General features: G+C 41.0%; 5 protein-coding genes and 3 long non-coding RNA genes across 10 annotated transcripts in view; 3 read left to right on the top strand and 5 right to left on the bottom strand.

Moving 5' to 3' along the window:
* The window catches only part of tmem120aa (transmembrane protein 120Aa), an 11,293-nt gene extending 10,005 nt beyond the window's left edge, over positions 1-1,288 (bottom strand). The window contains exons 1-2 of the mRNA XM_079648642.1: positions 1,129-1,288; positions 40-160 (exon numbers count right to left, since the gene is read on the bottom strand). Coding sequence (XP_079504768.1) covers positions 40-160; positions 1,129-1,206 — 199 coding nt within the window. The 5' untranslated portion in view covers positions 1,207-1,288. The remainder of the gene's footprint in view (positions 1-39; positions 161-1,128) is intronic.
* A 1,184-nt stretch (positions 1,289-2,472) lies between these two features.
* styxl1 (serine/threonine/tyrosine interacting-like 1) lies at positions 2,473-9,954 on the bottom strand. The gene is made up of 8 exons (XM_079649679.1): positions 9,182-9,954; positions 8,216-8,277; positions 7,138-7,237; positions 6,205-6,338; positions 5,585-5,718; positions 5,410-5,507; positions 5,061-5,173; positions 2,473-3,961 (listed from the first exon to the last, which is right to left on the bottom strand). Exons 1-8 carry the CDS (start codon positions 9,276-9,278, stop codon positions 3,836-3,838), a joined length of 864 nt encoding a protein of 287 aa, XP_079505805.1. The 5' UTR covers positions 9,279-9,954; the 3' UTR covers positions 2,473-3,835.
* Positions 9,955-10,751: 797 nt separating this feature from the next.
* Positions 10,752-21,295, top strand: LOC307019058 (hepatic and glial cell adhesion molecule-like). Its single transcript, XM_079649677.1, has 7 exons — positions 10,752-10,888; positions 13,339-13,680; positions 16,288-16,569; positions 17,502-17,595; positions 18,080-18,159; positions 18,274-18,347; positions 18,944-21,295. Exons 1-7 carry the CDS (start codon positions 10,810-10,812, stop codon positions 19,073-19,075), a joined length of 1,083 nt encoding a protein of 360 aa, XP_079505803.1. The 5' UTR covers positions 10,752-10,809; the 3' UTR covers positions 19,076-21,295.
* A 5,501-nt stretch (positions 21,296-26,796) lies between these two features.
* Positions 26,797-38,389, top strand: LOC307019076. Of its 3 annotated transcripts, none has more exons than XR_013802573.1 (4): positions 26,797-27,576; positions 27,711-31,592; positions 32,378-35,208; positions 35,662-38,389. It is a non-coding gene; the product is annotated as an uncharacterized lncRNA (long non-coding RNA). The 3 variants fall into 3 exon arrangements; XR_013802574.1 differs by having other exon boundaries at positions 27,667-31,592; XR_013802575.1 differs by having other exon boundaries at positions 26,803-31,592.
* LOC307019075 lies at positions 36,643-40,666 on the bottom strand. The gene is made up of 2 exons (XR_013802572.1): positions 40,572-40,666; positions 36,643-39,765 (listed from the first exon to the last, which is right to left on the bottom strand). It is a non-coding gene; the product is annotated as an uncharacterized lncRNA (long non-coding RNA).
* An 8,759-nt stretch (positions 40,667-49,425) lies between these two features.
* Positions 49,426-54,136, bottom strand: LOC307019064 (low choriolytic enzyme-like). Its single transcript, XM_079649684.1, has 9 exons — positions 53,866-54,136; positions 53,707-53,731; positions 53,557-53,607; positions 53,050-53,181; positions 52,824-52,941; positions 50,528-50,706; positions 50,333-50,414; positions 49,884-50,011; positions 49,426-49,724 (listed from the first exon to the last, which is right to left on the bottom strand). Coding segments are annotated over exons 1-9 (771 nt in total). The 5' UTR covers positions 53,920-54,136; the 3' UTR covers positions 49,426-49,722.
* Positions 50,576-52,106, top strand: LOC307019067 (uncharacterized protein). The gene is made up of 2 exons (XM_079649687.1): positions 50,576-50,693; positions 51,325-52,106. The coding sequence occupies exon 2, from the start codon at positions 51,654-51,656 to the stop codon at positions 52,089-52,091; it is 438 nt and encodes a 145-aa protein (XP_079505813.1). The 5' UTR covers positions 50,576-50,693; positions 51,325-51,653; the 3' UTR covers positions 52,092-52,106.
* Positions 54,137-59,350: 5,214 nt separating the features above from the next.
* Positions 59,351-63,048, bottom strand: part of LOC307019080 — a 12,942-nt gene continuing 9,244 nt past the window's right edge. Inside the window, exons 2-3 of the long non-coding RNA XR_013802578.1 lie at positions 60,221-60,309; positions 59,351-59,657 (exon numbers count right to left, since the gene is read on the bottom strand). This is a non-coding gene — a long non-coding RNA (uncharacterized lncRNA). The remainder of the gene's footprint in view (positions 59,658-60,220; positions 60,310-63,048) is intronic.

Raw genomic sequence — 63,048 nt, 5'->3', positions numbered from 1 at the left:
TTGAATCTTGAATCTCCAGAGTTCTTCCTCTAACCACTCACTCCTGCAGAGACACTCTCAGCTCTTTGAGTTTCTTCCTCTGGCGGCTGATGGCTCCGGAGCAGCTGCCCTGCAGCCGGGTCACTTCCTCCAGCTTCTGCTTGTACAGCCGGTGGGTGTCCTGGAGGGGAGGGAATACATACAGGTTTATTAAGTGTTATGCAGTGTAAAATATGATGATTTAGATACTTTCAGGGGCTTTTATTTTGAAAAGGATGCATTGTTCTGGGCCTTGCTAGAAGTGTTAAGCATGTCAAACGTTTTATTTTGTCAACAAATCTGCAAGGCAGGGAAGCAAGTGAATTATTCCCATGAAAAAGGGACAATCATCGAACGGGCAAAACACACCAGAATGGCACTTAACAACTTATTCCTCTCTTTTACTTTCTGTGTTTTATTATTTCATGTTTTTTCCTGGGTGTATTGTTTTTTTTTTTATTGGAAAGCATTTTTTAACTGTGGTTGTAATGATTATTTATGTAAAAAGTTTAGTGTTTTTATTATTGTTATAGGTGTGAAGTAACTAAGTAGATGTACTCAAGTACTGAGTACTTCTATTTTTACTAAAGTACAAGATCTGAGTACTTCTACTTTTACTCAAGTACAAGATCTGAGTACTTCTACCTTTACTCAAGTACAAGATCTGAGTACTTCTACTTTTACTCAAGTACAAGCTCTGAGTACTTCTATTTTTACTAAAGTACAAGATCTGAGTACTTCTACTTTTACTCAAGTACAAGATCTGAGTACTTCTACTTTTACTCAAGTACAAGCTCTGAGTACTTCTAATTTTACTCAAGTACAAGATCTGAGTATTTCTAATTTTACTCAAGTACAAGATCTGAGTACTTCTAATCCAGTGCCAGCGGTGCTCCCTCAAAACAATGCCGTGTTGTGACAACGTGACAAAGGTTCCGGTGGCAGTTGTCCATCACGGTGGTCCGAACTTTAATCTAACCTTAACTCTTTTTAAACTACCTTTAACTCCTAAAGGGCGGATCCCATTTACCCAAGTCTGACTCTTAGCATTAGCATTACCCGCACTAAGGGGTGTGTATCTGAGACCGGACATGCGTTGTTTTTATTTACCTGGATCTGTTGGTAGTTCTTCTCTAAATCGTCCCATTCTCGAAGACATTCAGTGAAACCGGACGGAGAAAACAACATGTTTTAATCCGACATTAAAGAACCTCCTGACACTGAGAGCAACTGTTGCTGCTGTCAGATTAAAAGCCAGCGAACAAGAACTACTTCCTGTTGCACAGCCTTCACAATAAAAGCATCGATGACTAATGTCGAGTAGTCAAGTCTTTTTATTCTAACTCAAGTAATGCAGATGCAGACTTTAAAGATCCCATGTCATGGCCATTTCTACTGATCATAATTCCATTTTCGAGGTATACTAGAATGGATTTACATTGTTCAATGTTCCAAACTCACACTGGTTTCTCATACAGCATCTCTGTATAGTATGTGTATTAACTCTCGGCTTGGAGCTCATGCCCCCCCCCCCCCTGTGAGCCCACTGTGCTCTGATTGGTCAGCTCGCCCACTCTGTTCTGATGAGTCCACCACCGTTACAGCGGAACATCAGTGATTATGTGTTACAATGGCGTTTGTTGGCCACCAGAAAATGACACCAGTGATGAAAAACAGATGAGAATGCTGCGTGGGGTCTGGGTGCCGTGTTGGCGGGACGTTGCGGGGCTGGCTGCTCCGCCCTTTGAGGCTCGGGGAGCAGACAGTGTGAGGTGGCTTACTGGGGTCGTTTCCTGGTTGCACCTTTAAATCCCTAATATGGAGCTATACACATTTATATATTATTTGTTTTGCTATTCAGACAGCTAAGAATATAAGGAAGCCCCATATTTAGCTGGAATGCTGAGTTTTCCGTAACAGCAGCATACAGTATAGTCTACGGTTAAAACAAAGGATAAAAATATATGTTGACAGTCAAAGATAATTTTAACTAAGGCCTCCTGAGCATATAACTTTACACAGAAACTAAATAAATCCATATTTATATGTATTTCATATCCTCTGTGTGTATTGTTGTAATTGAACTGGATGACGTTAAAGGGAATGAATTACATCAACAGTTTTACTTTATAGCCCATTCCCAAAACATTTGAAGGATTACAAAGTTTGTGCTTTATTTTCTTAAAAGTCACGTATAAACATCCGGTTTCCTCACAGCTAACGATGACGCACTTTACTCCACGTCTGCGTGCTTGACCGCAACTGGTTGGTCCAATCAGATGTCACCATTCAAACAATCAGCAGCCAGGACCTTTAAACTTCCTCTTTAAAATACACTACCCTGGCCCTTTCTCATTTCATCAATTCCCCCTCCTCTCTCCTCGGCTCCTCCACTCGCATCTCCTGTGGGCGGGACTAAGTCTCGAGGATAGGAGTCGAGGAGGGGAGTCGAGGAGGGGAATTAGAGAAATGAGAAAGGGCCCCTGCTGTTTTAAAAATAAATATGAGTCACTTTTATATGATAAAAACAGAATCAATAAATCAAACCTTTAAATACTTTTTCATTTCACTTATGTTTAAAGTGGACCTATCATGCTATATCTGAATAATATAGTGTAGGACCATACCTATATAAGGCATATTTATACTTTTTATTTTTCAAAATACCAAACAGATCATGCATTTTAGCCATTCCTCATTTCGCTCAATTTAACACTGTCTTTGCATGGGCTGATTCTGTGAGAACAGCACCATCTACAGGCCTGGCATATGTACTACAGCGTCTCCAGCGCTTTCAAACGGCAATGTCCGTGGCTGTCTCTTCCTGATCTCCTCATGTGCTGAAAATACTTAAAGGTCCCATGTCATGCTTTTCCGGTTATGACCCGTCCCCTTGCGTGTTATGAAGGTTTGTCTGCATGTAAACGGTCTGCAGAGTCACAAACCCTCAAAGTACACCCTGTAGAGAGTAACACTCTAACACAGAGAAGACCTGTCTGTGCTGCCCCAGAACGCCTCGTTGGACATTTATCTTTTTCCATTGTTTTCTTCCTGGGTTCTGTGACGTGTGAACACCCAGATCAACAACAAATGACCGGATTGGCCCAAATGGACCAATCCACGGAGCACCTCACACACCAGGACCCCTTGGTTAACTAACAGGGAGTCCCATTGACTTGCATAGAGCTCCCTGAACGCTGGTAATAGACAAGTTGGGATGGTGGAGAAATGCTCTCCGCAGACCCATTCTCTCAGCGTTAGAAACCTTTTTCTTACTCAATATCAAGCCACACTTATTGTTTTTACTTCGGCTGTGAGTGTGTGTGTGCTCAGGATGAGTTTCGCTTGTTCTCGCTGTATCGCCGACACGGAAACCTGTCCGCTCCTCGCAGCAACGAGCCTCTCAACGTCCCAACCAATCAGAGCACACTGGGCTCACAGGGAGGGGGGGGCAGGAGCTCCAACAAGCCGTGTAGGAAGGGGGTGAATACACATACTATACAGAGATGCTGTTTGAGAAACCAATGTGAGTTTGGAACATTGAAAAATATAAATCTATTCTCGTAGACCTCAACAATGGAACTATGATCAGTAGAAATGGCCATGAGACCTTTAAAGGTGAGATTCAGTTTCTGCAGTTTCTTCATTTCATTTTAAATCCTAACTTCCACTAAAAGGCTCTTTTAATTCTCTGATAATTTACTTTAATAAATATTGCGCATCACCCCCACACATCCTCTATAACTCTAATTCCTCGCTTTTAAAATGTTCAAAATACCATGAAATCATTGTAGTTGTTGTTGAATCCTTGGTTTATTTACAGGAGTGAGGTGTCGGTCTCTCTCCTCCCCGTGAGGTGCAGCTCCCAGGCCTCCAGCTGCTGCAGGAACCCAGCGTTCGGCCTCATGTCGGGTTTACATCCGAGCACCAAGCTCCAGGCCTCCTGAACACATCACAACCTCAGCATTATGGGATCCTTTTATATTTTTGACTTTTTATTTTAATTGTCAATAATATCTTATATTGTTTTGTTTATATTTGTTATTTTTGATTTAATATTTTTCATTTTATTTGTAATTGTTAATTAACTTTTCCACTTTTTAAAGTATTTAAAGTATTGTATTCTCGAGTACAAGATCTGAGTACTTCTACTTTTACTCAACTACAAGATCTGAGTACTTCTACTTTTACTCAAGTACAAGACCTGAGTACTTCTACTTTTACTCAAGTACAAGATCTGAGTACTTCTACTTTTGCTCAACTACAAGATCTGAGTACTTCTACTTTGACTCAAGTACAAGATCTGAGTACTTCTACTTTTACTCAAGTACAAGATCTGAGTACTTCTACTTTTACTCAACTACAAGATCTGAGTACTTCTACTTTTACTCAAGTACAAGATCTGAGTACTTCTACTTTTACTCAAGTACAAGACCTGAGTACTTCCACTTTGACTCAAGTACAAGATCTGAGTACTTCTACTTTGACTCAAGTACAAGATCTGAGTACTTCTACTTTGACTCAAGTACAAGATCTGAGTACTTCTACTTTTACTCAAGTACAAGACCTGAGTACTTCCACTTTGACTCAAGTACAAGATCTGAGTACTTCTACTTTGACTCAAGTACAAGATCTGAGTACTTCTACTTTTACTCAAGTACAAGACCTGAGTACTTCTACTTTTACTCAAGTACAAGACCTGAGTACTTCCACTTTGACTCAAGTACAAGATCTGAGTACTTCTACTTTGACTCAAGTACAAGATCTGAGTACTCCTATTTTGACTCAAGATCTACACACACACACACACACACACACACACACACACACACACACACACACACACACACACACACACACACACACACACACACACACACACACACACACACACACACACACACACACACACACACACACACACACACACACACACACACACACACACACACACACACACACACACACACACACACACACACACACACACACACACACACACACACACACACACACACACACACACACACACACACACTCACCTGCAGTGTGTGTTTTCGGTGCTTCATGAGGAAGGCGATGGTGACGGCGCTGCAGCGACTTCGACCTCGAGGAGAAGCGATCAGAACCCGAGAGCCCGAGTCGATGGTCGAGGCTGAAGACAGCAGAGAGAGATCAATATTTATGGATCATTGAACGAGAAAAAACTCCACATTATCAAACAGATCTATGTGACAAAGACTGTATTTATGGCTCATTCAGTAAAGAAATATATCAAAGCATGGTTTCAATGAAGTCAGAGATTCAAGGTCCCACAATGTAGTCCTGAAGTTAAATACATTGGGAGGGAGGTTTTGTTTTATTTCTGATTAATTCAAAGTAAAGACTTACCAATCAGATCACAGATTCTTTCAAAGCTGGAGTATAAGTCAGATTTCACTGAGTCGTCCACCGGGAAGTTAACGATGGCCTGATTCCCCTTCATGGATCTAGATATAGAAACAAAGTCATATTAATCCAGAGCAGATGAAACCCTCAGAGAGTGTTCTGTAACGACGTGTCTCACTGCTGAGAGAGGAGGATGATGAGGCTGATCTTCATCTCTCTGAGGATGCTGCAGTCGGCGCTCTGCTTCTCGTCTCCGAGGTACAGGAGTCCTGAGAGGATCTCCACCGGATACTGCTTCAGACTCTCCAGCTCCTGAGACCAGACAGAAACACACGGAAAGGCTTCATTATATAAACAGTTTGACTTGGACGAAAGCTACAGGTCCACAAGAGCGGATGCACTGTCCTGCTATAGGAAGAAGTACTTTCAGTCTCTTTTAAAGCCACATATTGTGCAAAAAGTAACGTTAAACTATATTTTGTAATTAAATGGGCTTGAAGATTAAAAATACCCAGAAACCAAAGCCCAGTCTGCTCTGATTGGTTAGCTGGCCGGCTCTGTTGTGATGTGTGTGTGTGTATGTATGTGTTTGTGAGAGTGTGTGTGTGTGTGTGTGTGTGTGTGTGTGTGTGTGTGTGTGTGTGTGTGTGTGTGTGTGTGTGTGTGTGTGTGTGTGTGTGTGTGTGTGTGTGTGTGTGTGTGTGTGTGTGTGTGTGTGTGTGTGTGTGTGTGTGTGTGTGTGTGTGTGTGTGTGTGTGTGTGTGTGTGTGTGTGTGTGTGTGTGCATGTGTGTCTCACTGTGATGGTGTACATGATTTTCTCCGTCCTCAGGTAGGTGTACAGAGCGGTGAACCTCTGAAAGCCTCCGATCACCACGAGCACCGGAGAGAGAGAGACTTCAGAGAGAACTCGAGCACAGAGCAGCGCTCGACCTGCAGATAAACAACAACATGAGATAAACATAAACATCATTAAAGCTGCTTCATGCAACAATATCAACAATCTAATAATGTCATATATATATAATACATATGACACACACGGAGGATATTTGTATGCATAATTACCACTTTTACTTTTGATTGTTTAAGTCCATTTATTTTTGACTTTTGGTTCACTATAACAGAACTTTTTGTGGAGAATATGAACATTTGTTGAGATGTATGTTACTATACAACATCTTTCATTTCTCTTCACACAATACGCCTCCTTGCAGTATCAACAGTAAATCGGCTGACTTTCATATTTGATCTAATCGGCAGATATGCTTTAAAACCCCTCATCACAACACCTCTTTGCCTTCCAAAAAGAAACTACAAATATGGTGTCGTTTTGCATCACTGCACAAAGCTGATATAATAGGAGTAGTAGTTTTTAAAGATATCATTGATTTTCTTTTGATTAAAGAATGTTTTCTGATTACTTACTTTTACTTACTCATTATAAGGTCAATTTAATAATTGAAAACCAGTATTATGTGACAAATCATCTGTCTAACAGGCGGGATAATGGACATCAAGACGGTGATTATTATGAAATGAAACACATGGTGATTCAACCCCAGGCTTCATTTTGCAATATTGACCGGCTCGATGCACATTGTATTGTCCTGAACTTATTTCTGGCTGAGGAGCATAACGGGAGCACTGCCTAATGCTACCACAGAAGTGAGGGGGGGGGGGGGTAGCTTCTGCGCTATTTAGCAGACACTAGTCCTGTTTAGTTCCTTACTGTCTTCCTGTATGGAGCTGGTGTTGCTGTCGTAGACGACCACGTGCTGCATGCTGTCCACCTCCAGAGCCTCGGGCAGCAGGAACACGCCTTCTGAATCCTGCACACACAAGAAGTCAGATATTTAACACGAAAGAAAACTGTTGTGGATCCGAAACCTTAGACACTCAAGACATAACAAGATATAACAAAATAGAAACAGACACACTGCTGATTGAAGACATTATTATATTTTTGTAAAACATTATAAGAGCCAGAATACTTGCGTCAAGTCCGCCAAGAGAATATGTGTCTGTCTAAAGAATAACAGAATCCATACACTTCTTTTTAGTTTACATAGCATTATACCTTTAGACCTTTTACAATGTTACACGATGCTATGCTCAATATTAGCTGCAAACAGACATGTGCACATTCATGGCACAAAGGTCTCCTTAAATAAACTAAAGGATGAAACTCACGAGCATGGCTTACAACTCAAGATCATATAATATAGATTATTTCAACCAAACAACCCTAGAAAGTAAAATAAGTAAGAGGCTGAGCTGAATTGCAGTTTGTTTGTTTTTGTATCTGGGGTTTCCAAGCTGCGGCCCGTGGTCCATTTTGTATTGGCCCGCAGCTACTTAACTTATTAATATAACCAGCCTGAAATATCCCCTTCATATTTCATATAAGCAATCTGAGGCTTCTTTCGGTAAAGAATGTCTGAAATTGGGATCAACAAAGTACTTCTTATCTTATTCTGTTTTAAGGAATGAGCTGCTACACGGTTTGTAACAAGATAAGGTAAACCCTATGGAGAGATGTGACGTCTTAAAGCATACTCAAGTATCAAGAATCATTTACCTAACAACATGAGATCAGAGATGGGCTGAAGGATAAGACAAAAGCATCAACATGTGCAATCAATAAACAACACTTTGTCCTCTAGTCACGAACACAAAACGTTTGTATATCTCTTAACATTAGAATCTCAATTAAAGTGCTGCACAATCTTAACGTGTCTTACTTCCTGCTGTCTAAAAAGCCTGGTCATTACTTCCATCATGCCAGCATAAGTTTACCACATCCGTACCGTTTTGACAGTCTTGGCTGTTATGATGTGGCTTGTTCTGTAATCTTGGGTTTCACGAGCATCTAGAAAGAGACATAAAGAAGTGAGCGACAGCCAAAGAACGAAACCCAACTCACATTGTGGTCACCAATACTTCCCTTAGGACACCAATAGGCACGTATACACACACGTATACACACACACGTATACACACACACGTGTATACACACACACACACACACACACACACACACACACACACACACACACACACACACACACACACAGGAGATGAACAGAGAAAATACACAGACAGACCGTGACATGCGTTAAGAGTTAGTCCACTAGTTACATTTTTAGAGATGCACTTAATTAATTTAGCTAAAACTGTTAAACAAATGTAGTGAAGTAAAAAGTACGTAGTTTACTTGAAATGTATAGAAAGTACGAAGTAGCATAAAATAGAAATACTCAAGTGAAGTACAAGTACCTTAAAATTAAAAGTACAGTACTTGGGTAAATGTACTTTCTACTTCTTACATGTTGAACACAAATACCTGTACTTTCTACTTCTTACATGTTGAACTCAAATACCTGTACTTTCTACTTCTCTCATTTTCCAAACAGGCTGGTTCCTTTAGTCTGAATGTGTGTTTGGTGGCGTGATCATTATTATTTAGAGTCATTGCGTGCCTATTGATTTGAACACGATCCGTGTATCCATCATTTCCTGGTCTTCTCTAAAGAAGAGGGACCAATGAAAACGTTGTCATGTTGCCGTTGTTCAGCATGGAAACATTCATTAGCTAACAATGACATTATTGTTCTATTAATATAAAGGGAGGTCAGGTACTCTTTAAAACACCTGCTAGTTATGGGTACTGACTTGAGGAAAGAAGTTTAGTCAGTACTTCTACTTCTACCAGAGTATTTCTTTAAACGAGTATCTGTAAGGATGTGTGTGTACTTCTCATCTCTGTCTCTTACCGATCAGACAGAGGTAGTTGATCTCCGCTAGCCTCGCGCCGCTCCTGTTCAGCAGGTTGTAGAGCACCGAGGGCTCACAGGGCTTTATCTCCGCCATGCCAGGAGCACAGAGTCAACCAGGAGCAGAGAACAACAAACAAACAAACAACAACAACAACAACAACAACAACAACAACTCACTGAAGCTGCGAGTCAAAAACAACATCTGCATCTGAGCTGCATAGCAACAAGGAAAGAACACTGTCTGTTTATGTCTGTTACTAAGCAACTTGGCTTCTTCCCTGATTGGCTGTTGGTGATGAAGTCTTCTTAAAGTCACAGGTACACATTTGATGACTTCATCACAGAGGCTTTAATGTGATATACTCAGAGGAGGGAAGTAAGTAAGTACATTTACTCAAGTACTGTACTTTCGAACAATTTTGAGGTACTTGTACTTTACTTGAGTATTTCCATGTTATGCTGCTGTGTACTTTTCCTCCACTACATGTATTTAATACCTTTAGTTACTTTACAGATGTGGATGAAGGATGTGAAATATAACCAAGTGTTAAATCAGACTTTAGTTCCACCTGGAGTAAATCCACCAGCTACCCTGCAGTATACAAAGTCATTCAAACTAGCTGCACCTTTACCAGCTTTGAGAACACTTTCATGATCAATCATTATAAAACATATCATATATATTATTCTGAAATGGACCAATTTGCACAATGACTACTTTTACTGTCGCTACCTTAACTATATTTTGATGATGGTACTTTATAGTTATAATAAAATAGAAAATAAAACAGTAAATGTATTCTTATCAACAGTAGAAAGATAACTATAAAAGAAAATACAATGTACAATATGAAAAATACATATGAATACACTGCAACAGACCAACATACTTCTAAAACAACACATAAATATCCCTTTATACAATCAAATAAAACGTTATTTATATTTGATATAATTCATGGTTTCAGCATTTCGCCTATTTCGTATGTTGACTTTTTTATTCTAAAAGGTTGTCATTTTGGGAGATACACATTGGATTTATGTTCTTCAGACGATCAAAGAACAAATTAACTTCAGATACGCTGTGAAATGTATTGTGTACATTTACAGTAATGTTTTGCAATGTTCACTGTAAATTGTATATAAATAAACAAAAGTGTGCAAAAATAACTATAATTCCTTTCATTTCAATTAAAAAAATCACATGTGTCGTGTTTGTTTCAACCCAATTGTTGTTGACGCCAACAGTGTTTTTGTTGTGTGTATTAACATCAGAATCAGGATCAGGTTTATCACCAGGTTGACACCTACAGCACGAGGAATTTGACTTGATGTCGTGGTGCAGACATAAAAGTAAAACAAGAATTAAAAACACAGATAGAAAACTATTTTAAGTAAACTATAATAACATTAAAAAATATAGCAGTATTTACATTGCAATAGAATTGAATACATATGAGTTGTTTAACATTAGAAACAGGGAGCTGTGTAAACAAACGCCCACACACAGACATTTGTTCCCGCTGAGAACAGCATGTTCTGACCGAGGCTGAAAGAAGGACTGTGTTCTCCGTCAGTCTCAGATCATGCTGCTGCGCTGACAGCAACACAAGACCGAGAGCAAGATGAAGACGGAGGCTGCTGCAAAAACTCAAATCATCCCCTGGATTGTATTGCTCCTGTGTCTCAGTTCCTACAATTCAGGTATGCAACAGCTTCTACTCTCACGTCACAGTTGCTTGTCTATGCATTGCATCTGAAAGAGTGTGTTTATGATGCAGCAAATAAGTTACAGCTGATAAATGATGGTGTCAGTATAAAGGAATAAAGAAAATACAAAGTGCAGGTTTGATTTTGAGGTTCATGAAACAACCAGAGGGTCCCCCCAGTAGAGTATAGAAGTAAACAACAGCATTTCATATTATAAGACATTTTTATAGTTGTATATTCAAATGAAATATAAATAAAACATGTACACGCTTAAAAAAAAAAAGTATTACCAGATGTTTTTGGTGATTTCTGCAATGTTCTGCAGGGGTGAAATGAAAATAAGTACTCAAATATTGTACTTTTTGAGTTAAATATAGGGTTGTCTGCTTTACTAAATATGTCTGACAGCTTGAGTGACTTCAATGATAGAGATTTGGGCATAGAAAAACTCAAAAGTGTTTACTAGACAACCGTTTATTAATATAGCCGAACATTTGAACATTTTTTAAAACTTATTCTGAACATTATTCGTTTATTGGGTGTTTTTTCTGCATTCTTCTGTTTAACACTTTGTCTACTTTTCGCCTCTAAGCAAAGCAGAGCATCTGAATACTTCCTCTTGTGTTATACGTAACATTATGTAATGTCTGTGGAAGTGAAGACTCTGCAGAACGATCACAAAGGTGTTATTTGTTGCTGGTGACTTGGGTGGCATTAGACTGTGTGGGAGCTTGCACAGCCTTGTGCCCAGCCTTGTGCCCACCCTTTGTGCGGTAATACAGTATTGTTTCTACAGAAAGTGGTTTTATTTATTCCCAGCTGTGGATGTGTGTCATCACTGAGCTGCTCTGTTTCTGCAGAGCTAGCATTGCATCTGGATTGCACCCAGTGTTGTTTTCATGAACTGGCAAGAAGGAGATCTGCAGAAACAATCCCCCCCGTTGTTAGCCCATCCCGAGGAATGACAGCTGGTGACACGTGAAGCTGCTCAGTATCCAGAGGAGACGGGGCGTGGTGCCTGTGGAGGAAGCTCTGAAGAGAAACTGATCAATGATTCAGGGACAAAGTTTGTCTTTTGTTATATTTAATAAAATAATAAAGAAAGTGAAGTCGATCCCAAATGTAGGAAAACCTCGCCTACTCTCGCCTCACTGTATATGTTTTTATTTATACATTTGACATCTATATACCTTTACTTGTGTATTTGCATAGTGCATTTATTGTGTACAGACTGCTGATAGATGTGTATATAACTGACTTGCACTCTGTATGCATTATGTAATGATGACAATCAAGTAATCTAATCTAATCTACTTCATCCTCAGAGGATAGAGAAGTTCTGCACCCAGAACACAGCTCACAGTCGAGAGAATAGCCAAATGGTCCCACCCATCAATTCTCTTAGGCCTCATCTAAACATCCCCATCATGAAACCATTAAACCTCCCAGTCCTTTGCAAATCCACCTTACTTCCTTTGCCCTCCTGAAATGTAAACCCTTAACATCTGTCTCTGTTAAACACATACAAGACTCAAAATACAATTTAACAGAGTAAAAGGCAATCAGAGTATAAGACTATATGTTTTGAATTATTATATGATCATTTGACACGATAGTGCCCACATCGAATAATGATCAGCTTTTATATTTTGCCTGTGTGCAACAACGATTACATACGATAGGCTTGCGCGCGGCAAATGTGCTCGCCCAAATGAGGTAATCAGAAGAAATGCAACCCCAGTAGTTACAGGTATAAACCATGTGTTTAACATATATTGAATCATTTTATGCATTTTTCAGAAAAAGTGGTAGTTTGGTAAACAGTGACATCAACGACATGTTTGGTCTGTAAAATGTCCAAAAGTAAAAGAATGGGAGATAAATATCCCAAAGTCTCCACATGTTATTATAAAATGTGTTTCTGGTCCTCTTTCAGTTGAGACAGTGTAGATGAAGGTCAGGATATAGAACTCGTGTGAACATTGGATAAAGCCAGGTTCATATTCTTGTTTCATTTTGATGACATATTAGAGTCAAAGGTTTGCACAGAGCGAAATATCTTTGTGTTGCGCCATAAATCAGAAAATACTGCATTAAAAAAGTCATTTCCTGCATTTTTCGACTGATAAAGTGTGATATAAATAATGTACAGGCTTTTAGATTGCAGTCGTTCACTAAACAGAGACATCAACGACATGTTTGGTGTTGAAAATGTCAGAAAAAGTGAAAGAATGGGAGATAAATATCCCCAAATCTCAAAATGGTATTATATTTGTTATTGTGTTTGTGGTCCTCTCTCAGTTGAGACACTGAAGGATGGTTCAGGAAAAGACCAAACACTGGATGTCTTCCAGTCGCCAACATGTGTTTTCGAGACATCGATATGAACGGGGTAACCTTGCAGGACTCAAATGCCTCGTCTCTGTTTCTCTGTCTCTCTGCAGGTGGGGTGTTGGCGGTGAATATGAGCATCCCTAATACCCTCCTCAGAGGCACCGTTGGGGGGGAAGCCGTTCTCTCCGTCTGCTACAACAGCTTCAGTCTGGATCTGCCCGTCATCAAGTGGCAGCTGAAGAGGGAGAAGTCCATCACTGTGGTGCAGTCGATAGGAACCGACATCATTGGGACGCTGAGGCCGGAGTATCGAGACCGAATCCTGGTGTTTGAGAACGGGACTCTGCTCCTCCACAACCTCCGGCTCTCCGACAACGGGACGTACGACGTGGAGATCTCCATCACAGACGATACGTTCACTGGAGAGGGAAGCATCACACTGACCGTGGACGGTGAGAAAACGAGACTAAAGACATTCAAATAGAGTCTTGATTAACAGGCTGGTAAAATAGCAATAATGTCAGTGGTGGCAAAGTAGGGTCATCTACTTCTCAAATAGAGAGTTGTATATCAGTTATCTATGCTATGGGGGGGAACAGCTACTAATGACATTATCTATAATAAATATTTCACCAATTTTCTCAGAGACATTGGAAGACAGATCTATGCAAGGAACTTGGCTTCACTATGATTGTGTCTAAAGCCCTTCAATAGTGTTCTATAGTCAGAGTATATCGATTTTTTTATCTTCACGGTCTACTGTATAATTTCTACTTTTGAATGCTGTTTTAATTCTGCTTTGAGATGTTTAATTTCTACTTATGTGCAATGCCTTGTTTTGTTCTGTTGTTTTTTATGCTGCTGCAATGCAATAACGTCCCAATTTAGGATCAATAAAGTACCTCTTATCTTATAAGCATTTTTGGGACTGATTCACATGGGCTCTGTCTTACTATAGACTCTCACTCACTATCTCAAGGTTACTAAACGTAGTGCGTCAAAACAAATAAAGGGACCAGAGGCCTACTACGAAGCAGGATTTTCGCTTAGCCGGATAACTTCAGGGAAAACTCGGGGTTTCCGGTCCTACGAAGCTGGTTCACTTTTTAGCGGGCTAGATCTCCATGGTGAATTATCCTGGAACCTAGTCTGTGCTCCGAAGCAGGATAGGTTCCAGGATAAGAGATCAACACAGTGAAAGCACCACGTCTGCTGACCAATCAGAGCTCAGTGTGTGGAGGAAATACAGTTTAAACTGCCGTTGCAGGAAATTCGGCCGGAACAAAATCAACGACTGTGTGAACGTGAAAATTAATAGAGTATCACCTCCTATCTTCAGAGCAATCGGACTATTATAACTATTATTATACTATTATGTTAAGAAAGCTTAATTAAATATCTGCCACAACATAAGTAACCGGATCAAAGTAATATTATGTAGCCTACAGTCCGCGGCACTTTGAGTGCAGACGTCAATGTGTCCCATTATCATTCATATCATATCACATCATAATGTATCATATATCTCCTTATCTGAGTCAGCTGAGCCGTATCTGGCCGTGCAACACTCACAGTGTCACATACTGGATGCAGAAGTATTATTTTAAGCAACACATTAAGTTGACGAAACACTAGAGACAAATGTAATGAAAGTCAGATTGTGTCTTAGACGGGGCAGTGATATCATAAACCTGTTCATGTACGCATTCAAACACTTGTTCTGTTACCAGCTGTATTCACCTTGCAGGTGCAGCTATGTGGCTTTTATCCTGGATAAAGTGTTTAAGTCATGGATGTTTAAAGTTTAACTTCTTCATATTTGTCTAATATTATAGTCAGGGGTGCACATAACTGGTACGCAGGTACGCATGCGCGGCAACAATCTGAAATGCGTACCGTCACTTGTGTAACAAAGCGCATTTGCGTACTGATGTATGTGAAGCTTTTCCAGAAGGCGGTTAGATCATCGGACGACGGAGTTGGTCTCCGTGTGCACAGACAGGGCGGCTGTTAACGTCGGCCTGTACAGCAGCACTGCGCTAAAACAGCTGATCACAACGTTCACACGCTCTGTGGTCACGAAGCTCTGCACTCTACTACTACCCCCCCCCGTTGACATTTGCGATACAGAGGGCTTCATCATACTCCACTAGCACCCCCACCCGCTGACATTCGCGATACAGAGAGCTTCATGGGAACTTTGAGGGGAGCCGGAAGTTGGAGTACCAAACACTGACTCCAGGTACTCATCTGAGTACCTCACTGAGAAAGTTGTGTGCACCCCTGATTATAGTTGACTTTTCATTCAGGAAGTATGACGCTGCGCTGTCAGTAGGCTTCTCCATGTTTGTGATTGGTCGAATGCTCCAGATACCACCCCTTTCATGTGAACGCGCACCTAACTAGATAGGACACGGCTGGTTTAAGCGATCCACTTGATAACCCGCGTCGTAGTACCGTTTAGCGAGAACGCGTATGTTTTGGATTAGACCAACCGGCTGAAGCTTCTGGCTTAACTAACCCTAACAAACTTGATCCTACGACGTTGGTCATCAACTCTGTAATTCAACCCAGGGTTTTTCAGTCCGGCTACGAGTGCATTTCTCCGGTAACTAATGTTAGAATAGAATAGAATCCTTTATCGTTAATGTTGTGGATCATTATAGGATTTCAGTAAGCTTGCTTGCCACAAATCTCATAATAGTCAGATTCTACAAGGTTTGCAGTGATTTTCTTTAAACGTTGCACAGTCGGTAATTCATTGCAGGCCGTCTTTGTGTTTCCTTGAGCCTGGAATATGTAACTTCATGGTCTTAAACTTTGGGCACCGAGCTCTGATTGGTCAGTAGACAGAGCTTTAACTCGAGTTGATCTCTTATCTTGAACTTAACCTGCTCTGGAGAAGAAGTTACGATGGCTCTTCACCCCGGTAAGAAGTGAACCAGCATCGTAGGACTGGAAACCGTGAAGTGACCTCGCTAACCACAAATCCCGCTTCGTAGTACTGTTGTTTCTTTGTCTGTTTACATGTTGGAAATGATTGTATCTCCTATATCCAGAGTCTATATCCAGGCCCTTCATCCACATGGAGACGACATCGGTTCTGGAGCTCAGTGAAAACGTGGTCCTGAACTGCTCCCATGATAATGGTACCAAGACTGCATACAGGTGGTTCAAAGGGGGGAAGCAGCTGAGCAACATGACGCGGTTCGTGTTGTCTCCGGATCAGAAGTTCCTGACCATCATGCGAGTCTTGATGGCGGACGACGATATCTACATCTGCATGGTGGAGAATCCTGTAGGCAATATGACGAGCCTGCCCATCAAACTGACCGTCTACAGTAAGTTATATTTAATAACACTTCTATTCCATACTGTAATGACAATTTCCTGTTTCTGTCCTATATATTTTTGCCATTACTTCACAGAAGGGCTGAAGAGTGATCCAGACGCAGACACAAACAGATGACTCTCCGGTCCTTTGTTGCAGTTTATAATGAGGTTTATTCAGCGTTTACATACCAGGGTTTAATTGTACAGTTTTAGTTGTTGTGATGAGCATCTGCCGGGCTGGTGGATCTGTATGCTCTCTCCTTCCGTGTCCTCCTCTCTCCTGTCACCTATGACCTCTTTATATACACCCGGTGCAGCTAAACCCCGCCACCAAGTATTCAAAATGATATTGCACTATACGTATAACTTAAATAAACTGACACACCAACAACACCCATGGCTCCTACTAATACCAATCATGTTTAAGGGAATACAACGTTACCTTACTGGTATGTTTGTGTTGTTTCCTATAAAAATTTGTCATATGACCCGTTGGACGATACAACCGGACATAAATAAGATTTGTTCAGTTAGATTTGTTTGTTTACAATAATCGGTTATACCTAGAAGTATTGGAAACGCTCAATATGACAGATAACGACCAGCTCTGATCACAATTAATTATACATTCAAATGTTATGGCAATCCCCCCAATCGATGTTGAAATATTTCATTCAAAATCAGGAATATGAATCTCAACACATTGGATCACCAAAGTAATAGGAATCTACTCTCAGGCCACTATGGATTTATTTCATGGTAATCCATCCCAAAGTCTTTCGAAATTCAAGTGGCCAACATTACCTGTGGTTTAAATGTAGCCTTACTCCAATATTTTATCAATACTCAACAAGTAATGTTCTGTAAAATCCTGCCTGGCACGATCCCTTGTTTTTCTGTTTATAATGTGTGTTACCTGTAATGTTGCCTATGCTGACAGGAAGGAGTTCACTCTACATCATCCTCTCCACTGGAGGCATCTTCCTCCTCATCACGTTGGTCACAATATGTGCCTGCTGGACGCCTAACAAAAAGTAAGAATTGCTAAGAAGCTTAAAGGATCGTGCACTTTTTTTGACACACATTTTCCGAGGCGATGAGGCAGGTTGCGCCTAGCTTAATGAAACCAGCTAACCGTGCCACGAGATCTCCTCTGTGTTCAGGGTGCTCTTAAAACAACTATGGTGGAAACACTGGTCGGATTTGTATCTAACATAACGTTAACCCTGAACTTAAAGGATACACTTCCCTCCATATAATCACCAAAGATGTATTTGTATGGAAGTTTTAGATATTTGCCAGCGTACACTGCTGCCTTTCCAAAAATGTAATTACTACCAACTCCGGATCCATCACTCCTTGAAAAGTAGTTCTCGTGTTTGAGTTTGCGCCATTCCTGCTTTTACATTCAAATCAATGGATTTGAATTTGCAAACCATTCAGCTTATGTACGGCAAGCTAAAGACTGTTTTTTAAATCATCATACTATGACATAATGCTTTGGTGTCATGTTGATAGGCAAAGGCACCACCACCCAGCTGGAAACCCTGTCTACAGATACAATGACTACTCTGATTGCTTACGAATCACTCACACAGGTAGAGTAACGTAAACATCTTTCACATAAAGTGATCATATAATCTACAAAAAGAGGCTTAATCCCAACACCTAGAATGCAGTGTTAATGAATGACCCTCCACTTTGTGCCACAGATGATTTGCTTCCCAAAAGGACGGAGCGTAATGGAATAAATGCTGTGACGTCGCTTTACGTCCTGCAGCAGAAGGTAAAACTATCTATGATCTAAAGTACAAATGCACTCGTATTTAATTAACCTGGTAGATAATTGTTAGCAGAATTGGTCTTCAGACGTGGGAAGTGACTAAGTACATTTACTACATGTATTTAATCCCTTTAGTTACTTCACAGATCTGGATGAATGATGTGAAATATAATCAAGTGTTAAATCAGACTTTAGTTCCACCTGGAGTAAATCCACAAGCTACCCTGCAGTATACAAAGTCATTCAGACTAGCTGCACCTTTACCAGCTTTGAGAACACTTTCATGATCAATCATTATAAAACATATCATATCTATTATTCTGAAATGGACCAATCTGCACAATGACTACTTTTACTGTCTTTCACTATATTTTGATGAGAATACTTTTCTACTTTTACTTGAGTAACATTTTGAATACAGGACTTTTACTGTAACAGAGTATTCCTACACTCTGGTACTTCTACTTTTACTCAAGTACATGATCTGAGTACTTCTACTTTTACTAAAGAACAAGATCTGAGTACTTCTACTTTTACTAAAGTACAAGATCTGAGTACTCCTCCCACCTCTGTTGGTCTGAAGTCGTCCTGTTTTGCAGGAACCTTCCCTCGACGACTCCTCCAACAACAGTATTGGATCTCCTGAATCGGACAACCCTCCATGCTACACCAGTTCCCCAAACCTCAACGGTTCTCTCACACCTGCCCGCTCGTCCATCAGTTTGACCTGAAAGCCTGTCCGTTTCAACTCTCCAAACAACAGCAGGTGTCCTTCTGATACTCTCCTGAATCCAGAAAGCATTTTACTGCAAATCTGCCTGGATCTTAGGAAGGACCTCAAAACCATTTCCTGAGGTTTCTCTATATAATGTGATCGAGTGGTGCAAGGTAAAAGATACTAAAACAAAGATGTAGGTTAGCATTTTAGCATTTCCTGCTCCCTTGTCTTGAAGTCAATGGTTTTCTGAATGTGTTTTTGGTTGTTAGCCTGAAGGTCTGTGGTTAAAACAAGCAGAAGAGATTTCAACGTTTTGTTCTATAAAATACACAAGTAAATACCCCACTGAAGAATTTAAAAACAGAGGTTGCTAACAAGTGTCTAAATGTCATCACGCCCAACATTAGCCGCCTTTAGCTTAGCGGTGGTGATGTGAAGTCATGTGACCGAGCTGTAGTTCCTTTATAGCCCAACATTAGCCGCCTTTAGCTTAGTGGTGGTGATGTGAAGTCATGTGACCGCGCTGTAGTTCCTTTATAGCCCAACATTAGCCACCTTTAGCTTAGCGGTGGTAATGTGAAGTCATGTGACCGAGCTGTAGTTCCTTTATAGCCCAACATTAGCCTCCTTTAGCTTAGCGGTGGTAATGTGAAGTCATGTGACCGTGATGTAGTTCCTTTATAGCCCAACATTAGCCACCTTTAGCTTAGCGGTGGTAATGTGAAGTCATGTGACCGAGCTGTAGTTCCTTTATAGCCCAACATTAGCCTCCTTTAGCTTAGCGGTGGTGACTTGAAGTCATGTGACCGTGATGTAGTTCCTTTATAGCCCAACATTAGCCTCCTTTAGCTTAGCGGTGGTAATGTGAAGTCATGTGACCGAGCTGTAGTTCCTTTATAGCCCAACATTAGCCTCCTTTAGCTTAGCGGTGGTAATGTGAAGTCATGTGACCGTGATGTAGTTCCTTTATAGCCCAACATTAGCCACCTTTAGCTTAGCGGTGGTAATGTGAAGTCATGTGACCGAGCTGTAGTTCCTTTATAGCCCAACATTAGCCTCCTTTAGCTTAGCGGTGGTAATGTGAAGTCATGTGACCGTGATGTAGTTCCTTTATAGCCCAACATTAGCCACCTTTAGCTTAGCGGTGGTAATGTGAAGTCATGTGACCGTGATGTAGTTCCTTTATAGCCCAACATTAGCCACCTTTAGCTTAGCGGTGGTAATGTGAAGTCATGTGACCGTGCTGTAGTTCCTTTATAGCCCAACATTAGCCGCCTTTAGCTTAGCGGTGGTGACGTGAAGTCATGTGACCGAGCTGTAGTTCCTTTATAGCCCAACATTAGCCTCCTTTAGCTTAGCGGTGGTGACGTGAAGTCATGTGACCGAGCTGTAGTGCCTTTATAGCCCAACATTAGCCGCCTTTAGCTTAGCGGTGGTAATGTGAAGTCATGTGACCGAGCTGTAGTTCCTTTATAGCCCAACATTAGCTTTTTATTTCAAAAATCATAAATCGGTGTTAATATGTGGAGATTATCCTGCTGAAAAAGACTTGTAAATATCATAAACACCACAGAGATTATTTTCTATAATACAAAATCCAATGGAAAAATCCCATTGGCTTTCTGTCGAGGGAACAAGGAAGATGCTGACCAACAAAAATATGTCACCTCTGCACCACAATATTGCATGGTGATACGTTGTTTTTTATCAAAAGTACAAAGTAACTTAAAATGAAGTTGTTTTTAAAGATGGAAGCACATCCTGAAGAGAAGTCATACGGCAGTGTGACATCAGACACAAGTTTAAAACGACTTTAAATCTCGTTTTTGGGTTTACCACTAACCGCTGTTGTCGTTGGTTTCTGGAACTATATATTATTTGGGAAATGGAGTCTGCAAAAAACTGAAATGGGATGAAATGAGATGAATATACTTCTCTTGTGCTTTATTGTCAACTGTTGTTATGTTAAACAATACATATATCTAAACTTGGTTAAAAAGGGAACGTATTCAGAAATGTTGAATTGTTTTAATATTTGACCGTGTTCTGTGTGATACTGTATGTTCTGCACCGTTGATGCAATGACACACAGCAGTGACTTAGTAATATTTTGTGAAATAACGTAAATTACTATTTAATTATACCAGATGATTAAATAGTATTTTATGAAAATATAGAACAGCCATGTTGGTTCACTTTTATACAAACTTAAATAAACTGAGATATTTCTCAAGATTCTTGTCGTGTTTACGCTTCCTTCTCTGTCTTTCCAAGATGGAATCATCAAGCCTAATCCCAATAACTTTGTGTAAACGAATATTAAAAACTAACAAGTTGTCCTGCATTTGAAATGTTTGCAGTTTAAAAGTTTGGTAAAGTCGAGAACTGTAGTTTGATAAAACTACTAAATTAATATCTAAAGGATGCTTTTCTATTTTCTATGTAAACTGAACTCCATTAAAGATCTCCTATCATGCAAAATGCACTTTTTGATGTCTTTTATACATAAAGATGTTTCCCTGGTGTGTCCGGGAACTCACAAAGTGTCAGAAAATAAAACCCTCTCTCTTTCCCTCCGTACCCAAATCCCTAAAAACGGGGAACAACGGAGCTGATCCAGATTTGCGTCCGATATGACGTCATATCTGAAATGTGGACCCACGGGCCTATCAGAAACGTTGCTATCAGAAACAATGCCCGACTGTTTAGGACGTAATATGGTCGGTGTTTACATTAGCATGGCTAACACTCAGAGCTAACCTGTAATGGAGAGCATGTGTGTGAAGAAGCAGGAAGTAAAAAGGAACTCACCTTGTGGTATAACCGGCAAGAGAGAAAGCCTTTGAGCTCCATACTGTTTCAGAGAGAATCCTTGATAATCCATGATATGGCGTTTCATCACGGCAGTATTTAGTTTAGACCAGGGGTCGGCAACCCGCGGCCCACGGGCCGCATGCGGCCCTTTAAGCCCTCTGCTCTGGCTCCCTTGAGCTTAGACAAAAAATAAGAAGGAAATAAAATAAAAGTATTTGTAGGACTATTTATATTTTGTTGCATGGTTGAAAATGTTTTGTATCTTGTATTTTGAGGTGATACATAAATAACAAACAAAACGGTTTTAATTAGGTCAACTAAAATATGCGTCACATCCTGCTACGGTCCCGCGCGAGCGCCTTTTCCTGCGGGTGAATAACCTGACCCCCGGCTCGATGAGCGAACTATGGATAAATCAAAGAAAGTACCGGAGGAACACAGGATTTAATTCTGTGTGGACAGAGTTATATGCTTTCACAGCAAACGATGCTGGTTTACCGGTATGTTTGATATGTAGAGAGAAGTTGTCAAAGGTGCTGCAGCCTTTACGTATCGAGAAACAACGGGAACAACACGGAGAGGAAGACAGCTGACGATCTTCAGTCATAATTCAATGCGGTATGTAATTTATTTCAGAAAACCCTTTTTGTTATATTCCATGGAATGCTCTTAACATCCCGATAGCAATGAATATATTAAATGCTTTGACAATAAATACATACAAAAATGAATCTCTGGAAGCCGTAGCGCTGTGAAAAGCACAACCAATCATCTGAGCCGGCCCGGCTAAAATAACTGGATGGCCTCCCTGCCTGTCAGCCTTGCATCTGTGCACACATTTATCTCGTGGCCTCATTGGTCATGTGCGCGTTCGTCTGTGTTGGAGGAGGGGCTCTGTGAGGAAGTCTGAAGGAAGAGGCATATTTTTTCCGGTTGTGTATTTTCAAATTCTAGCGCACTCGAGCTGGTTTCTCCATTCTTACCTACCCTATCTTTAACTATTTTTAGGGTGCAGCTATATGTTTTATTTATTTCAAAGTGGGCACATTTTAATAATATTTGTTTTCCTTCAAATGTGCAGAGGACTCCCCAAGTGCTGTGTTTAATTTATTTTAAAGTAGGCCTGTTTCTTATTAGAGGTTAACAGTTTTAAATAATGTAATAAATAGCCTAATAAATGCAAAAAAACTAGTTTTTGTCTGATATAACAATAAATACAACTTTATTAGCTATCAAGCTATGAAATATGTTTTGCGGCTCCAGACAAAAAAAATGTTTTGGAAAAGGAGCAAAATGGCTCTTTTGGTCAAAAAGGTTGCAGACCCCTGGTTTAGACAGTAGCTGCCCGTCCCGCACAGTGGCGCCTCCAGACATGTTTCATAGCGGTGGCCGAATGGGGCCACTGAAAATCTTGGGGTGGCCCACCAAAACCAAGAGTTTAATTGTTGTAAAAGTATAGACTAGATGAAAACAATGGCAAAGAGAATCACCTACTGATATACTTTGGTTTCTTATTTGACATTTTCTGATACTATTCATCTGAAGTGAATATAATACGGATAGTTAACATTTGACTTCAAACAACATTTAAAAGAACCTTGTTTTGTGTTATGTATACATGTGTTGGTGATTTATTGTTTTGTTTTTTATATATGCTAGTTGTTCTTTCCTTTTAAAAAGACAAATACAGCTTAATTAAAATAAGTTCCTTTATTGTAAGGCAGAAAATGTTCAGAATTCTCAACACATAGAATACACAACATGTTCTTCAGTTATATTATGTCTCTAGGTTATAAATTGTTTCAGACTGAACAAAGCTGTTTGTGTCACACTGGGATCAAAGAAGATGATTGACATGACTTTATTAAATCAAGTTTTAAAACATTTTATTTCAACAGGACCCAAAAACACAAGGGGTATAACATGGTAAATACATACTGTGATTGAACACAAAAAAACCATCTGTTATTGACCTTTTATAGCAAATTCAAAACATTATAAATTATACAAAACACCACTTTTTAGTATTAGACAGAAAATAGGTGACGAGACATATTTCTATTTTTTTTAGATTAGGCCACTGTGGTGAGAGTAATGCATATAGCTTGTATTCCATTTGTTTTGAAAATGTATATTTATACTTTATAAACAAACTGGTTACCCTTTTTTTAAATTAGCATACAGAACATTATGAAAACAAACTTGACTAATGGTCGGCTCATAACCTCAGAACACAGAAGAGGAAAAACTGCATAGATTCTCGTTTCATTTTGAAGGAGCTGCCGACCTAAGTGTGTAGAAGACTGTTACAAAGGTTACACGGCATTTCGTGTTATAGGCACGAATAAAATGTAATCTATTGATTCGTGTTCATCAACACGATTTTCCCATTTTTTTTGTTAGTAAAGTAATTTTTTTATAATAACTTAACTAAAGTACTAGGAGTAAAAGTACAAGTAATTAAATTAGTAAATGCAGAAATACATCGTTTGAAAACGGTATAACATAATTAAATTAATATATCAGTGTTTATTTCTTATAAATTACCAGCAATTATTTTATTTATAAAAAATGAAAAATGTATTATCTTTTATATTCTCTTTTTTCCTCTTACATTTGTTATCTTTAACTTTTACGTTCCCTTCAAATCTATGGGTTGAAGGGAACTAATAACACAAACAGAAAGAGGATACTGATTTGCAAACTGAAAATATGTTGTTTAATTAATCAAACATAAAGATGGCTCACTAGCCAAGTTACGTAACAAATCGAAGACAAAATAAAACACTTTCTGACAAAAGAAAGAGATAAAAATAAACACTGTAAAAAGACACACACTTAACACAACTAGATAACACGTCTCACTCAGAGTCAACACACTACACATTCGCACACCTAGGGAGACAATCAGGCGGAGAGAGACACGATTCAAGAGAAAACAAGAAGAACTACCATAGAGAATGAATGGTGAAAGTTAAGGGAGTTAAGCCTTACTGTTACCATGGAAGATGTTCAAGTTTGTGGTACTAAACCAGGTGGAAACTCTTGATCAATATTATTAAAACATATAATCATCATATTGTACATTTAATCAGCTGATTGTTGATCATAAACTGATTTTCTAACTGTTTTGACATATATGGTTTTGAAATGTATCCATTTTTAAAGTAATATTAAGCATGTACATCGAAGTTAATCTACTCGTTCTCACAATAACAGTTGTAGTACCGATATATATTTATTGCGTAATCACCTGGATGTTTCTCCATCAGTTTCCGTAGTGTAGTGGTTATCACGTTCGCCTCACACGCGAAAGGTCCCCGGTTCGAAACCGGGCGGAAACATCATTTTTAAATTTTTGTTGTGAAGCAGTGCGGCAGGAACAGATATAAGACATTTTAAAAAGAAAGGAATTGATTAACACATAATAAATAATGTCAGTATGCATAGATTTCAGTACGAATATAACCTCAATAAATTCACAATAAGGAATTATGTGGCAGCACAAATACCCCTTTTGGAACCAGTTACCTCTCGTAGTATTGAGGACGGAACATAACATAACGTATACATAAATAATAATAATAATAACAACAGGCGACTCGATGCGAGCAAAGGCACTCGTTGTTTCTTCATCTTTGCGGGTGTTCTTTGTGGCATTAGGATTAATTTTTGTTTTAATATTTGCCTTGAAAAATGTCCTATATATCCATTTTCGAGCTGAAATGTACACTAGCTAACTAGCTATTTCTAAAATCACACTTGCTCGTTTGTAATTGGCTGGTTTTATTTTTGATGCAGGCCAGCTAACTGTGTAAAACAACTTTTCCTCTGACATGTTGTGGAAAGTATAAAGTAGTAGAACTCGAGGATATCATTTGTTATAAAGTACTACAGTACTTAATTCATTTCAAACCTTTATTTAGACAGATTAGTCCCTTGAGATCATCGATCTCATTTACAAGGGAGACCTGCATCATTTAGTTCCACATGAAACATAAAAACAACATACAAACAACAGAGGATATCATATTTACATTTTCAACATTTACAAATACCCAGAGTGTCAGAAAGCATTTCATTTAGACATGCCTTAAATACATTCAAAAATTCAAAATTCAAAACACTGAATCATGCAGAACATGAACACACGTTTCTATCTGTGTTCACAATTATTTGTTTTTATTCAGAGTTTCTAACCATTGCAGTGTTTTCAGAGTATATCTAACAGCAGTTTATTGTAAACTAATACGGGAGTTAATGGTAAACGTACAGTTGGTGTTAAATTATATATCTTATGGGCATTCATGTAAACAAACACACACAGAGGCTTTCGGCTCGAGGAACTCACGGCAATTTCCACTCACCACCTCAACAAAAAACAATAAACTCATGCACACATAAACCTACATGAACTGTAAGCGACTACATTTCGTAATTCATCCCAAAGTAGTGTCTACATGCATTATTTAATATAACTTACTGTTGGGGAAATATTTTCCAAGGCCCATAACTTTGACCCAGTTTATCAGTTCAAACTGTCCTGACTGAGCACACGCACCTGTAACCTTGGCAGCTGTGCTCTCAGTGTTCTGTCTCCCTGTTCCTGCCTGTTGGATCAGCTGATAGAGGTGTTATGGTTCTGTGTTCCTGCCTGTTGGCGTCAGCTGATAGAGGTGTTATGGTTCTATGTTCCTGCCTGTTGGCGTCAGCTGATAGAGGTGTTATGGTTCTATGTTCCTGCCTGTTGGCGTCAGCTGATAGAGGTGTTATGATTCTATGTTCCTGCCTGTTGGATCAGCTGATAGAGGTGTTATGGTTCCATGTTCCTGCCTGTTGGCGTCAGCTGATAGAGGTGTTATGATTCCATGTTCCTGCCTGTTGGCGTCAGCTGATAGAGGTGTTATGGTTCTATGTTCCTGCCTGTTGGATCAGCTGATAGAGGTGTTATGGTTCTGTGTTCCTGCCTGTTGGATCAGCTGATAGAGGTGTTATGGTTCTGTGTTCCTGCCTGTTGGCGTCAGCTGATAGAGGTGTTATGGTTCTGTGTTCCTGCCTGTTGGCGTCAGCTGATAGAGGTGTTATGATTCTATGTTCCTGCCTGTTGGCGTCAGCTGATAGAGGTGTTATGATTCTATGTTCCTGCCTGTTGGCGTCAGCTGATAGAGGTGTTATGGTTCTATGTTCCTGCCTGTTAGATCAGCTGATAGAGGTGTTATGGTTCTATGTTCCTGCCTGTTGGCGTCAGCTGATAGAGGTGTTATGGTTCTATGTTCCTGCCTGTTGGATCAGCTGATAGAGGTGTTATGGTTCTGTGTTCCTGCCTGTTGGCGTCAGCTGATAGAGGTGTTATGGTTCTATGTTCCTGCCTGTTGGCGTCAGTTGATAGAGGTGTTATGGTTCTATGTTCCTGCCTGTTGGCGTCAGCTGATAGAGGTGTTATGGTTCTATGTTCCTGCCTGTTGGATCAGCTGATAGAGGTGTTATGGTTCTATGTTCCTGCCTGTTGGATCAGCTGATAGAGGTGTTATGATTCTATGTTCCTGCCTGTTGGATCAGCTTATAGAGGTGTTATGGTTCTATGTTCCTGCCTGTTGGATCAGCTGATAGAGGTGTTATGGTTCTATGTTCCTGCCTGTTGGATCAGCTGATAGAGGTGTTATGGTTCTATGTTCCTGCCTGTTGGATCAGCTGATAGAGGTGTTATGGTTCTATGTTCCTGCCTGTTGGCGTCAGCTGATAGAGGTGTTATGGTTCTATGTTCCTGCCTGTTGGCGTCAGCTGATAGAGGTGTTATGGTTCTATGTTCCTGCCTGTTGGATCAGCTGATAGAGGTGTTATGATTCTATCTTGTTATGCAGCATGTTGATTATTCTCTCTGAACTAGCTAAATACATGGGTCTGGGGTAGAGTTCTTCAGAATTGACGTGGCAACTCTCCCGTGCAGTCAGACCGTGACTGCTGTGACTTGTGATGTGAATCCTCCGGTCGAAGCTCCTATAATAAACCATCAGTGTTTGACATCAAAGCTCCTGCTCTTCCCGTGTCTCCTTCATGAGTCGGTGATTCCCACTGCATTGCAACACAGAAGTTTCCCTTACACAGGGCCGTGGGAAGTAGGGGTGCTGAGGGTGCTGCAGCACCCCCTGGTGGAGGACAGGGGATCTGCACTTCAACAAGATATAATTAAAAAAAAAACGAATTTTCAGCCTTGATGTAACAACATTCATAATTAAGTAAAGATAACACCCTTTTTTCAACCCGGTTACATTTTTCATTTGCCCTGTATGATGGGCGCTGTAGTGATGAAAGTGGGGGATGTTGGCTTAGCAGGCGCCGGCAGCTCACAGCCAAAGTGAGAGAGATAGAGAGAGGGAATACCGCGGGGATACCGTGGTACCGGCGGGGATTGTTGTTAGCTTCTGCTGCGCTAACGGATATAAGAAGCTGTTTCTACAATAATGTGGAGGAAGAGCTCTCCTATCAGACTGAGAGGCTCAGTGAGGTAAAGGACTCTGAGGTTTAGATATTTCACTTTAGTCTAAGTTATCTCAGTGAGTCTCAAACGTTTTGATCACAATTTATGTAAACAAATATTTCCAAGGCACACCTTTATAATTATTAGGATAAATAAAAACAGGTTTGAAATCATTCCAATGTATACTATAGGACAGTAAACCAAAAATATAGTTTAAAACTAGAGAGATTAAAAAATATAAAAAAATATAAACACAAATAAAATAAGTTACATTTATTTGTTATTGGCTATGGTAGGTAATTGGAAATGTTCACATACTTATTTGATTAATAAGTAAGCAAACTGATCTGTTGTACCCTCTAGATCAGTCTAGTAATTGGGCGCTCAAAGTGCACCAGATTGAAGCATTTGACTTTAAAATGTTAAAACAATCTTCCCGGGGGGGCACCCCCGGACCACCCTAGAGGATGTGAAGTCCACCCCTCCAATTAAAACATGTTATAACACTAAATAAATTTGAAGCCTTGTTATATAAGCTGTCCACCATGTCAATATGTTTCTCTTTTTGTAGTGTATTTGTCTTTTGCAGAGGTTTTTCATTGCCAGCTAAAATCTTGCCTATAGGGCAGCACATTGGTCAGAACCAGCCCTGGTGTCATCCCCACAGCACCCCCCATTTGAAACATGTTCCCACGGCTACACTTACCTTATTACCTTAGTCGTTATGTCCTGGGGCCTCATTTATAACGCCGTGCGTAGGATTCACGTCGGAAGGTTGCTTACGTAGTAGAAATCCAAAAAATAGGTTCAGAAATTTTCCGACATTTTCCGATACACCAACCATTGCGTACCGGCGAGGAAAGTGCGTACGGCACTTCCTACGCCGGTTTCCCTTTATAAATCACAATCGACTCGAAATGCGGTGCAGCTTTTGCGGGCTTCACGTAATGCCCATATTTGCCTATAAATAATCAAAGAAAAGCCCTTTCATTCATTCATTCGTTTTGACTGACTTTATGAAGAATATCGCAGGAAATGACGACAGAACAGCTAAAAAAGACATCTCTCACTCCGTGTCAGATTTTGGTTATTTTGGGGAGGTCGAGATAAATCATATTGTTTGGTGGATGCAGTTTGAACCAGAGTAGCAGCATGGAGGTCGGATCGTCACCAAAATAGATAAATAAGTGGTCCGAAAAAGGTTCATGACAAAAAAAATACACATAGCCTTCCTCAGGCAGTGTGTTTGTACCGGGGACAGGAGACCCCCCCCCTTGATGAGAAACTGTAAGAAATGATCGAGGGATCCCTCCGGAGTGGAGTCATGACGACTGGATCTGAATTATGTTTTCGTATTTGGTGGTTTGGGTCCCAGCTGTCGATCAGCTGTGCGCAGCGTCTCCACTGCAGCAACTCTATATCCACCATTAAAGGAAATACAACTAATGTGTTGTGTTATATTAGCTGTACAATTTACCACATATGGTGTTCTTAGTTTCCATACCTCCTGTGTTTTATGAGCGACTTATCAAGTCTTAGCAAACGGCATAAAACATGATTAAACATGGTAGTAGAGAAAACCATGCTACCAGAAATGCAAAACGGCGTCAGTTTAGACGTAATTCTGTCCTCCTGCTTACCCCATAATTTATGAGAAAACATTTCATAACATTAACACAACATATTCGAGGTGGTTTTAAATAACATATCCGTATTTATTTATTTTTCCAAGTTATGTTTTTGTGTGCACTGAGGAGTCTCAAACAGGCGTTTGTTTAATCATTTTAAGATTGGCTTTGATCAATGTTTGAACAATGAATTCTTCATATATGATAAATGAGAGGTGTGGTGACCACCTATTTAACCACTGGGACACAATTCAAACTAGGAACTACAGTTGCGGTTATTGTTCCCACACGGACATGTTAGAGGTTACGTATATATAGTGTGTGCCCTCTTGGCTCTCTCTCTTCTTGTCGACCCGGGCTGCGACCCGACAACATGTCCCTTGCAGCTTGTTAATAAATTACTATTTCTGCACCTTCCTTGCACCGCCTCTGACTCCATATCCTCGGCACTACACTGGTGACCCCGATACGTCTTGGGAAGTTTCCTGGACGGAGCCGAACACGGCAAAAGGAACTCGTTTTCCTTTCTCGAAATGCCGGGGTTTGATCGAAGACGTCCGTGGCTGCCACCGGCACGCGGACTGAGGCTCAGTGCGCGCTCCGCAGAAGGCTGGGGGACGTTGCTCGCCGTTCCCGCATCGGCTTTCTATACGACGGGGGGACGATGCACGACCTGCTGGGTCGACCAGCAACCCCTTTCCTACCTCGTGGGTTTGTTCTTCGGGGCTTGCGGCTGCACATCCCGGCTGCTCACCACGTGGGGCTAACGACGGCTAGCAGCCACCCATGGCTGCTAGCTAGCGGCTGCCCACGTGGGGCTAACGACGGCTAGCAGCCACCCATGGCTGTTAGCTAGCGGCTGCCCACGTGGGGCTAACGACGGCTGGCAGCTACCCATGGCTGCTAGCTAGCGGCTAATGGCTAGTGCTAACGGCTAATGCTAACGGCTATTGCTAACGGCTAGTGCTAACGGCTATCGGCCCTTTTCAGTTTTCTGGTGCCGGAGAGGAGGTTCGACCAGCCGGTTGACCTCATGTGAACACTCACCTTTTTCACCACATCGACGGCGGTTCCAGACGCCACTCACGTTTTCATCGATGCCTGGGTGGTGCACTCCTGGACCCCGTTTCGCCTCGACAGTTCCGGACGTCGACAATGCTCCATCGGCCCGTGGGTGGCACGCTCCGGGTCCCTGTCTGGCCTCTCCTGCTTCCCGAGGATGTCATGCCCGCCGCCGCGGCACGTCTGCCTGCGGCCGGGTTCCTCTCCTGCTTTCCGGGGACGCCTCAGCGCCTGCTGAGGACTTCATGCCCGCCGCCGCGGCACGTCTGCCTACGGCCGGGTTGCTCTCCTGCTTCCCGGGGACGCCTCAGCGCCTGCTGAGGACTTCATGCCCGTTGCCGCGGCACGTCTGCCTGCGGCTGGGTTGCTCTCCTGCTTTCCGGGGACGCCTCAGCTCCTGCTGCGGCCCCCTCACAACGGCCCGTTCCTGCCCGCCCCGGTGGGGGTGCCCTCGTTAGGACCCCTACCCGCTCCTGCAGCCCCCTTTCATGGCCCGGTTCTCAACTGCGACCACAGCCTCGTCGACCCCTGTGGTGCTTCCTCCACGGGTAGGAGGATTTATATTTGCCCTGTTTGAATTCTGGGGGGGCTTGTGTGGTGACCACCTATTTAAGCACTGGGACACAATGGTATTTTCACCAATTCCTCGTTAGTATAGTGGTCAGTATCCCCGCCTGTCACGCGGGAGACCGGGGTTCAATTCCCCGACGGGGAGGAAACATTTTTTTTTAACAGTGTATAATGATGTTTTTCCATGCAGCTCTGTTAGAGAAATACCAGCACATCATCACCAGTGAGTTTTAACCGGACAGGGAGTTATACATTTTGTAAAATTATTATTAATCTCTGTGCATCTTCGGTGAACAAATACCATTTCTAAAGACTGCTTACCATTTCTAAATGCCAGATATAATATGGTAGTTTACTAAATATTCAAACCTTCCATAGAAATAGTAAGGCTTATCTCTCTTAACTTTTACCATTCATTCTCTATGGTAGTTCTTATCACTACAGGTGTCATATATTTTAGGCCACAAATGGGATTTTAGGAGCGCTGTCTCCCCCTCAATGAGACACAGTTTTCACTGTTGTATTATCTTGGCTCAGAAGAAATATCTAAAAAATGTATTATGTTATTATTATTTATTTTTCTTTCTTAGACTATTATATAATACATAATCATTATGTGCTTTTATTATTGTCTTCTCAAATATGGTACATTACAAATGTATTGTTGTAGATGTTGTTATTGTTATAGCATTAAAACCCATTGTCTTAATACTGGTGAATCCTTTGATTTCTGACTTTTTTTCATATTGCTTTTTATTTCAAGAACGACCCAATGAGAGATAGAGGAAGAAGGGAAGTTACCCGGCCCGGAGGAAGCCTGTCGTCCCCTTTTGAAACCAGAACCAGAAGGAGGACCTCCACCTCTCAATCATAAGGGTTCATGAACAACTGGAAGAAGCGATTGAGTATGGTGCCAGAAGGTTGGCAAAACAAAAATAAATCCTGTGCTGGTGGTTTCAAAGACAACAAATATTGTTGAGAACAGTAAAAAAAGAACAGGGTGTCCGCGGGGTCTCAAAAAGTATTAAAAGTTGATAAATCAATTTAGCGAAAATTAAGGCTATTAAAAAGTATTACGTTTACGGCATTTTCCAAGGTATTACATTTTGTAGCTTGTTTTCAATAAGTATATAAATGGTCCAGAGGTTGTATTCTACAGTCTGCCTGAATGTAATCATTGCGTAGGTGTGTAGTGTGATTCTGTGTAGTTTATTTATGGCATCCCGTTGGGTTTGACGTCATCTGAACAGGACATCGCACGCTCACTGCTTGCGCCGGTTGTTAAACATCGTTATGGGGAAATGCAAGTCTGCGTCCAAATGGTTGGAAGATAAGGAGGAAGGACAACCAATACTGTATATATTATTACTACATTGCATTTAGCTGACGCTTTTCTCCAAAGCGACTTACAATAAGTGTGTTGGACCAGGAAGATACAAACTTGAAGAAAACAGAATCATATAAGTACATCAGGTTTCATAGAGCTAAAAACTGTAAAAAATAGTAAATGTGAGGTACAGTGTGTCGCCAAGGTAACCGGTTAGAACTCAAAGTGGTGATGAGGTCTTAAAATGTATGGAAAGGGTCTTATAAAAGGTCTTGAAAGGTCTTACATTTGACTACAGGATTCCTGCATATACCCTGAAGAAAGAAAAAAAATGTGACAACTAACTCCGTATAAGCTGTTGAAGATGGATCCTTTTTATTGTTTTATTACCTTTGGGTAGGGATGGGTATCGAGAACCGGTACTAAGTCAGCTCCGGTACCTGATTTGACAGTATTGGTATACCGTTAAGCTGCTGGACAAACGGTGCTGCTATCGGTATATGAATTACGCTACTTCCTTAGTTTAAACAATTCTGGTTGGTTGGGAACCCTCATCCCGTGTGACGTATCCGGTTTGAGTACCACTCTGATTGGCCACTGTGAATGCCACTCGTCATCTCTCCTAACAGTGCTCTTATTACTGTGAGACTCCCGGGGGCAGACGTAGGGGCAAACAACATATCATATATAAATATGGATGTTTCCTCCTGGTTTCGAAACCTAGGAAATGACAGCAACAGTAAGGCTCATCTCCCTTAACTTGTACCATTCATTCTCTATGGTAGTCCTTATCACTACGGATGTGATATATCTTTGACCATAAGAGGGGTCTGGGGGGCGCTGTTCACTGAAGACTCTGGGTTGTAATCAGGTTGGATGAGGCTATTTAATGAATAACCACTAGAGGTGCTCTCACTGAGTTTCCGTAGTGTAGTGGTTAATATCACGTTCGCCTAACACGCGGGGGTGAGCCGTGTATAGAGAGGCGAAGTCCCGCCCATTTACTTCTGACCCATGGGACCTTATTTCGGGAAAAATTATGTATTGAAGTCTGAACATTATGTATTGAAGTCTGAACATTTCAACTGTAAAGATGTGTATACAGTCCATGAAGGCAGCAGACAAACTACTACACTTTCTAACTTGTCTAATTAGAGCCAGGTGTTAATTGTCACATGAAAATGATGTTGAGTAAAAATTGTTGAGTCGATTTTAGAGCCCAGGTTATCATGGCTTGTGAAATGAACAGTGTGTATATAAGTTTAGTGTGTATGTTATAATTGTTGATATAACTTTTGTTAAGCATCAGTTTCATCTTCAAGGCAGGGCCTGAAACATTGGAAGTGTCTTACACTCTTCAAAAGTCATTTTCAGAGGGTGTTGTGGGGTTCACTATATATTACAAGCAGATGGTTGAATATTCGCCCTGACTGGGACTCGAACCCGCGTCTTCTGTTTGACAGGCGGCAAATTTCTTTCATCTGTTTCCGTAGTGTAGTGGTTATCACGTTCGCCTAACACGCGAAAGGTCCCCGGTTCGAGACCGGGCGGAAACACATTATGTCTTGTTTGCTTCCATATATAAAATCAATTAAATAGATAGAAAGGTGTTTTTGATTCAAAAATGCCAAAATGTCGAGAAAAGTGAAATTATGTTGTAATAATTGACAAGAATATAATTTGGTGTTCATGTCAATTATGAGACAGATCGCTATTTGTCCCTTGATTTTGTGATTATCGGATATTACTGATGCGTCCTCGAACTCAGCATTAAGGGGGCGTCAACATGCACGTGAGTTGCTGTTGCTTTTTGGCGGCGTGTTGCTTATGAAGCACCTCGTGGGGAGTTTTGGTCAGAGACACTTCATGGCCGCATCACTTCTCCATCTTTCAAACCAACGGGTTGACCGGCGTGTGCTCCGGTCCTCGGTAGGTATGCTGCTGTCCGCCTGTTGTGCTAAAACCTAGCCTTAGCTTTCCTTTGAGGGGGAGGCTAACATTAGCATTGTGCCGCGTCGTTTTTTTATTTATACTAAGCACAAAAAGTAAGGAAATGTGTGTTTGTTAGATTATTTCTTTATTGAAACAATACTTTTTGGCAATACGTCGTATACCGTAGGAAAGACTGTGTATATATACCTTTTTTAAATGGTGCCACATTTGTGAGGAACATAACATTTTTTTTTTTGTTATCTATTTTTAGATGAATTCCCCGACGGCGCAACAGGTGCACCATCTATTTCCGCTTAATGGAAGACCATTTCCAGGTAATGATACTTATATATATTATCATATGATAATAGATATTATATAAAATATATATGTACTGTATTTTTTGCCAACAGTAATGTTAATATTAGCCAATAATACCTGTTTAAAATGTTATTTCTCAGGTTGAGTATAGCTTGTGTATGTATTTATTTAAATATATATATAAACCTATGATATAAACATGTCCATAGAGATATATTTATACACAAACACAGAATATATGTATGTACTGTGTTTAGCTAACTAATGTTATTAGCATATAATACTGATACAAATTTAATTTCAGGTTGAGTATAGCTTGAGTGTGTGTGTATATATATATATATATATTTATCGTGTATATATATATATATGAAGACCATTTTATATATTTATATATACACATAAACACAGAAAAAAAATGGTCTTCACTTATTTAACCCTTTTTTCTCAACCTTTCCCTCTACCAGCTAAGGCCCCTGTACTGCAGGATCAACCTGTCCTGGACAGGTTTTTTAATGACCAGGACAAAGGCCCTGATTTCAGGCTGAGCAGGGAGTCCCTGAAGGTGCTGCTGGACCTCCTGGGTCAGGACAGGTGACACGGCTGGGGGGGCCACAATCGAGACCCTGGTGTTCCTGTTCTGGCTGGCAAGTGGGGCATCATGCAGGGTGGTCTCCAGAGTTTTTCGGATGCCTAGATCCACGGTACATCGGATTGTCCACAGAGTGACTGAGGAGGTGGTGGCCATTCGCCACCAGGCCATCCACCTCCCCAGGACAGCAGAAGACCTGGAGGCTGTGTCTCGTGGTTTCGCAGGGCTGGCCAGACACAGAGCCTTCAGGAAAGCTGCTGGAGCAATTGATGGCTGCCATATCCGCATCGTGCCACCAAGCGCTGAATTGGGACACAGCTAATGTCTACACTCAGCACCTCTGAAGAACAAAAGAAGTATCTGGATTGTAACTTCAAAGGCTGGGAGTTGAATCCACCTCTAGGTTTTTGGTAACAAAAGAGCACGTCACCCAGCTCAGGATCCTCCAGTTCTCCTTCATGATGGCATAGGAAGACATGGTGCCGGACGACAGCACAACCTTCCTAGCCCCTCTGCGAGTGTGATCTGACCTCAGGGCCTGTCCAAAGGTCCCCTGAAGGAGCAGAGTAAGGAGCTCCTCCACCTGGACCAGGAAGTGGGAAGAGACAGAAACTCCACACCAGCCATCAGCATCTGAGTATCCACCAAATGGAGCCGGAGTGTCTTCCTGTCTGAGGAACCCAGTGATGGTCCTTTGGCCGTAGACTCCTGCCTCAGCATCCCTGACATTCTGCACACGCAGCAGGTAGGCCAGGTGAGGCCTCCGTCAGCTGCTTGGACATGTCCTCTGGGGATCTGCCGCTGCGCCTCATCTCATCCAGGACACATTTGCAGACCGCCTTTTTGTGCGCCAGGAAGGCCGGCACGGTGTTGCTGAAGCGCGGGGATAGCTTCTCCAGCCACTGGGGCTTGTTAGCATGCCAGTACTTTTTGCAGACCTTGCAGGTGAGTCGCGAAGCTAAAATATATGACTGGCCGCTAGTCCCAAGGATGACTCTTGGCCTTCCAGTGCCAGAAGAAACTACCTGAGGGTTCGGACAACCATAGAGACATGGCCAAACACAACTGTTTCTCACCCTCTCCATGATCGCATGCTCTGGCTTCCAAATAAAATATGGATGAAGCTGATAGTACTTTGGTGAAGGCAGGTCAGAGATTGAGTCTATGAGCTCAGGCTGAGGCGGATAACGCCACAGGGACAACATGTTCATAAGGTGTCTCACGGGACGGGAACCTGGCCACAGACCCAATGTTTCCAACTCAGACTTCATCCAAATGTTCTGCTTGTGGGAGCAGGTCCAGTGGGCCACATCCTCACTATAGCCCGGGACAGAGGCTGCAGGCTGGTGTGCTGCCACCAGAGGGACAGGAGGCGCTGGACGAGGCAGATCTGTAAAACACCATAGTACATACACAACAAGTGAAAATGTAATAAAGCCTTAAACATATGACTGCCATGATCAAAGCGTGTCACAGATATCAACACCTTCATCGAGGGCAGCGTCTTGCGTGGCCTTTGATGGTTGAAGGTCCCACCTCTCTCCACCTCTCTCCTCCTCTTCCACCAGGTTACTGGTGGAGCCGACATCATTCACAAGGAATGAAACTGTAATAAATATTCCCCCATCACCTCGAGTCAGTCGGATACATCCCCTCCCCTCTGAAGGACCTCAGTGAGAGCATTTGTCCTCACATGCTCATGTTTCTGAGCGGCAGACTTGTCCTGAAGGGAAGGATTTTTTAAATTCTCATACCCTCCTCTGAAGGGTCCTGTCGCAGGTGGCCAGATGGACCCTTCCTGAGAGACATCCTTATCTCTCCTGGGAGAAGTTGGTCTCCTTCCTCCTGCACACAGAAAAACACTGATTTGTAATGTTTTGGTCACAACTTTTATATTACATGACCCGACGGAGAGGAAGGTGGACAGGCAGGCAGATGTATCACTTCATTGCCCTGTACATGTGGTTGATTACAACAATAGTGAATCCTTTCAGTCACAAAGCACATACACTACTGTTGGAGCTCTACATCGGTTAATGTCATTTGGTGAGCTTTCTGTCCCCAGAACTAAACATGGAGACGTTCAGTTATGATGCTCCAAACATCTGGAACAAACTCCCAGAAACCTGCCGGTCCGCTGCAACTCTGACTACTTTTAAATCCAGGCTGAAGACTTTTCTTTTTGCCGCTGATTTTAATTGAACTATTCACATCTGAAACGGCACTGTAAATTTGATTCAGGTATTTTTTCTTTTAATGTTCATTTTATTATCTTTGCTTTTTAATGACTTTTTAAATGCCATTTTCTTAATGTCTTTCATTTTTGTAAAGCACTTGGAAGGTGCTATATAAATACACTTATGTAATTTAGCTGTTTGTGTTAATGTGAAATTCATAATTGTTTTATTGTAATGACTTTTGGTGTAATTATTTGAGTTAAGCAAAGCAATTTTTAAAGGTGGTTTTGGGCACCAGCTGATAAGGTTTTTATTGGAGACAGGTGGTGGTGTGATTGCTGCACCAGAATGAAATGCCACAGGTGAAACCAATGTTCTTTATATGTTGGATTATTGGAATACAACCAAATAAATGGAAAAAACACGTATTGTCTTGACATTGAATGTTTTCCAGCGTAAGATGTGCTCACTGGGGCCTTGCAGCTGCTTTTAAGCACTATACAGCAGATGGATAACATATTTACCCATCAAGTAATCACAAATGCATAAAAGAAAATAGCTCAAATGGATGGACAGATATAACAATAATAATTCCCTATTAGTTTTGTACCTGGAGTTTATTTAAAAAGAGACTGAATACTGTAGTATTTACCCATTTAAAATGCACAGTAGTAAATTCTTCTACTAAACAGTAGTTAAAATATGATTTTTAAACGCACACGTTTTTGGATTTTGGATCAGTATTGACAAGATACACTTTAAAACACAATTGACGACTCTTTGACGTAAGTAAAAAGTAACAAATTAGCTGGTTTAAGTTGATATTGTAAAGACGTTAGCTAACAGTAAGTTACATTATCTTAGCTAACAATACACAGAGTGTAAGACGTCAAAACTACTAAAAAAAAAAGTGTACTAATATGAGATTTGTTTAGTCACAGAAAGAATAATCCCCATTTACGTTTGATACATTTTACGGGATGTAGGTTGCGTGATATTACTCAAATTTTTTCGGCAATGTAATCTCTTATCTTTTTGCTGTTGGTACTGCTCCTCCGTCTCTGTTGTCCCTGGAAACGGGGTCTACACAGCGCCTGCTTTTGGCTTTTGGTTAATTTAGCATTTTATTTATGTTTATATGTCAGCCCCACAGTTAAACTTGTAGTATTCATTTTCTAGGTTATTGTGTTGCTTTTACTCGAGTGATTTTCTCTTTTCTGTCAATGTACTGATTTATACTCCAGCTCGGTAGTTGGCGGTAATGCTGACGTGTGCAAACTGCCAAAAATATCTTAACAAGAAGAAGAACTACCTGTATCTATGGCAACGATTACAATCCATTAGCAGTAGTGTTTGGTTGCCTTTTGGCTTGTTAGCTTTTTCGTAGTGGCTGTTACTTACAAATCAACCCTAATGTATCTGTCATTTCTGTCGCTTTTAGTTTCAAACACTGTACGCAGTTACTGTATATATTGCAAGTTATTACAAACACGAAAAAAGTAGCCTACCTGTTGTTTAACTGTAGCTAACGCCAAGTGCTAGTTTAGCTAACACTAAACCAAAAGCGTTTTCCGAATGTTTACTACTAGCGATATTGAATACTATCTTGATGGCAGATAGTTGGAACACAGACACAGGAGAAGCTGCAGGTCCAGGGATACTGTTAAGAACTTGAAAATAAGGCGAGTAGCTCAAAAGCACTGCTTGTTTTGAGTGTCATTGTATCTTTCAAAGAAGTGGTGATAAACTCGTCCCGACGGGGAATCGAACCCGGCTATTTTGATTGACAGGCGGCAAAAGCCCTTTCATCGAGAAGCCCCTCACTGCAGTGCGCAGTACCACACGCCCCTCCTTCTCAACTTCAAGATCGCCCCTCCTTCTCAACCTTTGAGACACGTGACGGGAAGGCCCCTCCTTCTCAACCTTTGAGGCACGTGACGAGCTTCACTGATGACGCGTTGCATCCTGTTTCCGGGGTAGCAGTTCTCTTCCCTCCCTTCAATCCAACCCTTCCCTTCCCCCCATCCTAACCCTAACCACTCCCTACCTTTTTACCTAATCCTAATCTTCCTTCCTCCCTCCCAAACCTAAACCCCAAAACCTCTCCTACTGTAAGAAATTAAAATCAATGTTGATATGACGTAATTTAAATTAAATACAGGGTTTTAATATAAAGCAGTTTTATTCTGAAAGAACCGGAAGTTCACACTAACTATTAACTTAACACTTTTATTCTGAAAGTTATTCATTTTCGTTTAGCATTAGCATGTGGCTAACGTTTTGAAAACCGTGAATTGAAGGTGAAATGACATGTGATGTTGCACACTAAACACACTGGGATTAACACTCATTTATTGATGCTGAAATAACGTTTATCAGGGAATGTTTAAATAACCACAGACATCAGAATTATATATATATTAATAATATAAGATATAATATGTTACTTTTGTGACTGGGTAAGTACACAACACGGGAGTCGGGACGTCACGTGCCTCAAAGGTTGAGAAGGAGGGGCGTCACGTGCTCAAAGGTTGAGAAGGAGGGGCGATCTTGAGGTTGAGAAGGAGGGGCCTGTGGTACTGCGCACTGCAGTGAGGGGTACTACCTTTCATCAGTTTCCGTAGTGTGGTTATCACGTTCGCCTAACACGCGAAAGGTCCCCGGTTCGAGACCGGGCGGAAACAAATCTTTGTCTTGCTTGTCTCCAAATACACAAAATAAAGTAGATTAAAAAAGGCAGCATAGATTGAAAAATAGCAATATGTAGAGAAAAGAGATATTATTCATTAACTTCTGCGGGGTATTGCACCCCGGAAACTATTCATTGTGGACTTTGGAAAGAGCGGAGAAATGTACCTTGTATTTCAAATGACATTGATTCCACAATAGGGATTATTTGTGGTTTCTTTTGTATTATATGGTCCTAGATTAAAAGTAAGAAATAGCACATAGTTGCCTCCCTCTGAACATGTGTAACCAACTGTCAGGATTTGTATACAGTCCATGAAGGCAGCAGACAAAGGGACATTGACCGACTGCATCCCCTGTGTGAGTTCATTTTCACATTAAAAACATGTTGAGTAAAAATCGTATGATTTTTGAGTTTTGTATTGGACACAACAGAAAAATAGCAATTACGTATGCATTCTATTTCTAGGATTATTATCCCCTGTCTAAAAAATAAAACACAGAAAAGTTATGTTGTTAATGACTTTTTGTGTATCCCTTTTCCCACAAATGCTCATCAATCACTTTGGGTCACATAATTTAGGAAAGAGCGCCCCCGAAATACAGCTTGTGGCCAGAAATATATTACATCCGTAGTGATAAGAACTTCCAAAGAGAATAAATGGTAAAAGTTAAGGGAGTTAAGCCGTGCAAGATCCGTAGGTTTCAGTTTGACTCCGGCTCAGGGCTTTGACAAACTGCTTTCGTTTGAATTGAAAGATTTGGATCATGGGACTCGATTTTAGAGCCCAAGTTATAATGGCTTGTATTTACACAGCATGTAAGTTGAACATGTGAATGTTAGAATTGTGCTAAAATAACTATTGGTTGTTTTGTTATCAGTTTCATCCCCATTGCAGGTCCTGAAACTTTGAATGCCTCTTACACCATTTAAATGTCATTTTTATCGCTGAAATGGGTTTTTCTAAGTTTGGGCTTGTGAATTTCATTGTCTGAAGTGGAGGAAACTCTCGTCGTGACCGGGAATCGAACCCTGCTCTCCCGTTTGACAGGTGTAGTGGATATCACGTTCGCCTCACACGCGAATCAGACAGGCAGGCAGGCAAACAAACAAACAAACAAACAAACAAACAAACAAACAAACAAACAAACAAACAGAGGGGCAGTTGGGCAGGAAGATTCATTATGTATTGTAATATGAGTGAACTCACTTTATTTCATGTTTACATTCATTGGGATTTGTAATGACTATGTAACCATTTTTATATTACATGAACAGACAGACAGAAAAGCAGATGGGTAACATCTTTAGCCATAAAATAATAACAAAAGTATAATGGAAGATAGCAAAACAAAAGTTTTAAGACTGAATACTGTAGTATTTACCCGATTAAAATGTACTGTAGTAAGTAGAACTGCAGCAATGAAAAGAGTCAAATAATGCAGTATTTTGGATCAGTGTTAACAAGATACACCTGTAAAACACATTTGACAGCTCTTTTGCCATGTGCAATGAGTAATAAATCAGCTGCTGTTAACGCTGACATTTACTGTAAATACATGAAGTTAGTGTAACGTTAGTTAACGCAAGTTACAGTACCTTAGCGCTAACAACACACAGAGTTACAGACAAACTAACAACTAACAACTATTGCAAAAACAGTGTAACAATATCATAAGTGTTAATTCAGTTGTAGAAAAATAAGCCCCACTTACGTTTGATAAGTTGGACGTGATGTTAGAAGTCGAATTGTGTCGCAAATATCGTCTCTCCATCTGAAGATGCTGCTGCTGTTGCTCCGTCTCTCACTCTCTGTCACTGGAAACGGGGTCTCGTTACTTCTACCAAAAGGGTGAAACAGCGCCCCCAATTTCTCGCTTGTGGCCAGAAATATATTGCAGTCACAGTGTAAGAACTACCGTAGAGAATGAATGGTAAAGTTAAGAGAGTTAGTCCTTACTATACGCGGTCCCCGCGCGAAAGGTCCCCGGTTCGAGACCGGGCGGAAACACATTATGTCTTGATTGTATCCACTTATAGAAAATAAAAAAGATAAAACAGGCAGCACAGATTGAAGAATAACAATATGACGAGCAGGGCTATTCAATTCGTTTGGAATTGAGGCCTGTTGAAGAAAATGATCCAAAGCAAGGGGCCGGGAAAAAGATGTCTTGAAATATGAGCAATCATATTAAGAGCTTTGGATACAGTAAATACTACAACAGCATAGTGGAGTGCATATATTGTGTTTAATTAAATCAAACAACAAGGCCTTTATAGATCTAAATGGCAAGTTCAGAACTCAGTAGGCCTACGTGTGAAGCTAATTTAACCATCAACATCATTTCATTTGATTTAATTTAGGTAAAATGATCTAATCATTCACTCAGAGATGCAATAAATGACAGGATTTGTCACTACAGTAGCTAGTAGGTGGGTTCGAAACCCGAGCCCGCAGAATTTTTCAGGCATTGTCTTCGCCTCTATCTCTCAATGTAACACCCTCTCTGGAATAAAGCCATTCTGGCCCAAAAAAAATAAAGAAAAGTAGATTACTTTTTAACATTATAATCAAAGGGCCGGTAAATATCACCCCGGGGCCGGATTTGGCCCGCGGGCCGCCAATTGACTAGCCCTGATAGAGGAAAGGAAAATGAATCATGATTCATTCACATCTGGGGGCTAACCATCCTAAAACAACACGTCGTGGACTTTAGAAAGAGCGGAGAAATGTAACTTGTATTCTTAGAAAAGGATGAGTCATAAGATCTACCATAGAGAATGAATGGTAAAAGTTAAGGAAGTTAAGCCTTACTGTTGCCGTGCAAGATCTGCGAAAGGTCTCCGGTTCGAGACCGGGCGGAAACACATTATGTCTTGTTTGCTTCCAAAGATACACTGAACAAAAATATAAACGCAACACTTTTGTTTTTGCTCCCATTTTTCATGAGATGAAGTCAAAGATCTAAAACATTTTTCAACATACACAAAATAACCATTTCCCTCAAATATTGTTCACAAATCTGAACAAATCTGTGATAGTGAGCACTTCTCCTTTGCCGAGATAATCCATCCCACCTCACAGGTGTGGCATATCAAGATGCTGATTAGACAGCATGATTATTGCACAGGTCTGGGGGGGACGAAAACCAGTCAGTATCTGGTGTGAGGGTTAGGGTTAGGGTTAGGGTTAGGGTTAGGGTAATGTTGTAATGTTGTGAATCGAGTGGCCCATGGTGGTGGTGGGCTTATGGTATGGGCAGGCGTATATGTTATGGACGACAAACACAGGCCACTCAATTCACAACATTACCCTAATCCTAACCCTCACACCAGATACTGACTGGCTTTCGGACCCCCCCAGACCCCCCCAATAAAGCAAAACTGCACGTTTCAGAGTGGCCTTTTATTGTGGCCAGCCTAAGGCACACCTGAGCAATAATCATGCTGTCTAATCAGCATCTTGATATGCCACACCTGTGAGGTGGGATGGATTATCTCGGCAAAGGAGAAGTAAGAACATTACTGAAGCTTTGTCATATACGCATCAGCATACCACTCTGAGAACAATGTCTCTAAACTGTTAGTTCACAAAGTTATGCCATATTGAGGCTTAAAGTTTTGTTTCACAGTACAAATGTATTCTATTTTAGTAATCTACTTTGTTACTGTAGTAATTGCCGAGTTAATTGCTACACTCATTCTTTGAGATAGCCTCTGTGTCCATCAGTTACTAAATGCACACATAGTCTGATAATGTGTACATTTGCAGCACTCTGTATGTTCTGTCATATGTGCTCAGTATAACAGTTTTGTTCACTACTGTGGGAAGAGCTAAAGAAAAGGGATGTAGAGTATTCGCATTTGGTCTCTTTTGTCCTTCTGCGGACACCGTACCGGATGTAGGGGTTCGAGTAGTGTTGTGATAACTGCCATGTGTATGTAATGTTGCTCCGTCATGATTAAGGTTATTAAACCAAGTTCTATGATAAACATGACTCGTTTATGAGAACATCAAACAGGTGTTAAAGACTAACGTTTATAATAAATACATTTGTATTGATTTTAAGATATACTTTCATTGTTCATACAATCATACGTATTGGGATAATTTGTATGAATGTGGACCGGAGGGAGAGGGTGACGAGCATAAGTTTCACTTTCATTTTTTATTTCAATTCCAATTTTGGTCATGAAGAATATGTTTCTCTGTTGTTCATAAAGCATAAAGCAACAGCATCAGAGCACGGTGCAGAGTCTCTAGATGAGTCCCTCGTTCTTATTAAACATCCATGTTCTGGTCCGTTGTATAGAACACTGTAGTTGACATAGTTTCCGCACAGCAGCAGACGCACACAATGACGTCCACTGGCGCATCATAAACACGTCGGATAGTGAAAGTGCAGTCAGATTCTCTAAAGTACCGCAGTCTCTTCTCCTAAGTCCTTTTGAATTCTCCTATCCACTATCCCTTAACCCCGTGACGTTTCACTCAGAGGTCAAGGAATAGGAGATAGGATTAGAACTTAGGAGCTGATTTTTAAACTATCCGACCGCAACCCTTATTTCGGAAAAATAATGTATTGAAGTCAATGGAGAGAGAAAACGTATATTTCGATCCCGTTTGAATTGTGCCATGAATTACGCGTAGAGGTTTGTCAATCTTAAAAAATAATTTCCATGTAAAAAAAGTCACAATTTGTCGCAAAACTGTTGAAATATAAGACTATGAAAAATGCGCAACTAGAAAGACTACAAATCCCAGAGTCGCGTAAGTGATGTCATAACTGTTTTCCTCCACTAAGAGATAGCTAAGATCAGCGCCATATGGATAGAATCTATCTATATGGCGCTGGCTAAGATCAGATAACTTTAACAAGATGCCTGTGTGCTTAGTACCAGGTTGTTATCATACCAGCAATGGGTCTTGCTCGTTCTTTCGCTTCCCGTCTGATGGACCAGGAGTGGCTGGATCCAGTTAGCTACCTAGCTAGTAGCTAGCACGTTAGTTAGCATTACAGCCTTGTCATTTTTATTAGCCTTAATATGAAGTAACATTAAGTAACCCAAAATGTCAAACAGTAAGAGTAGTAGTCATATTTCGTGAACCCTTTGAAGAGTACTGTCACCGGTGTGATCATTCTATAATACACAATTTAAGCCCGGGGAGAATTGCTAACGTTAACGCTAGCATCGGCGATCGCCGATCTTTTCTACTTCACGCTATCTGCACAAATGGTTGACATTAAACATTAAAAAGACCAGGCAGTTCAGAGAGAATCAAAGGAAGGCAGGCAGGCAGCTTTGCGTGACATTCTTCTGGACGTGTTTCATTGTGGTGATAGTGGGGTTAGTCCATCCCTTGTTTGACAAGACAGTAGTGATGGCCATCTTGGTGATGTGTGTTGTTCTGCGAAACCAGAGATGTAGTTCATTGAGCGTTTCACACAAACAAATGTGTTACTTCACAGTTTACTACACATTTTTTTTTTGACTTGCAAAATTATCTTTTAAATTGGCAAGCATCATATCTGTAATTCGTGGCACAATTCAAACGGGATCGAAAGATAATCTTTCTCTCTCCATTGACTTCAATACATAATCTTTTCGAAATAAGGTCCCATGGAGCTCCCCCGGAAGGGTAGGGACTTCGCCACTCTATTGGAATGAATGGTGAAAAAAACGTAGGGATCTTACAATTTCAGAGGCGTTTTTGTAGAAATACTACGTCCCAAGTTGTGCACCAACGTAGTTATTACACGTTTTTTTTTGTGAGACTGGGTTGTATATGCATACATTTTGTGAATGTTCGAAGGTTTGTCCCTTGTGGAGGAGTGTTCTGGACTCGTTGAAATGTGATATTCCCACTTTGCCAAGACTGTGTCTCCTTGGAGACAGGACGGTGACTCCACACCGAATAAATGTCCATTTAGAGTGTTAAGGTAACCACTTATCTTGGTTGGTTATGAAGAAGGAGCATATCAATATATAAATATACACAAATATTTGTTTTGAAATTCGGTTCTGTTGTTAACCTGGTTCTTGTAAAATATGTCCATAGCTACTGCAATAATTGCTGCAGAAAATACTTTTGGAGGAAGTTCCTGACGCCGGAGACATGGCATATTTAACGCTTTCTCTGGTTTGTTGGAAACTAAGAAATACCGTAAGCCTGGAAACTTTCCGGGAATAGTCACACTTCTTCTGGATATTGAACAAGAAATATTGTATTTTACAAATTCCATTTAAAGAAGCTCGCTAATTTAAGGCTAAATGAAACCTTAGCCTTATTGTTTTATACTTTCTTAATACAGGTGTGGACAATAATTGGTTTCAGCATTCGGAGTCCTACCGCCAGGAAATGTCCACCATGTTTTGCATTTCGTCGTGTCAATTTTGCAGAAAGCAATTCAAAGATTGTTCAGGTTGGCATACAATGATATAGATAAAGAAGTTCACTATTTCTGCTTCAGATGCTTTCAGTGCTTACATAGATTGTTAGATAGATTATATTTCCTCAAAAATGTATCAGTGCACGTCACTCACAGTTAGCTTTAGACAATTAATTGCTGTCACCATTTGTTTTTTTCAAAGTAACCTAAACTACAGACGGCTGCCACTTGTAATTGATTAGATCTAGAGAGAGTGAAAGTCTAGATTTTACTGAAGAAAAAGAAAATATGTATTATAATTTTGTAATCTCAAACTTTGCTGAAAAATAATAATTGCAGCTTCTTGCAATTTGGATATTGCACTTTCAACTAAAAGCACCATGATGTCCCACTACATCCGGTAAGCAGGAATCTATGGGTAAAATTGACTTTTGACTCACATTAAAGGTGGGGTAGGTAAGATTGAGAAACCGGCTTGAGATACACATTTTGTTATATTCCATGGAATGCTCTTAACATCCCGATAGCAATGAATATATTAAATGCTTTGACAAAAAATACATTAAAAAAATGTCATCTGTTGAAGCCATAGCGCTGTAACAAGCACGACCAATCATCTGAGCCGGCCGGCTAAAGTAACTGGATGGACTACCTGCCTGTCAGCCTTCCATCTGTGCACAAACTTATCTCGTGCCCTCATTGGTCATGTGCGCGTTCCTGTGTGTTGGAGGAGGGGCTCTGTGAGGAAGTCTGAAGGAAGTGGCAGATTTGTTCCAGCTGTGCATTTTCAAATTCTAGCGCACTCGAGCTGGTTTCTCCAAAATGACCTACCCCACCTTTAATGTATTAAAGCAGCTTCCAAACAGACAATTATCTCGTGCTCAATGTGAGTATCAGTAGTCTCACACAGTTAAAGAGAAACTCTAAATTAACATGTTTATAATTGTAATGTAATTGTAATTGTGTGGTGGATGCCGCCATTCAATGCAACAGCTGCTCTCCATGGCCAGCTGCTGTTGTCACAGTAGTCTGCCGTTTATCTGTAGCAAAATCATTGGCCCTGTTGACACTTTTTTGGTTTGTCTGCTAAGTTTGGCTGAGCTGAAGTCCCAGTTATTGTCACAGTATGCCACTGATCAAGTTGGCAACCACATTTTAAATGAGATGTAAAGGTTATATAATTCAAATGTTTGTTATTAACTGACATATTTAATCACTATAGAACAAAATGTAAAAATGATCTCTATTTTAAACTAAAACTTTAAGGACTTTAAGAAGAAGGACTAAGATGTGTGAAAAAAATCAACAGATTTATGGATGTTAGGAGTCATGCCTATGGAGGTTTGTAGGCTAGTGTAATATCTGCAGGGCTGATGAGGAAGGTCAGACAGTAGGTGGAATAAAATCCAGGTAACTGTAAAGCTGATAAGGGAAGTGGCTTGCCAGTCTTTTCACAATTACAAAATATGGTGACAGCCTGTATATATTTATTTTTTAGTTAATTTTAATATCACTTAACCCTAATGTTGAAGATTCCAAGATAGCAGATCATTCATAACATTATACATACAAATGATCGAAATCAATCATCGAAGCAGCCAATGAGAAGAGGAGAAGGAACCGGCATACTCTCCCAGCGGAGGGATTCTTTCTCTCTCTCTCTGTACACAGCGCTGTGTAAACTACCTGTTTGATTCAAACCAACGCTACTTTATTAAATGACTCATTTGAACTTTCCGAGACTCCATTCGTCTCCTTTTTAACTTTCTCCTGGACTGCGAACCAAAGAATACATCTTCACATCCACTTACTATATATTTATTTTATTTTGTTCCTCATGTATCGAAGTATTACAGATACCACAACTACTCTACATGTTGTTAACTACTTATCCGAAGGATCGATACAGTTTGTAAAGTAGTACAGAACAGACTGTGCCACTCTAATTAAGACATATGTGCTCACCGTGTCTGCGTGTTTGAGCACATACAGTATGATACAATTCTTCCTCATTTATGATCTCAAGAACCTCCAGATGTATTTGCTTGCAAACCACTGGACTAATCGAGCATTTGTATGTGATTTATATAACTGATATATCATTATATATGATATATCAGTCAGAGGTCGAAGATGTTCGATAGTAACGTACTTTTAACTGAATAGAGAATATTTACTAGTACAGTAATATGTCTTACACATCGTTCTGTTGGTACTTGTTCTGAGTATTTCTTATCCATAGTTAGGGATTCAAAGTGAGAGTAATTACAGCTTCATTTCTAATTAAAAGAAATATATATCTAAATATTTATTGAACAAATTGCTAACTTTATTGCAGAGATAAAAACAAAGTCATTAAAATCATCATTACCAATCAGCAATTCCATCAACATGTATTTCATCGTTGTCTCTATGATCAATTCATTGTTCAAATTGTTTTAAATGTTCTTCCCCTGGACACATCATTAGCAATATAATGTGTCTTTAACCCGCTAAGTAAAACCAGAAGCATATCATAAAGAGTATATTTTAAAATCAATAAAGTGAGTAAATGATTTAAATCCATTAGCACATGATTTGAAAGCTAGCCACTGTTAACCAGCAGGTCTGGACCTTTGGTGGAATCATAAAAAGCCGGGAGTTGAATTATCTGGAGGCCGACCCTTTACTTCCGTTTCTGGTGAGAAAAAAAAAAAGAGATTTTAATTAATTTCTCAGATTAACAATATTTCAACCCTGTTTTCCTGTTCTGCTGTCACAGCTATATTGGTAGTTGGATGTATCCTCTGTGTTTAGGTTTCCACTTTTGGAGAGTATAGCATTATTTCCCACTCACATTTACATCCGTAAAGCTTGTTGACACGGGCAATGTCATTCTTGCTCATCGTACGAGCAGTCCCCAAGTTACGACTCGGATTGTTCTTGGCGAGGAGGGTTGGTTCGTTGTTTTTGCTGAAGCTGTATCTTGAGGATCAAAAGAAGACAACATGTTTGGCAAACAGAGCTGCACACACACATCACAAGCACACAGACACTTGCTTCTTCACTAGGCAAGTTAGATGTAAGACCTAAAACTGATTTAATTAAATAGTGGATGAAATTTGACTTCACAATACCCAAAATTGAAGAAAAGGAAACGATAAATAATAATTATCATGATTGATTTTGAATGCATGATTTTTAAATGTCAAATAATACTTTTACAACCTAGAATAGCTATTTTCACTAAAGTAAAATATCTGAGTATCATAACACATAAAAACATACAGTCACACAAACACTCACTTTCCGTAGTGCATGACAGAGTCGAAGTCGTAGGGAGTACCCAAGTTGTTAGTTCGCTTCTTCTCAAAGTTATGTGCTTGTCCTGCACAGGAAGAGAGAACAAGAGAGCATTTATATTTGAGAACAGCTTTTACATTTACATTTTCATACTGTACAATCAGGCCTGTGAAGAAGAGCGTTTGTGTTTGAGCTGACCTGGCTTAATGTTCTGGAAGAGGATGGAGACGTATCGGTCCCTGTCGGAGCGGACGTGCTCGTGGTTGAAGCCCAGAGCGTGGAGAACCTCGTGCTGCACTGTGGATGGGTACACACAACCATTTTTCTGCAGGGAGACGCGCTGTCTTCCACGCTGTCGGCCCAGGTAGGACCAACACCTGACACACACACACACACACACACACACACACACACACACACACACACACACACACACACACACACACACACACACACACACACACACACACACACACACACACACACACACACACACACACACACACACACACACACACACACACACACACACACACACAATAAATATGAAAATAAGAATAGGTATTGTTGATACATTCCTGGCCTCTTGTGAGAAAAAGGGATCGGTTGTTTTTTTACATTCCAAAGTAGCTAATAGAGAATATACATTTTACCTTTTTTAATTTAAAGTCAAACAATAGTTTGATTCTCAAATAGGTATAGTTATCCAACTTTTCACAAGAAGATTGGAGAAAACTGAAAAGTCGTTTTTTTATGCTTGGCTTTCGTCTTCTTTCCTCCCCATCAAGTATAAGCAACCCTTGTGTGGTGTTCAGTGTTGGGCAAGTTACTTTTAAAAAGTAACTAGTAATAGTTATAGTTACTGCTCTCAAAAAGTAACTAGTTACTTTATTAGTTAATACATTATAAAAGTAACTAGTAATACGTTACTTTACTTTACTTTAAAAATAATAACAATAAAAATACAAGTTTTTGTGTTGTTTTTTGCTGACTAGTTCTCTGAAGGCAACAGACTCGACCGTTGCGATGGGCAGCATGTCCTCAACAACATACCATTACTTAACCATGCACTGTCCCCCCTCGCACCTGCACGCCGGAGGAGGGACTAAACAGAGACAGAACCTCAGTGTAGTAACAGTGTAGTGCAGAACTACAATTATCTACCAACAAAATGGCCAAAAGATATTCTGCTCAAAGAGCCTTGGAGCTTATAAATGGATGAGAGTGAGTGCATTAGAAGAACACGGTGAAGTGGAACAGAAAGACATTTCTGAAGATGAGGATAATGTGGAGGTAAACTCAGAATTTGACAGCGAATTGGAAGATGAACTTGACTCAGGCCAGCTGCTGGATGACCCCCACAGCCAGCCGCAAGAAGACCCCCACAGCCAGCCGCAAGAAGACCCCCACAGCCAGCTTCTGGAAGACCCCCACAGCCAGCCGCAAGAAGATCCCCACAGCCAGCTTCTGGAAGACCCCCACAGCCAGCTTCTGGAAGACCCCCACAGCCAGCCGCAAGAAGATCCCCACGGCCAGCTTCTGGAAGACCCCCACAGCCAGCTTCTGGAAGACCCCCACAGCCAGCTTCAAGAAGACCCCCACAGCCAGCTTCTGGAAGACCCCCACAGCCAGCTGTGAGGTCTGTGGACCCTCAAAGGACTCCAAGACACAGACTACATGCAGCAACTGCAACAAGTACATCTGTGCTATACACAGGAAGAAGTTCTACATCATGTGTTTCCTAAACACACTTGCCCATTGACTCACATGATGTTCTGCAGCGTCACTTCATCAATATATTTTTCGGATATACTGTATTTTATGAATAGTGACTGTTAATTGTTTTTATTTGCTTTGTGTTTATATCTGTTCTATGTCATTTATATGGATGTTTAATTCTCTATATTTCACAGCCAAATACTTTTGGATGTGTGGCTTTCATTATTATATGACAGACTAAAAATAATAAACATTAATGAAAAACATTTTCATATACATTTTTCCTAGAAAAGCAAAATGAAAACCTAGTTTTTATTACAGTGTATTTTTTTATTAACATAAATTACATTTTTATCACAAAAAGCGATGGACACTTCCATTGTTAAATTTGATCTATCCAAGAGTATTTTCAAAAACTAATCATATATTTCATTTATATTGTTGGGGAATGAGTTAAAGACAATATATATAAGGAATTGTGCATGTTGAATTTAGTTCTGTATTTTTTTTAAACCCTGAAATATGTCCCGGGTCAATTTGACCCGAACATTACGAAAGGGTGCAAAATGTGAACATAATACAAGGGTTAATTCATATTTGGTGACCCTGTGCAAAAAGTAGTGAAATTAAGCCCCTCCCCTAAAGTATGATTTTCTTAAACACTGACATGAAGCAACATCACGACCAACCAAAACAGAATCAGATTCAGACTTAGAAAGTTCAAATGTAATCACAGAATAATGAGATTTCTTTGTGTTACAATGTGCGTTCTTACCCAGATCCAGGGAAGAAGTGGAGGTAGTCTCGCTGGGTGGTCCTCCAGAAAAAGCTAATGCAGGTGGATGCGTGGAAGGTCACCAGGGCTCTGATGATGATGTTGCGCTCTGTTGTGGCTGCAGAGACAAAGAACAGGGTGCTGAGCACTGTTATCACCAAACCTGGTCTGCCTTGCAGCATGAGATCTCACATTAGGTTGAATTTGAGGGCAAATGTGTATTTACTGTATCCGGGGGAGATGTAGACCGGTACGTTTACGTGTCCTCTAGATTTGGGCCATTTGCAGCCTGTAGCCGTGCAGGGATCTGCATTCCTTTTTGAATTTGGCATAATGTCGCCATCGACCAGGCGCGTAGCTGCAGAACAATAAGTAAAACACATTTGTTCATGAATATCCGTACCAGGAGTCTGGAGTTTCACAAATATCATTGAAATGTACAAATGTGCTGAGGCTAAGGGCTTTTCCCTTCGTGAAAAATACATTTTAACAAGTTACAAATCACACAAGCATGTCCGACCAACAATGAGAAACCTTAAAATGTCCTCAAATAACACAAGCTGAATCCATCAGATGTTTGGAAAAGAATCCTTCATAAATGTCTTCAATGGTAACTTTTGAAAACTCATATTCTGTTGTTCGACTTTGACGAACAGAGATGAGATCTATACCAAGTCTTATTGTCATTTTGCCATCATGTTTTGGGATCGAAAATATGAAACTTGTGTCGTACTTATGTTAGCATTAGCTCTCTCGATGATGTCAGAGGCGTCCAAAGACTCTTCTGAAACAACAGAGAAAACAAATTATACCGGAACATTTAAAAGAGAAACTAAGAAGAAACAAATGTCAATAAAAAGTCAATTCTTCATTTCCAACTCACGTCTTTCTCCGTGATCAGGAGCACCCTGCAAAACCAATGAACAACATTATAAATATAAAAAACATGTTATTTCTCTTCAATGTTATTCATACGAATAAAATAATGTATGTCCTTTTTCTATAAATAAAGAATAAACATTTTGTAAAGAGTCAGACTCACCGGAGGAATGGCCGACAAAGAGATGAAGAGGACGAAAAGCAAAACTGGAGTCATGACGGCGGTCCTCTGAAGTCAAACCTCAAATCTGAAAGTCAAAATCTGAAAAGTGTTTGGTGGTTAAGGAAAAGGTTTGGTATAAATACGTTCAACATTATTTATGTGAGAACACAAATAGTGAGAAGAGGGTCAGAGCTTACCTGCTGTAGCTGACTGTGATGCTCGATGCAGCAGGTCCTCAGATCCTCACGCTTTATAGGAAGCTGTGAGGGTGTGTCAGAGGATGGACTCAGATCTGGACACCTCAACTTTCAGTAAAACATTTTATTTATGGAATGCTACTCAAGAAGAATTCAACTGAAATGTATTTTTATTATATATATTATGTATTAGCCTCTTTACTGTAGAATACATAAAAACAACATTTGAATGCATGAGTCATTATCAAGATTAATTGGCGCACACAAAGTTTGCCAGGTGAATACAAGTCCGGAACAAAGTTTCCAGTTCGATACAGTCCATTTATTTCCTTTTCACTGGTTTCCAGTTAACTTGCTTTGTTTTCTCATTGACCTTACACGATATTAACGGTTCACACAATATCTTAAGCAAATGTTTGCTTAAGGTTATCCCGTGTTTGTGTGTGCTCCCGGCGCGTCCGTCATGGATGTTTAATAAGAGCTGAATACAGCGTGGGAGGCGGGGTCTGGTTCTTTCCTATGAGAGCTGCTCATTGGCGCATGAAGGCAAAATTGCCCAACTTTTGAGAGAACGAAACGTCACAGATTACCCATCATGCTTAGCTGCCAGAGCAGAAGAACCCGAGAAGAACCCGTATGTGCGCTCAAACGAGCCGGCTCTTTTAAGCAAACGACGGGAGCTGGCTCGCGGCCGAGAACGAGCCGTTTATTTTATTTTTTTTATTTTGGTAAGTAATACAAGACAGAATGATATGATGATCTCCGCGCTACGGGTGCTCCGTGCATGCATGCAGTGACATGTAATATCCAAGGATTAGAGACTCTAGATGTTGCTGTTTTGCACATTGCAATACATTTATTTGTATTATGTTTTTTTTTTATTTGAACCTCCAGCACCTTACCGTGGTAGAGAGGTTTGTGTGCCCTGATGAACCTGGGGGCTGTGTTGTCTGGAACCTTGTGTTCCTGGTAGGGTCTCCCATGGCTAATTGGTCTCAGGCAAGGGGCCAGACTAAGATTGGTTCACAAGACCTCATGAAAGACGACACACGAAGTGAGGATACCCGGCCCGGATGAAGCCCGGGGTCCCCTTCTGGAGCCAGGCCCAGAAGGAGGACTCGTCGGCGAGCGTCTGGTGGACGGGCTTGCCACGGAGCCCGGCCGGGCACAGCCCGAAAAGGCGACGTGGGCAACACCTCCGCTTCTCCGTCCCGCGGGCCCACCACCTACGGGAAACAGCGATGGGGTCGGGTGCGCTGCCAGAAGGGTGGCAGTGAAGGCAGAGGGTCTCGACGGACCAGACCCGGGCGACAGAAGCTGGCTTTGGGGACGTGGAACGTCACCTCTCTGGGGGGGAAGGAGTCGGAACTTGTGCGGGAGGTGGAGCGTTACCAGTTGGATCTGGTTGGGATCACCTCTACGCACAGCGTCGGCTCTGGAACCTTACTTCTGGATAGGGGTTGGACTCTATTCTTCTCCGGTGTTGCTCAAGGTGTGAGGCACCGGGCGGGTGTGGGGATACTCTCAAGCCCCCGGTTGGGTGCTTCGTTGTTGGAGTCTACCCCAGTGGACGAGAGGGTTGCCTCCCTACGCCTGCGGGTTATGGGGGGGAAAACTCTGACTGTTGTGTGTGCTTATGCACCCAACAGCAGTTCAGAGTATACAGCCTTCTTGGAGACCCTGGAAAGAGTCCTGTATGGGGCTCCTGAATGGGACTCTTTAATCTTGCTGGGAGACTTCAACGCACATGTGGGCAATGATGGAGACACTTGGAGGGGAGTGATTGGGAGGAACGGCCCCCCTGATCTGAACCGGAGTGGTGGTTTGTTACTGGACTTCTGTGCTAGTCATGGATTGGCCTTAACAAACACCATGTTCGAACATAAGGATGCTCATAAGTGTACGTGGTACCAGAGCACCCTAGACAGACGGTCCATGATCGATTTCGTTATCGTATCATCGGACCTGAGGCCGTATGTTTTGGACAATTGGGTAAAGAGAGGGGCGGAGTTGTCAACTGATCACCATCTGGTGGTGAGTTGGGTCGAGTGGCGGGGGAAGCCTCTGGATAGACCTGGTAAGCCCAAACGTGTAGTTCGGGTGAACTGGGAACGTCTGGAGGAGGCCCAAGTTCAGGAGGCCTTGAACTCACACCTCCGGCGGAGCTTTTCGGGCATTCTTGTGGAGGTTGGGGACATTGAACCAGAGTGGTCGGTGTTCAAAGCCTCGATTGCCGAAGCCGCGGTGGGGAGCTGTGGTCTCAAGGTCCTAGGTGCCTCAAGGGGCGGTAACCCTCGAACCTCCTGGTGGACACCGGTGGTCAAGGAAGCCGTCCGACTGAAGAAGGAGGCCTTAAGGGATTTGTTATCCCGGGGGACTCCCGAGGCAGTTGCAAGGTACCGACAGGCCCGAAGGGCAGCAGCCTCAGCCGTGGCCGAGGCAAAGCAGCGGGTGTGGGAGAAGTTCGGAGAAGACATGGAAAAGGACATTCGGGCGGCACCAAAGTTGTTCTGGAAAACTGTCCGACACCTCAGGAGGGGGAAGCAGGGAACCATCCAAGCTGTGTACAGTAAGGATGGGACGTTGTTGACCTCAACTGATGGAGTGTTAGGGCGTTGGAAGGAGCACTTTGAGGAACTCCTGAACCCGACAACTCCGCCCTCTATGTTAGAGGCAGAGCTGGAGTATGACGGGGGATCGACACCAATCTCCCGGGGGGAGGTCACTGAGGTCGTCAAACAACTCCACAGTGGCAAATCCCCGGGGGTGGATGAGATCCGCCCAGAAATGCTGAAGGCTCTGGGTGTTGAGGGACTGTCATGGTTGACACGTCTCATCAACGTTGCGTGGAAGTCGGAAACAGTACCGAAGGACTGGCAGACCGGAGTGGTGGTTCTCCTTTTTAAAAAGGGGGATCAGAGGGTGTGTGCCAATTACAGAGGCATCACACTACTCAGCCTCCCCGGGAAAGTTTACTCTAAGGTACTCCAAAGGAGGGTCAGGCCGATTGTCGAACCTCAGATTGAGGAGGAACAATGCGGATTCCGTCCTGGTCGTGGAACGACGGATCGGCTTTTTACTCTCGCAAGGATCCTGGAGGGGGCCAGGGAGTACGCTCATCCAGTCTACATGTGTTTTGTAGACTTGGAGAAGGCGTATGACCGGGTTCCCAGGAAGTCACTGTGGGAGGTGCTGCGGGAGTATGGGGTGAGGGGGTCTCTACTCAGGGCCATCCAATCTCTGTACTCCCAAAGCGAGAGCTGTGTCCGGGTCCTCTGCAGTAAGTCGGACCCATTTCCGGTGAGGGTTGGCCTCCGCCAGGGCTGCGCTTTGTCACCAATCCTATTTGTAATATACATGGATCGGATTTCGAGGCGTAGTCGGGGGGGGGGGGGGGTCTGCAGTTCGGTGGACTAAGGATTGCACCACTGCTTTTTGCAGATGATGTGGTTCTGATGGCTTCATCGGTCTGCGACCTTCAGCACTTACTGGATCGGTTCGCAACCGAGTGTGAAGCGGCTGGGATGAGGATCAGCACCTCCAAATCTGAGGCCATGGTTCTCAGCAGGAAACCGATGGACTGTCCACTCCAAGTAGGGAATGAGTTCTTACCCCAAGTGAAGGAGTTCAAGTATCTCTGGGTCTTGTTTTCGAGTGAGGGAACAATGGAGCGTGAGATGGGTCGGAGAATCGGAGCAGCGGGAGCGTAAATATAACCTATCCACCAATTGGATCAAACATAAAAGTCGGCCAAATTACTATTGATACTACAAGGAGACGTATTTTGTGAAAAGAAATGCAAAATGTTGTTTAATTGTTGATATATTTATGATCCACGTCACATATTCAGTTTTGGCGGCAGGTGTTTGTCCAGAAGTCTTCCCATCAGAGCTCTATAAATAAAGAACTACGGCAGATGTGTAATATTTAATGCAGCCGAACCGTGTATTACAATGCAGTTATGTGATGACTTTCAAAGAGAAAAGCAAGAACATTCGGAATAAAGTATTTTTATTTTTATTTTGTTTTGTTTTCGGATATCATATCGCATTAACATCATATCCCAACATGCATTGCGGCTAAAACATCCAATCAACGAGCTTCAAGCTGAGGATCTTGGGTAATCTGTTCTGTGGGTTTGTGGTGTGTATCGCTCGAAATGTCCCTTATAGGCCTACGTTTGTTTCCGGTGACTGTATTTACGGCTAAAAAGCCCAAGATTATGGAATTAAACGAATAAATAAAAACAAGGATAATTGTGTGTTATCTATAACAGAATAACAACTTAAATGGGAAAAAAGATTTAAAAAAATACAGATTTCAGTATTTTGAGGCTCTGAGCCCATTTATTTTCCTCACAGATGGCAAAAAAGTCAGACATTATACGATTTAAAATAAAAACAAATAAACAAAAAGATAAAACACTGGCATGTAATTTACGTTAGAATAAATAGAATGGTTTTGAATAATAGATGAGAGTAACATCTACGTCACTTTACAGCCCCGCTCACTTTTGGGGAAACCAACGCTGTCATTTGGACGGCGATCAAGCCTGAAGCCACAGAGCTCTTCTGTTACTGTCCTTTCTTCTTAGAGGAAGTTCAGAAACACGTAACTCTGGATTTGTTTTAATGTTTGAGGCGCAATAAACGACACAGCAGCTTTTTGCCATGTTACAACTATTATTTTCTGCCTCGCTCATGAGAGTAACAGCTGGAGAAATTACAGCCTCTTAAATTACAGTCAATGTTGTTTCTCCTAACAATGTTTTTGCACTCATTGAATGTATGAAAATAGTGTAACAAATAAAGTTTGTAAAAAAAAAGAAAGTGCATCTCACCCCGATTTGCATCGCGCGAGATGGAAGCTACAAAGACGACCCAAATAGGAAACTTGACGTCTAGACGGAGTCTTAAACTTAAACGGGTGCCCGATTTGCTTTACGCGAGTCATACACGTCTCAAATATCTATACATCTGACAAAATGAAGATTTTTGTGTTTTATAACAATTTGAGAGAATACATCTCTAAAGGTGAATTTCACCCCACCTACAAATGAGCGAGGAGGTGCCTTGAAGGTGATATATATATATATATATATATATATATATATATTTATAGTTTATATATATATATATATTTTTTCAAAGCTGGTAAAGACCTTTTAAATGTAGGAAGAAGCTGGTAAAGACCTTTAAAATGTATTAATGATTGTCATAAAAGAAAAATACTGATCTAATAACAGAGATTTGTTCTAGAATCAACTTTTTTATGGAAAATATTTTATGTAATTTTATTTAATTTGAAATAATGAATCACAGTAATTAGATGTAAATTGTTAATGCCATACATTTTTGCATACATTCACAGTAAATATTTCTTCAGTATGATGAACTGCAACTACATATGTGAGCCCATACTGTGCACAGCTCTCACAAACAGATTACGGTCCTGTTTGACTACACACTATTCAGTGTGCAGAAGTGTAGTTTCTTAGTGAATAGGTTGGTCTTTAATCTCATATCAGCTTTTCATTTTCTTCTTGCCCCTCGGAGAAAACGGTGAGGCAGTTGTGTCCTTCAGGTATGTTCTTTCCTTACATAAATGACAAGAAACATATGACATTATTGCAGAGCAAGTGTGTTAATTATGAAAGAGGTGCGTTAGAGGCCTCTAGAAATAAATACAAAATTGTTTGAATGTGTTTTTAAATTCATAATGTTGTACTACAAAGATAATCAGATTAGGAATGAACAGTCTGTAGTTAATCAACATTAAAATATATGTTATTATTCAAATAATATTCAACTGTTATCAGAACTTAGTGCAACTGTAGAATCACGCTGTTCGGTTGTCTCACTGAAAGAACCACTTTTACCACATTTTTACAGACAATGTGTAGAGACAAATGGTAGTAATTTTCACAAGGTAAAATAATAATTGCCTTAAATACATTGACATGTGAAAGCTGTCAAATCATGTTGCTTGGTCAAATCTAAATGTAACTTTTTGCGAGGAAGGAACATTCAACTTCCCTGATGTGTCAGTATTTAGTCATGTTTAATGGCATGTATATCAGTGTATTATAGTTGTTACTTTATCTATTTAAACCAGAACGTTTCTCGATTCTTTGTACAGTATGAAAGGGGTCTTTGTACCTTTGAGTCCATGCTGAAGTTCACTGATGTTAGGAATAGGTCTGTCTCTCGTGGTCAGCATCCTCTGGTCTGTCTGCATCAACTGGAAACTTTAAACAAACAAATAGTAAAGTAACATGTGTTGGTCACAGACTTTTTTACATGCAAACGTCATGTCCTAATCTTTTTGATTATCCTTAAAAAAAGTGCTGGATATCACAGCCCTGACTGTATCTTATCAGTTGGATTGTGTATTATTGAAGTGGTCCTTTTTATTTTTACTGTTACTTTGGAATAGTTTTTCATGAGACAGTCAAATTAAATATATGTCCTATTCAGTGGCGGCTGGTGGAAAATATTTTTGGTGGGGCTGTTGATATAGTGAGTAAAATCTTTTTTGGGAGAAACGACCCCTTAAATTGGGACTTCTGGTGATGTAATGGCCCCATAAAATCGTGGTTCTAGGGCCAGGAACAACCAGGCTGAGTCGGGCTGAGTATGCTAAACTAACTGCGGTCAAGCCAGCCTCCACTCGGGAAAACCTAGTCAATCCAGCCCTCACGTGATATTGCGGTGCGCGAATATCCTATGCATTACGGTAGAGTACAAACAAATCATCCCTCTGTGTTTAGATGAGAATAAAACAAAAACTGTCCAGTATCAAAGACTCATTTCACTTCAGGGTGATAGCAGGACATCCCATCTAGTCACTCAGAAAAAATCAGGACATTCTGATGTAGAGTTTCAAAATAAAAGACCTTTGAAATCTCTATTGTATGAGCTATCATCCCTGTTTTTAGATGAGAATAAAACAAAAACTGTCCAGTATCATAGATCCATCTCACTCCAGGGTGATAGCAGGACACCCCATCTAGTCACTCAGAAAAAATCAGGACATTCTGATGTACAATTTCAAAATAAAAGACCTTTGAAGTCTCATATTTTAGCTATCATCCCTGTCCCCAAAGGTCTTTTATTTTGAAACTCTACATCAGAATGTCCTGATTTTTTTTGAGTGACTAGATGGGATGTCCTATCACCCTGAAGTGAGATGAGTCTTTGATACTGGACAGTTTTTGTTTTATTCTCATCTAAACACAGAGGGAGGATTTTTTTTTACTCTACCGTAATGCATAGGATTTCGCGCACCGCAATATCACGTGAGGGCTTGACTAGGTTTTTCCGAGTGGAGGCTGGTTTTACCGCAGTCTAAACTAGAGAGAGAATCGCTGTCAAGGGTGCTACAACTACAAGATGAACATATTTGACCGTGATTTAATTGTAATACACGTTTCAAAATGATGCCGAAGTAACAACATACTGATACCGGATAGTAAAAACCATGAATTAAGGCTTTGACAAGTCTGCAGACAGACGGCAGGCGAAAAACCTTTTAAAATGCGTGTTTTCTAATGGAGATTTGGCTAAGCTAACTTTGTAAATGCTCCGACCGTCCACACTCACAACAACGGCCTATACAGACATAAATAAACCAGAAACTGTATTCGCCATGACACAGACAGTCTGTGGTTTGTACCTTTTTAACTTTTGTCAAGTTTCTGAAGAGATATGAAGAAATGTGAGCTCTGAGTGCTAAGAGCTAACGGCTGTGTTGTTTTTCTGGGGAGCTCATTGAAGATGACGTCACGGCTCCGCCTACACTGCGTTACTATAGATACTACCCCAGTTCCTCACGAGTCTAAAAAACAACTCACGTCAACGCACGTAAGCAACGTGGGCGCCAACGTGAGCGCTCTCGTGACCAAAATATTTGACGGCGCTGATTGGCTGAAATTATGTTTCGGCGGCACAGTTTACTATAGAGAGGCGAAGTCCCGCCCATCTACTTCCGACCCATGGGACCCCGGAAGCGGAAAATTATACATTGACGTCAATGGAGAGAGAAAAGTCATCTTTCGATCCCGTTTGAATTGTGCCACGAATGACACATATGATGTTTGTCAAATTAAAAGAACATTTTGCAAGTCAAAAAAATAAAAATGTGTCGTAAAACTGTGAAGTTACAATTTTTTTTGTGTGAAACCGCTCAGTGAACTACAGGTCTCTGGTCTCGCACAATACGCGTCACCATCACAAAGATGGCTGTCACGTTAGTACATTTCACCTGTTTCTTTCAGAATGAGGCGAAAAAGTATAAAAAGAGGTGAAAATCACTACAAGTCTGGGCATGTTGAGAGCTGTACATACACGAAAGGGAGCGGTTCTGTAAGAGCCAGCATGCGGGACCGTCTTTACAAGGTTTCAGTGAGTAATATGAGTGCAATGTCTAAGGTTAATGTCAGCTAGCTAACAAGGTACACTAACGTGTTTTGTTTTAGCAACTAGTTTTCTCCTTAAGAACTTTGTGGTGTCTGTGGATAACATTAGTGTTCACAAGAACAAGATACACTCCCGTGTTTTGTTTTAGTTGCTCTTCAGATTGAAGCGGCCAGTTCTATATCGACTATATGTGTGATCTCCTTTTTACATCTCGTTGTGTCATTTGAGTTTATTTGCTGTGTGTAGATTCAAGGATTTTGGTTATCTTGTCCAGGGATGCAAACTTGTCACCTTTCGGCGAAATTCTCTGTTTTGAATCCAAAATAGGTCGTTTTTATGATTCCTGTAGATCTGCAATAAAAATATTTTTGGGGTATGGGAGGGGGTCTGGGACCCGGATTAATGTGCGGCCGCGAGCTTTTTTTTATATATTATAATGAAGCGCGAGCTGTGTGCTCGAGTCTTCCTGCCTGTCGGCTCTGCTCATGATGTATAATAAGCCTCTGCTGCTCGGCGATGATGGTCTAGCTTCAGCAGCTACATTACCTACGGTGCGTTCGTTAATATTA

Source organism: Notothenia rossii (genome assembly GCF_949606895.1).
Source record: "Notothenia rossii genome assembly, chromosome: 9".
Taxonomy (NCBI): domain Eukaryota; kingdom Metazoa; phylum Chordata; class Actinopteri; order Perciformes; family Nototheniidae; genus Notothenia; species Notothenia rossii.
This window is presented reverse-complemented; position numbering and strand designations above follow the sequence as displayed.

Coding starts and splice junctions, on each gene's coding strand:
- styxl1 (XM_079649679.1), bottom strand. CDS start 9,278: ATGGCGGAGATAAAGCCCTGTGAGCCCTCGGTGCTCTACAACCTGCTG. Junction 5,719..6,204: donor AAATCATGTACACCATCACA/GTGAGACACACA, acceptor GTCTGGTCTCAG/GAGCTGGAGAGTCTGAAGCA. Junction 5,508..5,584: donor ATCATCCTCCTCTCTCAGCA/GTGAGACACGTC, acceptor TTCTATATCTAG/ATCCATGAAGGGGAATCAGG.
- LOC307019058 (XM_079649677.1), top strand. CDS start 10,810: ATGAAGACGGAGGCTGCTGCAAAAACTCAAATCATCCCCTGGATTGTA. Junction 13,681..16,287: donor CATCACACTGACCGTGGACG/GTGAGAAAACGA, acceptor TCCTATATCCAG/AGTCTATATCCAGGCCCTTC. Junction 16,570..17,501: donor CATCAAACTGACCGTCTACA/GTAAGTTATATT, acceptor CTATGCTGACAG/GAAGGAGTTCACTCTACATC.
- LOC307019067 (XM_079649687.1), top strand. CDS start 51,654: ATGAACTTGACTCAGGCCAGCTGCTGGATGACCCCCACAGCCAGCCGC.
- LOC307019064 (XM_079649684.1), bottom strand. CDS start 53,919: ATGACTCCAGTTTTGCTTTTCGTCCTCTTCATCTCTTTGTCGGCCATT. Junction 53,608..53,706: donor TCCTGATCACGGAGAAAGAC/GTGAGTTGGAAA, acceptor CTGTTGTTTCAG/AAGAGTCTTTGGACGCCTCT. Junction 50,707..52,823: donor CACTTCTTCCCTGGATCTGG/GTAAGAACGCAC, acceptor TGTGTGTGTCAG/GTGTTGGTCCTACCTGGGCC.